General features: G+C 46.7%; 1 protein-coding gene and 2 long non-coding RNA genes across 3 annotated transcripts; 1 reads left to right on the plus strand and 2 right to left on the minus strand.

Moving 5' to 3' along the window:
• Nucleotides 1-13,901: 13,901 nt before the first annotated feature.
• TRIM35 (tripartite motif containing 35) lies at nucleotides 13,902-36,338 on the minus strand. Its single transcript, XM_061425899.1, has 6 exons — nucleotides 31,582-36,338; nucleotides 21,873-21,968; nucleotides 19,556-19,786; nucleotides 19,214-19,236; nucleotides 18,266-18,384; nucleotides 13,902-16,731 (listed from the first exon to the last, which is right to left on the minus strand). The coding sequence occupies exons 1-6, from the start codon at nucleotides 32,014-32,016 to the stop codon at nucleotides 16,154-16,156; spliced, it is 1,482 nt and encodes a 493-aa protein (XP_061281883.1). The 5' UTR covers nucleotides 32,017-36,338; the 3' UTR covers nucleotides 13,902-16,153.
• On the plus strand, nucleotides 21,903-23,359 carry LOC133252904 (uncharacterized). The gene is made up of 2 exons (XR_009738122.1): nucleotides 21,903-21,991; nucleotides 22,982-23,359. It is a non-coding gene; the product is annotated as an uncharacterized LOC133252904 (long non-coding RNA).
• A 7,940-nt stretch (nucleotides 36,339-44,278) lies between the features above and the next one.
• LOC133252908 (uncharacterized) lies at nucleotides 44,279-49,665 on the minus strand. Its single transcript, XR_009738124.1, has 2 exons — nucleotides 48,792-49,665; nucleotides 44,279-48,159 (listed from the first exon to the last, which is right to left on the minus strand). It is a non-coding gene; the product is annotated as an uncharacterized LOC133252908 (long non-coding RNA).
• Nucleotides 49,666-71,788: the final 22,123 nt, after the last annotated feature.

The raw sequence follows: 71,788 nt of genomic DNA on the forward strand, positions 1-71,788 counted from the left end.
GTCTCTTTTGTGACCCCATGGATTGTAGCCCACCAGGCTCCTCTGTCCGTGGGATTCTCCAAGCAAGAATATTGAAAGTGGGTTGCTATTTCCTTCTCCAGGGGATCTTCCTGACCCCTGGTTCAGACTGGCATCTCCTGCATTGGCAGGTGAATTCTTTACCACTGAGCCACCTGGGAAGTCCCCCTGCCATGGGTTACTAGTCATCAATAACGTGAGTGGATGAGTGAGACACACACCAGTTTGGATAGATCTCAAGGGAATGATGCTGAGGAATAGAAGCCAGTCTCAGTCACAAACTGTGATTCCACTTACGGAATATTCTCAAAATGACGAAATGATAGAGATGAAAAACAGACTGGTAGTTGCTGGGGGTTAGGAATGGTGGGAGGAGGTAGCAGGAAGATCTTTATGGGTTGCATAGGTCTAGACCTTGACAGTAGTGAAGTGGTTACACAAATCCGCACAGGTGATAAATCAGCACATGATACTATGTATCAATTTCTTACTCTAATTCTGTCCTATAGTTGGATAAATTGTAACCATGCGGGAAACACTAATGGGTACATGGACCCATGGACTCATCCCCCTGTCCTGTCTTTGCAACTTCCTCTGTATCTATAATTATTCCAAAACTAGACCTTTGTTTTTAAGGCGAGGGAGGGTCAGGGGTTTTCATGGCACCTGAGCATGGTATAACACCTTCTCCCAAGAAACAAAAACCAGGAAAGCAAACATGGATCAGTCTGTCTCCCTTATCTCAATCCCTGTCTCTCTCTTCTCTTTGTAAACCTGCCTCCTTCTCTACCATCTCAGCTGCTCTGTGCCTATGGCTGCCTCACAGCCATGAGGGACCTTATTGCCTTCCGGCTGTGCTAGTATCCTTTGTAATTGGGCTGCACAGAGAAATCCATTAGCTCTCTTTGAGTCAATTCAAAATTTCTAGGAAAATAAAGTCAACTAGAGACTGTCTGGTCCTGGAGTCTTGCCTCATCCTATGGCAGGGGGTCACAATAGCATGGACGTGCCTACCAATGTCAGGACCTTCACCTCTCCCATGGGGGGCCCTGTTCCTAAACAAAGTCCCAGTCTCCAAGTCAGTCCCCAGCTGGTACAACCTATAGAAGAGATGACAACAGCCTGCCATCTCCATTCTATCTGATATAGAATGCAGAGAAATCAAACAATACCCACAAAGCCACCACTTAGAAATGAAGAAGGAGGAACCTCCAAGCAGTAACCCTGTGGCAGTCACTGGATATCTGACAAAGCAAGTGGCCATCGTGTGTTGACTCCAGTAGGAGGAGCTCCTTGGTTCTCCAGTAGAACCATTCCAGATTCTGCCCCAGGGAACATGGCCTTCGTACTGGATCCCGCAGGGCCACCCCTGAAAGGAGATTGAGAAGAACTTGGCTGTGGGGCATGAGACACCTTCTGAATGGAACTGGCCACCTCTGAGCATGGCCTTCCTGAGGGACCAAAAAGCCCTGTGGCATGGATTTGTGTCCTTCCAAAGACCCTGCTCTCCATGCTTGAGGTTTCGTGGCAGTGTAATGCCTGTAAGACCTTAACTGGCAGCCCATTGACTTAAGTTAGAGATTCAACTTGCTGGACACCTTTCTTAGACATCTTGAACAACTAGGCAGCCAGTGGTGGGCCATGCCTGGGGGGACTTCAGTTTCTCAGAAGGCTGTGCCCAGTTCTGTGCTTAATGGGTTTCACCTTTGGGTTCAGAGGGCAATGGAGAGCCTGCTTCACCTCATTACCTGAATAGAGCACCCTGAATCTGTCCAATGGTGGGTTTCACAGGGTATCAGTACCTCTCTCCAGCAAGAGGGCAGAGCAGACACTTGGGAGAAGTGTTAAAGGATCAAGATTCCCCAGATGTCCTCTTTCTAACTGCTACCATCACTGTTTCATAATTGGTTCATCAATTTAGTTTTTTGATGTCTGTTGCCACACAGAGTGTAAGTGCTGCAGTTCAGTAAATTCTATGATGAATTTCAAAAGTGTACTGGAAGTGGTCTCAGCTCCCATACTATATATAGGCAGAAAGGACTTCCAGGAGCAGAGTTGCATAATTGACCTGCTTTCCCCCATCCACTTTAAGCCTCATACAGGTGCATGTCTCCCACACACCATACTGGAGTCCCAAGGGATCACCTGCATACTTCAAGTTGGCCCTGGAGCCTCCTAAAGCTTCAGCCTCAGAAGGAAAATTATCCAAGTCCCCCAAAACCACCGACACTAATCTCCCTGGCTGCTTTAGTCTCTGTTGCACCAACATTCCTCTGAGCATGCTGCAGTCCACGGGGTCACAAAGAGTTGGACATGGCTTAGCAACTGAACAACAACATTCCTCTATATCCCAAGACACCAGAATCCTTATTATTCCCAAGTTCTGAGATGGGCCATTTCTGTGGTTATGTGCAGCTTCATTTCCTGGTACCAGGTTGCATCTTATTTAGAGTCTTTTGGCTGCAAATTAACAGGAAATTACTCCAAATTACCTTAGGCAAAAACAGGAAGTTCATTCAAGTTTACCAGGCTATTACAGAGAAACTAACACAAAAGAACAGCTGGGCTGGAACTAGGAACTAGGAAAGCGACAGAATCTGGGCAGCCAGTGTCTCTCCCCCTCTCCCTCTGTCTCTCAGCCTCTCTCCTTCTTTCTGGATGTTGATGCCCTTCCACCTCTGTCATCATGTAGTCACTCCTGTCCCCATCTACATGGCTATTTCCTTCCATCTCCATGACAGATTCCCTCTGCTTTGTGAGCCCTGGCCATCTCATGTTTCTTGGGATGACAGAGAGACAGACTAGCTGCCTTTCAATCCCCATCTCAAATGTCTAGGGAAAAGAATCCACCTGGCCCAGTTTCACTGAGGTGTGTGTGTCTGAGGTCAAGGATTTGGGCCAGGGGCTGAGTTTCATTCTGTGAATCTGCAGGGAGTAAGGGTTCTGTTTTCAGAGTGAGGCATTGTGGAGAGTGGAGGGGTATCCCATACGGGTACCCCTCCAGGGTTCGTGACTCATAATAAAAGAGCAATATTGTGTTTACTGCAAAAATGTCCTTGAACAATAGCTAACTGCCAGTAGCAAAATGCTTGAATCAGGACAGGTGTAAAAGAGAAATGCTAAGGATGAGAAGAGAATTTGCCTTTCTGCATCATTTGGCCTCTCGCACTAGAGCCAGCTCCATTCCCAGTGCAGAATTCCTGGGGGAAGCAAGGGTAGAATCTCTAGAAAGATTCCTCCTCTGACTGGTATCAGAGCAGGGAGCTAAGAAGGAAGGCTTCAGGGATTTCCCTGGTGGTCCAGCAGCTAAGACTCCAAGCTTCCAATGAAGGTTTTATCCAGCCTGGGTTCTATCCCTGGTCAGGGAATGAGGTCCCACATGCTGCAACAAAGAGCTCACATGCCACAGCTAAAGATCCTGCAACAAAGATCAAAGATCCCATGTGCTCCAACTAAGACCCAGTGCAGTCAAATCAATCAATCAATATTTAAAAAGGATAACTGAAAAGAAGTGATGCTTCAAACACAGGGTGTCAGATGGTTTGGGGCCCGGGAGATAAGGGAACCACCTGCCCCCTCAGTCAAGGTCACAGGTAGCCCAGCTGCCCAGGTCTGCTTACTGCATGTTTCTGCATGTACAATAGAATCAGGAAGCTAGTATTACCTCTGGGGTCATCTTGATATGTTCCCTCCTTGCTCCACTCAGGAGGGTAAGAGAACAGTGGTGTGTGTGCTAATTTGCTTCAGTGGTGACGGACTCTTTGCGACCCTGTGACCCTTTGTCCATGGGATTCTCCAGGCATGAATACTGGAGTGGGTCTTCCCTACCCAGGGATCAAACCCATATCTCTTGCATCTCCTGCATTGGCAGGCAGATTCTTTACCACTACACCACCTGGGAAACCCTTAAGGTACGATAGGGACGGGGAATAGGGTAAGAGCTGAATAGGAAGAAATACACATAGTCCTGCCACAATGACAAAAAGCCCTGGAGACTCTCATTCACCATGTAGTTTAGCATCTGCCTCATTCTGTCCGAAGGCTTCAAACCCATTTTAGATTGATGAACAGGCCAAATTCAAGCAGTCTTGAAGACATATTAGCCCATGAAAAATCTATTTATGTCCCCAAATCCAAGGAAATTAGAAATAGCCATAAGCGGAACGCCAATAGCATTTTCATACTGTAGTAAAATAAATAAGACATCAAAGGAAAATGGCAACAGATAAATTGAAGGAAGGGCACAGCGGGAGGAGGCACAGAGATGTGGAGCTAATTGGAATCCACAGTCAAGAGGTTACACTTCTATGTTTGCCCTCTAGAAAAAATGAATATTGGTTTGCTCCTTAGAAGGAAATGATTCACATTTTTAAATGATTTTATTTTTCGGAAAGAAACTGGCTTTTTCTTATCTGCACAGGTTTCTTCCTTGAACTATCACATGTTACTTCAGTTATATGAAACTCCAGGAAAGACTAGTCTCATCTGAAGGGATAGAAGGCAGACGAGAGGGTATGCGGGGCTGGGTTGGGGTGTGAGGACTCTCTGGGAGAGGGGCCCAGGAGAACTTTGGGTGGTGGAAATCTTCCCTATCGTGACTGTGGTAGTGATTACATGAGTTTAAATGTTTGTCAAAGCGCATCAAATTTAGTACAAGTTTATTTTATTGTTGGTAACTTATATGTCAATAAAATTGATTTTTCAAAAAACCGCTATGGGGTAACAAATACCATATCACTTACATGAGAATCTAAAAAAGTATATACAAATGAATTTATTTACCAAACAGAAACAGACTCACAGATGTAGAAAAGAAACTTATGGTTACCAAGGGGAAACACAGAGGGGAGGGGTAAATTAGGAGCTTGAGATTAACATATACACACTATTATATTTAAAGTAGATAATCAACAAGGATCTATTGTATAGCACAGGGAACTCTACTCAATATTCTATAACGATCTATATGGAAAAAGAATCTGAAAAATTACTGTCTAATTACTGCCCAAGTCATCTCTGGGCATTTATCTCTGCCTGACTCTCAATTCACCATCTGTGACCTTCCTCGGCCAATGGGCATGCTCTCTGTACCTGGGGAGAGGCCTGCTAGTAACAAGCCCAGTGAGAGCTGTCCGTGGGGGAAGGAGGCCTCAGGTCACCGTGAGCATGACATCATCCTGACTGCTGAACCTCTGAGACTCCAGTGATGCCCTCAGTTCCCCCAGCAACTTCATGGGGCAGGTCCTTCAGGGACCCTGAGTAGCTGCAGTTCTCTAAGTAATGAGCACCATAGCTTTGGAAGTCAGGTCATTATTGTCATCCTTTCCTCATAGGGAGAACAATCTCACTGGGCTGGGGACCAGGGGAAAGAGAAAGAGGGGAAACCTGCTCTTGATCATACCTTGACCCTCCTTTACAATCAATCACCAGTGGCTCCACAGAACCTACAGAAAAGAGTCCAAACCTCTCTTTGGGTCCCTGAGTCTTCCATGGAAACCATTCTCCCCTCCTGCCCTCCATTTCTGCCATACACAGACCCAGGCTACATGTGGACCACCTTTCAAGACCCAGGTAGTTGGCCAAAGATGTGCCATGCTGTGCTAAGTTGCTTCAGTCATGTCTGACTCTTTGTGACCCCATGGACTATAGCCAGCCAGACTCTTCTGTCCATGGGATTCTCCAGGCAAGAATACTGGAGTTTGCTGCCATGCCCTCTTCCAGGGGATCTTTCCAACCCAGAGATTGAACCTGCATCTCTTACACCTCCTGCATTAGCAGGCAGGTTCTTACCACTAGTGCCACCTGGTCGACTAATAATTATGTAAGATATTTTTACAGTGTTCAAAGAATTTCTTTCAATAATGACTCTGATTCTTTAAACTTTCCAGAAACATGCTACATAAACTATTTCACGGCACAGAAAAAAAAACAAGAAAGTTGTTCAATTGCACTACGAAAAGAGCTGAATCCTGAAACAAAAGCTTGAGAAACACGGTTTATTACAAGAAAACCATGTACCTATGTACACCCACTAATGTACCTATGAAAAAAACACTCACGAAAATATTGTCAAGTTGAATTAAAGGTCTTGCACATGGGTCAGGAGAAAAAAGCAAACATCCTGATATAAAAATGGGCAAAGAAGACAGAGAACACAAAAAAGAAATATAGGAGGGCACTGAATACATGAAAACATGGTCAATATCACTAGTAATGAAGAAGATTAATTTTGAAAAAGCTTCATGAGCTATCTATCATTTTGACTGGTTTGTTTAGGATGTGAAAAATTGAACACTCTTGTAGATTGTTGGCGACATTTCTGGAGAGCAATCTGGGAACATGCATTTTATTTAATCTTTGACACAGGAATTTCACTCTTAGGAATTTATCTTAAGGAATTAATTGGACAATGTATATCAATGGACATGAATTTGAACAAACTCTGGGAGATAGTGAAGGACAAGGAAGCCAGGTGTGCTGCAGTCCATGGGGTCACAAGGAGTTGAACACGACTTAGCTTCTGAACAATAACAAAATATACAAAGTATATACAGTAGTGTTTGTGACAATATTATTTTCAGTTGTGATCAGGGCACTTTTAAAATAAATTATGATATGCCCATACAATACTTAATGGGACACTTATGGAATGTCCATTTAGTTGAAAAGTTTTGCAGCCATTAAGTACTATTCATTTGAAGATCACTAATTATTCACAGCAAATAAATTTAAAATGCTACAAAAATTATAGTGGGAGTTAATTTCCATAAAAATCCCACACTTCTGAGTTTTAAAATGTAAGAAGAACCTGCATTGAAATGCTTATTATTAGCTCTAGGTGGTGGAATTTAAGTAATTGTTTTCACAATTTTTTCAGTGAATATACATTACTTTTATACCTTAAAAAATGGTATCTATGCTTACATCTACAAAAGGTTTCCCTGGTGGCTCAGACGATAAAGAATCCGCCTGCAGTGCGGGAGACCTGGGTTTGATCCCTGGGTTGGGAAGATCCCGTGGAGAAGGATATGGCAACCCACTCCAGTATTCTCTCCTGGAGAATCCCCATGGACAGGGGAGCCTGGCGGGCTACAGTCCATGGGGTCGCAAAGAGTCGGACACGACTGAGAGACTAAGCACAGCACGTATCTACAAAACCTAGCATCTGCTCTTATTCCGTTTATTTCCAACTCCATCTCCTTACTCTGCTGGCAAAGAGAAACCAGAAAAGATGACGGACACTGCTTTTGTTTGCCTCTATGGCTTAGGAGAAGGCTATGGCACCCGACTCCAGTACTCTTGCCTGGAAAATCCCATGGATGGAGGAGCCCGGTGGGCTGTAGTCCATGGGGTCGCTAAGAGTCGGACACGACTGAGCGACTTCACTTTCACTTTTCACTTTCATGCATTGGAGAAGGAAATGGCAACCCACTCCAGTGTTCTTGCCTGGAGAATCCCAGGGACGGGGAGCCTCGTGGGCTGCCGTCTATGGGGTCGCACAGAGTCAGACATGACTGAAGCGACTTAGCAGCAGCAGCATGGCTTAGGAAGAGTTAATTAATTCGTAATTAATTCCTTTCCCTAGGAGGAAATGCTGACTTCAGATTGGCTGATGGTGACATCATGCCGGGAGCAGGAACCAATAGTAGCATCCCTGCCTATAAAGTGTCCTTAAGACCCGGATGCTTTAAAGAGGCGTCTGGACCAGCTAGTGAACTGACATTTCCACCTGAGACGTGGGCGGCTGAATGCTGTGGACCAGACCTGGGGATCTGGATTCCGCCCCACCTCCTCCCCGCACCCAGGCTGGGCTTAGACATGCGCCAGGCTAGGGTCTCCTCTGAGTCTGCGGTGCTGGCCCTTGTGCGGCAGCTCTTTGAAGGGCTCTGGCTTCCTCCCCCAGCCACTCTATCCAGAGCTTCACCACTTTTTTTCCGGACACCTCTGCTGCTTGCTTTTTCAACAGACGGCTGAAAACAATAGAAGGTTCACAAGTCCACGTGACTGCTTCCGTTTGTCCTCATATTGTCACTCATCCTCTCTGTGGGGACCGAGTTAAGCGTCGGATGAGTCCTGTCCCTCGTCAGTTCAGGCATTGCCCTCCTAGCCTCACAGTTCTGAAAATAAAACCCGGCATCATTTTACAGCCACCTATAACAGGCTCTGCTTTTTATAAAGTTACATTTTTCTGATTTTTAAGGTAATGCTTTCTCTTTTTAGAAAACAGAGGAGGAAAACAAAAGGGTGAACACCATCCAGAGACACCCACGGTTAACAGTATCAGTCACTTTAGAAAGATGATAGATATGCAAATTTGGAATTGCACTTATTATAAATACTTTGTCCTCTCTCCTCTTTGGCTTTTCTCATGTAAGCGTTTCCTCATGTCTTTAAATATTCTCAGTGGTTTTGTTTTGTTTTGTTTTAGTGGCATCACAGTTTTCCAGCAAACAGAATAATTTAACTATACCCCTATTCTTACATATTTAGGTAATTTCCAACTGTTCCCTATTTTAAATGTGTTGAACGAGGGGTCTTTTGTACATGATTTCTGGACCCAATATCATTAGTTTTCTTCCAGATGCAATCTTAGTGATAGGATTATCTTAAAGACTTTTTGCCACAAATATTTTGGTTAAGCTTCCTTTCTACTTACTCCAAATTAAATTTAAATCACTTCAATTTTGAAGCCAAACCTTAGTTATTTTGATTTATGACTGGTCAGTCAACTTGGATTCACTTTACCAAATCTCTTATTAGTTCTGCTTTCAGTTGATTTTCTTGGGTTTACAGGCAAATATTATAGCAGCAAATTTGTAGTGTATATCTAACAACTTAGCTTATATACTTTGATACTTTTATCAGTATGAAATATTCTTTTAAATTCCACTTTGTCCTTTCCACCCCATTAGAGCCCCAAAGCCCATTGGCAGAAACTTTGACACATCTGGTTCACATTGTACAGATAGATAGGGGAGGATAAAGTAGCTTTTGATGTCTCCTGAGTGGACATTTCAAGAAGCAAAGTCTGGGTGGGAGCTAAAACTCAAGATCCTCTGCTTTATAATTTGGGATCATCCCTCCTAATTTCTGCCAACAGACTGGTCACCCATTGCTTCTTGTGGATACTGTACATTTTCATCTTTTCTCTGCTTTCCCTGATATTGGGAGCTGTGCCAGGGGCTGCAGGTAAACTGGAGTCAATGAATTCTTTTTCATCTTCCCTTTACCTGACTTTCTGGGTCTTTTGATGCTGTGGCTTCCTCTGTTCTACCTTTTACATGTTCAATTTGCTTTGGCCATAACACCTTGCCCTGCTTCTGCTTCTCTATTCCCTCATGTCTCTAACCTGGAATCCTCAGCCCACCTCCATCGTGTCAGTGCCCCCAGGACCCTGTCTCTGCTCTTTTTATTCCAGATACTCTCTACACAAGAGCTCAGACTCGAGTAGTCTCAACAAGACAACTCTGCCGACGACTCATATTTCCCATCCTGTTTGAATCCTGGGCTATAGAGCTTCTCTGTAATTCCACATGCTGTTCAAATTCTGGGCTATAGAGCTTCTCTGTAATTCCACCCGATGTCCCCTACACAACACTGAACCTACCTGCTCTCCTATGGTTCACCGCTCAGAGACTGGATCATCACTCAAGCTAGGAAACTGGCAGCCATCAGACTCCTGATTTTCCTCATATAGGACATTCCTCCAGGACCTTTCCTGACCCTCTTACCTCCTCCAGGATATCTAATGCCTATTTCTCCTCTTTATCCCTACTCCTCATCCTTCAGTTCAGGCCTCACAAACAGAACTACCTCCATGATGCCAAATTTGATGTTGGGGACCCCAGAAGATGTTTTTGGATTTGGAGATGTTAACTCCAGGGGACCTGGGATTGAGGTCTGGATCTGCTACCAGTTAGTCACATGAGTACAGACCAGTCTCTTGACCTGGTGAATCTATCTCACAGGGTGGTCAAGGGAGAGTGGGGATTAAAACAAGAGAGCACAATATCATTTTCTGAAAGGACATGGAAAAATATAACTGTGGTTAACACTGGGGTTAAGATAAGGAAACACCACAATGTGAATATACTTAACACTATCAAACTGTACACTTAAAAGTACATAAGATGGTAATTTTTATGTGTATTTTACAATAAAAATTTAAAATAAGATAATGGAGAAGTGGGGGCATGGTGGAATGCTTTATAAATAAACAAGGGAGACTTCATATGCTAAACCTTCTTATTGATGGACCCTTTAGTCAATGGGGCTCCCCTGGTGGCTCATTGGTAAAGAATCTGTCTGCAATGCAGGAGACCTGGGGTTCCATCCCTGGGTAGAGAAGACCCCCTAGAGAGGGAATTGCTGAGATAAAAAGGGAAGCAAAAGGTTATTAACTTTTGTAGAGCTCTCGGTACCTGCCACATCCTGTAGGGGGCGCCTTTCTCAACCACCTCCATGGATCCTCATGCTCCAAGTTGCAGCCTCTCCAAAGGGTGGGGATCTCAGATCTGCGTCCCTGGAGAAGGGCTGAAATGGAGCTTGGCTACCCAGGCCCTCCAACTGTTTCCATGTGCCTCTATGTTCCTCCTGAGCCCACGTTGTTCCTAGACTGTCTCTGAAATACACGATGCAAATCCCAGCTAGCCCAGTATCCATAGAAACCTGAATTTCCCATCCTCAGCCTGTTCCCTAGAGAAAGAAACCCACCCAAGCAACACCCACAAACAGGGACTGATGGCACCCACAGGAGCACTTCCCATGTGCTAGGGAATCAGGCTTTAATAGCCAGTGATCTGTCTTGCTGGGTCCTCCAGGCATGGCTGGGGAAGGAATAGGAGGCATAGAACCTTGTAAGATGCATTTTCTTTTTGAAAATTGAAGGGACCTACTATAGTCCCCACCATGAACGATCAGTCATCTTTTGCCCAATCCAGCAGCTCTGAGGCCACAAAGATCATATTCACAGTGCACTCAAGTCAATATTTGACATTCTTTAATCTTGTACATACAAGCACATGAACCATCTGTGAAACATGACTGTCCAATTTTATTGTGCATAATTGATTACTAATCTTAGGAACAATTTCCCAAGACTTGCTCCTCTCTGGAACAACCTTGCCATCCTTCAAACATGACGACTATTTAGTTTTGTCTCCAGACTCAACACATGAGGAAACAAGGCTCCTGGTACCAAGCCACACTCAGGTTCTTGAATGCTGGTCAGCTGCAGCACCTGGAATCAGCAGCCCCTACGGTGTGCAGGATACCAGCCTTTGCTAGTGACACAAATTGCGAATCAAAGGACATTAGAACTGGAAAAGACCTTGAAAACATCATACACATGTCATTTCCCTGTTTACAGATGAGAAGTTGAATGGCTTTATGTGAAGTACCAGAGTAGCACAGCCAAGCAAAACAGTGAACTCTCAACTGCCAAGTACATGTCAGATCTTGTCCTGGTTTACACTTTTACTCACTTAATCTCATGACCACCTTATGAGGTTGGTTATTATCTCCACTCATCTTAAGATCTCCATTTTTCACATAATGAAACTAAGGCACTGAGAAGTTAGCTAACTCTCCCAAGGTCACACAGTGGCTGAGGCAGACTTTGAACCCAGATCATTCATCCCCCACTAACACACTAGCTATGTAGGTCACTAGATACCTTGTTAAGGACTGAGATTTTAAAAACGTATGTTGAGGTCTCAAGTGTAAGGTTTGTCTTCTATGTCATGAGCAGCTAAATTCCACTTTTTTTTTTCCATTTTAAAACCTTAGGGTGAAATAAATAAGAAGCTGAATGCACCAGTTGAACTGACTATATGAGAACATCCATGACAAACCTCCTCTTAGAGGGGAGGAAATCATGTTAATAACATCCTTTGAGTTGTCTCCTTTTGTTGGGTTGCTTAGAGATACAGACCTAGAGTATCTGCTTTTATTATTTTTGGTTGTGCTGGGTCTTCGCTGCTGCAAGCGCAGGCTACTGTCCAGTTGCGGTGCCCAGGTTTCTCATTGTGGTGGCTTCTCATTACAGAGCACAGGCTCTAGGGGTGTATATTCAGTTCTTGCGGCACACAGGCTGAGCTGCCCCACGGCATGTGGGATCTTCCTGGACCAGGGATTGAACCCATGTCTCCTTGCACTGGCAGGTGGATTCTGTACCCCTGAGCCACCAGGGGAGCCCCCAAAAGTATCTGCTTTTAAATTATAGTGTATTGGGGGAACCAGAATATACTCACAACAGAATACTGCTGTTCATGAAATTCCTCTGGATTTTTTTCATGGTAATATGACTGCCCACAAAGAAAGGGGCTGAGTGTCTGGGCAGAAGTGGGAGAGGCTGTTCTTTTGTACCTTTTGGATTTACAGCCCCATAAGTGGGTGATCTCATCAAACAACATACACAAATTAGAGACAAATTGTGTGTTGCATGTCTATATGTATAAATTCTAGTCTTCTCAGTCATTACAACATAACCATTTTCCCATGTTGTTTTAATAAACATAAGTTTTATGTCTATAACCTTCCAGTCTCAAGAAATTTAAGCATTCCCAATGTAAGTTCATTTCTCAGTTTCCTTTGGGGTTTTTCATTAATATGAATCATAATGTCAGCATTCAAAATCTTCCACTTTCTGAAGAATTAGCCAACATGCATTGAGCCTATAGTATGTTTAGGACATAATACAAAGCATTTGTACCCCAAAAATCCCCTCATTTAATCTCTACAACCTGAGGTAGGTACCCTAAATCCTCATTTAGATGAGGGAGCAGAGGCTCGAAGGCTCAGTAGCTCATAAATCATACAGTTGGGACTTGGGTGTAGGAATCTGGATTTCTGGTTCCAGCTGCTATCTCTTTACCAAAGATGCCTCCAGCTTATAAAATTTCCGGGTACAGCTTACCTGGGCTCCCATGCACACACTCAATCATCACATTATGTGGGTAGGAGGGCTCAAGGGAAGAAGGAATGGGCTCCTGAACTAGGGCTCCTTGTCAATAGAATGGCTACCCATGCTGAGATAGCTGCCCATGCCTGAGCCAAGACCTAGAACAGGCTTAAGGGCAATGTCAAAGGTAAGAGTTCCAGGATACACAAACAACAAAAAGAAAAATAAACCAGACCCCAAAATGAAAACTTCTGTGCTTCAAAGGACACCTTCCAGAAAGTGAAAATACAGAGTGGTAGAAAATGTTTGGCAATCATGTACTGGATGAGGGACTTGTGTCTAGAATGTATGAAGAACTCTCGCAACTAGATAGTAAAAACAATAACAACAAAAAAAGATTTTAAAATGGGCAAAGGATCTGAAGTCAGCTCTCCTAAGAAGGTAAACAAATGGTCAATAAGCACCTGAAAAGAGGCTCCATACCATGAATCATTAGGGAAATCCAAGTCAAAACTACAATGAGATACGACCTCACATGTACTAGGATGCCCAAGTTAAAAGACGGACAGTAACAAGTGTTAACGAGGATATGGACCAACTGGAACCTCCCTACATTATAAGACTATACAAAGTGCGGCCACACTGGAAAATGGCCTGGCAGTCCCTCAAAAGGTTAAACGAGAGTCAAGACATGATCCAGCAAGTCTGCACCTACTTACCTATCCACAAGAACAAAAAACATATGTCCACACAAAATCTTGCACACAAATATTTACAGCAGCATTATTCATAATGGCAAAAAGTGAAAACAATCAAAATGTTTTCACCAACTAAAGAGTTGGTAAGTAAAATACAGTATATATCCATATAATAGGTTATCCAATGATAAAAACAAAAACATTGAATACATGCTACAAGGCGAATGAAACTTTTTGCTTATGAGAACACTGAAAGGAAAATGTCAAAAAAAAAAAAAAAGGTATACTTTGGCTCAAACACTTTATTTTGGTAAAAAGGGGCCTAGGCAATCCACAATATCCTGTAAAAATAAAACAAAGCCCTTCCAACACCTAAGATGGAAAGGAAAAAACATTTTTAAAAGTTTACAACAACTAACAAAATAGTTTCAGGTCAAGATTTATTAGGTAGTGATTTGCATTTAACAGGCCAGATAAATACTTTATGGTACAATGTGCACACTGGACTCAGATGTGTTGGGTCCAAAGTGCCTTGAGCTTTGCTGAATCTGAGCATCTTTAGAGGGGCCATTCAGCTCACATCCACCCCTTTGCCAACATCCTCACCCCTCTCTTGCATCTGGTCCCCTTGACTCAGTGGTATATCCTACCACCTCCCTCCCCTGGCCACCAATGATGTACACATCACACTTATAACCAATTTTTAGTTTTGAATCATCATTTCTGTTTAAAATGTCCATTTCGGTGAACCAGGAGACACAAGCAGGAGAAAGTTTGTGAGTCTTTGGTAAAAACACCTCCATTAAAACACTGCTCCTACAGGGAGACATTCCCTGTCCCAGGACACAAGTGAGGAGGTGACAATTAAAAATCCTCCACAGGCACATGAAGATGAAAAGGTAAGGCAGGAGTCTGGAGGCAAGGCAGAGGGAGAAGAAATCAGGATGAAGATGTAAAAGGCAGCAGAACAAGAATGAGCAGGCTGAGGTCAGCAGAGACCGGAGCCCCGGAGCCCATCCTCATTCCTGATACCAACACCCCCCTCCCTGGACAGAATCGCCTCCCTTCCCTCCTAACACAAAGGGGCCCTCTTCTCCTCCTTCCGTACCTCTGTGAGAGGAACCAGAGAAAGGTCCTCCACACAACTGCAGCGCATCCATCACCTTCCAGATCTACCATCTCATTTGCAGATGAGGAAAGTGAAAATCATGCTATTTAAATTGTGTTTTTTAAAGTGCTCTGGAAACTCTGTTCAAGAGGAAATTGTGCAAGAAGTCTTAATCTATAAGTTAGAGCCGATTGGATGGGCAGCCTTGTCCCCACCCCCACCCTGAAGGGCTCCACCAAGGCCCACAGAGCAGCCTTAAATACCAGTATAAAGTGACAGACAAGCCAGGGCATGGGTCCTGCCCAAAGCCATGGCAATGGTGCTAGAATAACCATATTTTCTTCTTTTCTGAATTCCTGCCACTCTGGCTCCTGGGGCCACTCTGGCTCCTGGAGCCTCCCTGGCCAGCAAGTTCCTGCAGACAGCAAACAACCCCCCTGTGAGTGTGCCTTTTGAATGCAGTCAATCTTTTACATGCAAAACAGTACCCCAACCACCTCCTGTGCCAGGCTCTCACCGGGATCCACTCCAAGCCAATAATCCCCTGTGCTAATCAATCCACAGGCTTCCCAGGTGGCTCAGCGGTAAAGAAGCCGCCTGTCAATGCAGGAGATGAGGGTTCAATCCCTGCATCAGGAAGATTTCATGGAATAGAAAATGGTAACCCACTCCAGGATTCTTGAATGAAAAATTGCACGGACAGAGGAGTCTGGTGGGTACAGCCCATAGAGTCACAAAGAGTAGGACATGACTGAGCATGCACACATGCACAATCAACCCACATCCAGGTTTCAGGACAACTAGGGGCAGCCACTATGCCCCAGAACCTGTGAAAAGTACTCAGACTTGCCGATCATAAACCCACTCACCCGGTACCCTGCCTCCTCTGTTCCTTTCCATGAAAAGCATGCCCCTTGCCTCCTAAGGACTCTGGTGCTTCCCCTGGTGCCCCCCTCCCCACGCCACCCCCACCGCAGCACCCCTTCTCCTAGGAACTGTAGGTAACAAACTCTTTTCAACAGCAATCCCCTCCCATCTGCTGGCCTCACAACACTTGAAAAATGATTTTAAAACAAAAACCTACATTTTTTAAACAGACCCACTCTAGAAACAAACATTATCCCCAGAAATCTTAGAATCTGGATCAGGAAATTCACATCCAGAGGATGCCACAACTTTGGAAAAAGCCTGACCCAGGAGGTGTCTCCTGGCTGACTTTCAAAGTGGGGGAGAAAAGGGACCAAAAAAAAAGGAGGGAAAGGCCCGTGGCCTGGAGCCACAGAAAATGACAGGGTAGGTCAGCGGGAAGATCCTGCTAAGAAGGCAGGCGGTAGAGAGGTACCGAGGCAAGCGTGGCTTTGGGAAGGGACAGGAAGGAAATGGGACCGATTGCTGGACGCAAGCGGAGTCCAGCGGGCCGAAGGGCCCTCAGCTGTCCAGCTCCTCCTTGATGGTGATGCGCAGCGGGCAAATGCGCAGTGGTTCTGGGGACCCGTCACCCCGCGAGCCGCCCAGGTAGAAGTAAGGCCGCACCTCCCCGAAGCGGGCGTGGAAGGTGTACAGGTGGCAGCGGCGCTCAGCGTCATAGAAGGACAGCTCGCCCTCCTCGCACTCCAGCTCCACGCGCAGGCGGCGCGGGATGGCGGGGACCAGGGGCGACGCGGCGGGATCCGAGGTCACGCAGTGGTCGCCGTCCACGCCCTGCGTGCGGCCCACATACCAGAAGCCCGAGCGCGTGTCATGGTAGCAGCTGTGCGCGTGGCCCTCGGTGCCCGCATCCTGTCGCGTCCGCACCACCCCCACGCGCCAGCTGGCCAGTGCCCCCAGGTCCACCTCCCAGGCGTGTGAGCCCTGCGACAGGATGCAGGAGCCCAGCAGGCAGGGCGCCGACGAGAAGCGCTCCGGGTTCTCCACCTGCACCCGGTAGCCGTGGTTGGTGACGCTGGTGAGGTCATCGGACACAGAGAGCCAGCCAGCCGCGGTGTTGGGATCAAGGCTGAAAGGCACTGGGTGCGGAGAGAAGACAGTGGGGAAATCAGACCAGCCTGTGGCCTCGGGTCCCCCTAAACTGACCCAGTGTGTTCCACCTGGCCCAGTGAACAAAGGGGGCTGCCCTGGGCTGGGGGTCGCACTATGGGTTGAAATGTGCCCTGCACAGCCTGGATGGGAGGGGAGTTGGGGGGAGAATGGATACATGTATATGTATGGCTGAGTCCCTTCACTGTTCACCTGAAACTATCACAACATTGTTAATCGGCTACACCCCAATACAAAATAAAGTTCAAAAAACCCCATAAAACGTGCCCTACAAAAACGGTATGTTGAAGTCTTAACCCCAGCACCTCACAAGGTGACCTTATTTGAGAATGAGGTTCTTGCAGATGTTAACAATTTAAGATGAGATCAGATGGGAAGAGAAGGGGCCCTTGAACCAATATAACTGCTGTCCTTATGAAAAAGGAGAAAACCAGTCACCTGAGGGGAAAAGCCCTCTGATGATGGAGGCACAGGTCGCAGTGCTGCAACTGCCTGAGCAGAGCCCACCAGAAAATACCAAAATTTAGGAAGAAGCGAAGAAGGATCCTCCCCTACAGGTTTCAGAGGCCGTGTGGCCCTGCAGACACCTTGGCTTTAAACTTCTAGCCTCTGGAACCATGAGAAGAAAACTCTGTCATTTTAAAGCATCCAGACTTCAGTCTTTTGTGCGGATAGCCACAGGAAGCCAGTGAACCTCACGAGATGCCTGTACCACCTTAGAAAAGCATGTGACATGCCCCTGGTCACTGACATTTCTCCCCATAAAATCACATCTCAGTTTGGGATGCTACTGCAAAAGTATCAGAGATGGGGTGGCTTAAACAACAGGACAATATTTCTCATGGTTCTGCCACTGGAATTCTGAGACCAGGGATCCAGCATGCTTACCTTCTGCTGAGGGCCCTCTTTTTGGTTTACAGATGGCTGCCTTCTTACTGTGTCCTCATAAGGCAGAGGGAGAGAGAGAACAGAATCCAGCTCTCTGGTGTCTCTTCTTAAAAGGGCACTAATCTGATCATCAGAGGGCCCCATCCACATGATCTCCTCTAACTATGATCACCTCCCAAAGGCCCTGCTTTCAAATTCCATCACATGGAGGTTAGGCCTTCAACATACGAATTTGGTCGGGGACACATTCAGTCCGCAGCGACTTGCATGGGCTAGAATCCCCTTGGGAAAGGCAGCCCTAAACTGAGGAGCTCTTCTCTTTCATTATATATACAATATGGTTCTGAAGAGAAAGGGAAGTCAGCTGCTCTTTCCGGAGAGGTGACCAAGTGTCAGGACCCAAAAAAGGAAGGCGCTCTGTCAGGAATGGTTTGAGCAGCAGGACATGGGAGCAGAGCAGGGCACAGGGACCTGCGTGAAAGAGGCTGGAAATGTGACCAGTGCAGGGAGAAGGCGGTCTTACGGGGCGGGAAGCAGGAAAGAGTTCGTTCAGCAGGCCCTCTGCCCAGCATGACGTCCCCCGGCCTCTTACACCTGCCTGGGGCCCCCACTCACCAGATTCAACACACATAACCATCTTCCTCCAGACGCGGTACTTCAGGGAGTCCAGGTACTTGCAGACGTCGATGAGCAGGCCGGGCTGGATGGGCTCCGGCTCCATCGTGCAGAAGAGGCTAGGAAAGGAGAAGTGGGCTTTGCAGGGCAGGGCCAGGGGCAGGCGTTCTGGGCCTAACTGAGTCAGCTGGAAACAGGATCCCTTGCCTCAGGCCTGCATTCCCTGGCTGCCTTATTCAAGACAAACCTACACTGGACTCTGATGGGAGATGAGCCAGGAATCAACTGGGCGGCTCATATCCTTCAGGACTCAGTACTAGAGCCCTTCTTGCCATTGCCAGGATAAATATAAACAGGAGGTTCTCAGACATGGTTTAATTTCATGTGAGCAGAAATGATACATACACATCAGCTCATAGGATGTCTGAGTTGGAAGGCACCTTAGGGGCCCTCTAGTCCCACATTTTGAAAGTGTCAGTGGCCTTTGCTTGAACACCTCCAGTGACAGGGAACTCACTACCACCCAAAGCATTCTCTTCCATCTTTGTACAGCTCTGACTGGGACACAATTATTCCCTATTCATCTCTGTGACCCCAACAACCGTCAACACAAACTAATATGTCCTGAGACTCTCAGAGGGAGGGGGCTGACCAAAGGAGAAGGTTAAATGTTGGGCTGACCGTCAGAGAACTACAAGCCCCATGCAGGATGACAATCTCTCCCCACATAGTAGATGGTCATGCTCCACCCTCAGGAAGACAACACTGCACCAGTGCAAACTGGAAGTCCGTGTCTTGAAAGAGGGCTCTCCACTTGGCTGGTCCCACTGCTGCCTCTGTACTGCACCAGCTGGCCTCACCACCTGCCTGGCCCGGGAGCCACCTGAGGTTGCACCCCTGGTATTTCTGCCTATGCTTCCCCTCCCCCTACCAGACTTGGCAACTTACCGGCGTTTTCGGCTCTTGTGTTTCTGGAAAAAAAAAAAAGATACACAAACAGACACAGAGAAAACATATAAATCTCTGACCTCAAAAGGAGTTATACATCCATGTTCATGGATCAGACATTTAATATTATTAAATTAATAATAACATTAAGGTTAATATTGCTATAATTAAATTATTAATAATATTGTTAAGATGGCAATACCACCTCAAAAATAAATACTTTAAAATAATAAATAAATAAGTATTTTAAAAAACAATATAGCCAGGGCTGCTGATCTCAGGGTCCCCGCTGGCCCCTGAAATCTGGCCCCTGTCACTAGATCTGGACGCTGCACTCCTCACCATGAGAAAGGAAACGTCATCCTCCTTCATCTCCATCTGCAGCCGCTCAATCTCATGGGCCAAAGCCTCCGTGTCCTCCGTCAGCCGCTTCATCTTCTCCTCCGCCAGGTGCTGCTTCTGCCTTGCCTCATTGGCCATGGCATCCAGGATGGCCTGCTCCTCCACGCGCAGGAACTCGCGGAGCTTGTCAAATTCCTGCTGGATCCGTGCTTCCAGCCAGGCTGCCTCCACCTGCAGCACAGGGTGGGGCCGGGTGGGGCAGAGGAGGGGCGGAGCCTCAGCCGTCACCCAGCGGGTGGCCCCCAGATGTTTAGCAAAGGAACTCCATTTTTTAAAAAAAGAAATCACGTGCAGAACCTCCGAAGATAAAATATGGATGCAGCTTTCTTAGCACATATTTGTAAGTTTAAACAAGTCAAACAGCATAGGGACTTCCCTGGTGGTCCAGTGGTTGAGAATCCCCCTTTCAGTGCGTGGGACGTAGATCCCATATGGCTCGGGGCAACTAAGTGGTCCTCCAAAAGGAAAACCCCGGAGCGCGGCCAAAAATTTTTGTAAAAAAGACATGTTTTAAATTAAAAAGTCAAACAGCATAATGAGATTGTTTAGATCAATGAATAAAACAAAATCAGTGCTTATAGAGGACAACTGTAATTCTATAAATTCCTCAATAATATTTTGTACTTGCATAGGTTGTACGATAGTGAGGGAAACTCTGAATCACACAAGTGAACTGTTGCAAATAGCAACGATTTTTAAAAATCACTCGCCTTCCAATACTAGGACTTCAAATTTGATAGATTTGATAGATCCTTAAAAAAATAGTAGAAAGTATTTATTTTAAAACTGAATCAGTAACATGCTAATATGACAAAATGATTCACTGAACAGGAGGAAATGACCAGAAAGGGAGGGAAATGATTTATTGAAAGGGCTTCCCAGATGACACAGTGGTAAAGAATCTGATCCCTAGGTCAGGAATATCCCCTGAAGGAGGAAATGGAACCCTACACCAGTATTCTTGCCTGGAAAATCCCATTGACAGGGGAGCTTGGAGGGCTACAGTCATGGGGTCACAAAGAGTTGGACATGACTGAGCACGCATGCACAATTTATTGAAAAAGGGCAAACTAGGAAAAATATTTCCAACATATATGAGATTGTTATTCTTCATATACAAAGTGCTCTTAAGTCTCTACAAGAAGACAAGACAAACATCCCAAGAAAAAGAATGTGAACATTCACAGGAAAAATACAGATAGCTGTTATTCTTATGAAAGAAGCACACACTTTGTTTGACTTACTTTAATAACCAAAGAAAAGCACAGGAGGAGAGACGGCATTGTTGAAATATCAGGTAAAAAGACTGACAAGGTACAGTGGAAGAGAGTGAAATTTGGGAAGCTTCTTATCACACAGGGGGATAAAAAACAAGAGTGGACAAGAAAAGCCAGCCAGTGCAAAGTCAGCTCCAGCCAGCCTCACACTGGCCATGGAGCCTCTCAATAAAGGAGAAGACACATTTTCACCTCTCATTCACCAGGATGGACTGAATTGAGAGGAAAAGCATTAGTCAAGCCAGTATCCTGGACTCTCCACAACTGACTGACTACATGAGAATTCTACAGCAGCTGGGATGGACAGACAAGGGCTGTCACTTGGACATATGGACACAACCCAGGTATCCCCAATGCATCCCACATCAGGCCAGATGGCACTGGCCAAGCCTGGGGGTAGATGAAGCGGGGGGGCATGGGGGTTGGATGAGGGCCCTTGAGGCCATGGTGAGGAGCTTGAACTAGACAGTTTGAAGCAGAGGAGTGACGCAACCAATCTATTTTATTTACAAGATCAGTCCACTGCAAGGAGTGTGGACTGCATACAAGAGCAAGAGCATGGGGCCCAGGTAGGAGGGCAGGCAGAGGCGATGGGGACCTGGAACAGATGCTGGGAGTGGAGAGGGAACATCAATGGACAGGTGCATTCTGGAGACAGTGGATGTGAGGTGTGAGAATGGGGGTGTTGCTGGTTTGAGCACCCCAGCAGGTGGTGCAGCATGGCACCTGTTATCAGTCTGAGTTCACAGGCACAGGGGGCTGCAGAAGCTGCTTGGTGGTTGCTGGCGTGGCCACGCCCAGGTGTTTAAAGATGCCATGACGTCACAATCAGCATCCAAGGGCAAGGCTGTGCTCGCCAGCAAGGCTGGTGAAGGCTGACCCTGTAGCAGCAGCCATGGCCAGGGCCAGCCCACCCACACCTCTGCCCCACGGTAGTCCAAGTGTGCCCATCTGCACCCTCAGCCCCAGTGCTCACTCACCTGATTGTGCTTGGCGATGGCCTCGTAGGAGCGCTGCATTGCCCAGAAGGCCTTGGCTTTCTCCCGCAGCGCATGCTCCATGTTCCTGCACTTGGCCTGCCAAGAGGGACCAGAAGGAGGTGGGTTAGGGGCAGAGGCCGGGCAGGGACGCAGCATGCCACATCACAGCTGGAGGTGCACTTCACTGTGGGTACCACTCGACCATTATTTACTGAACCCAGTCCAGCCACATGCTGGGGGACACAGTGGGGAAAGCATAGCTCTGACCCTGCACCTGATGGTGTACAACACAAAGGGCCGCTGATACCCTCTAACCCAGCACCTTTGTTTATATCCGAAACAGATAGGAAACAGCTGAGGAGGTAAAGGGACTAGTTTCCATGCTGGTCACAGGACAGAACAGAAGGACATCCTGCTAAGCCTAAAGCTGGTGCAGGCGGAGGAGTGAACCCGAGCTGGGGGGTCAACAATGTGCTCACAGGCCCCCTTCACAACTTCGTGAACTGGACTGGTTTACAGTCATGAAAGAACAGGTCTGATTACGAGGTTAACCCAGTTCTTCCCACAGGACCTTGTCTAAACCATAGTCATCCTGGGTTGGTTCTAGGATCCCCACAGATACTGAAATCCCAGGATGCTCAAGTCCCTTATGTAAAAATGCTTCAGTACTAGTATAAAAGTCTGTGTAAGTAGTTGTAAGTACAATGTAAATGCTATGTAGATAGTTAACAGAGTGGTAAATTTAAGCTGTGTTTTTAGTCCCTAAAGCCTCATCCCCACCTGGGCCTGGTTTAGATGACAAGATTCTGGACTTTGAGCTAACGTCGTAATGGGACAAGATGACTGGGGATCCTAGGAGGGAGTGAGCATGCTCTGCAGGTGGGAGGGACATCAATCACTGAGGCCAGACTGGAGGAAACAGCCTTGGAAATGGCCCTATGGATCCCCACTTCCCAGTACTGCACTTCCGAAAGCCCCTCCCTGAGGGCTGGATCTACAAAAGACATGCTTCTAATCAAGAGAATGTGGCAAAAGTGACAGGAGATGAGCTGAGGTGACAAAAAGCCTACACTGACCCTTTCTCACCCTCTTCTGCTCCCTCACTCTAGATGGAAGTGACCCAACCAACAGAGCAGCCCAGGGGGCTAGGAAGTAAGGGTGTCCGACCAACAGCCCATGAAGACCTGAATCCTGCTGCCAACCACACAAGTGAGCCTGAGCAGGGATCCTGGCCTCCTCGGGCTTTCCGATGAGACTGCAGCCCCGGTTCACACTGCCGCACCATTGAGACCCTGAGGCAGAAACACCCATCCAGTCATGCCAGATTCCTGATCCACAGACACCATGAGATAGTAGACACTTTTGTCTGAGGCCACTATGTTTGGGGGAGTTTGTCACACAGCAGTAAATAACTAGCCCATGTGTCCGACTCCACGGTCTATTCTTTTAACCACACTTCTACAGAAAATAAACAGTGATTTCCTTTACTGCAGGTTTAGTTTTCTTTTCAATTCGTTCTGGTCATCCTTATGTCACAAAGAGTCGGACACGACTGAGCAACTAACACTTTAACTTTTACATATGGAAAGCTACTTAGCAATAAATAAGGAACAAATTACCGATACATATACAGATGCATTTTCTGTGATAATGGTTTCAGTGATAATCACAGAAAATTAGCCAATCTGATTACACAGACCACAGCCTTGTCTAACTCAATGAAACTAAGCCATGCCATGTGGGGCCACCCAAGACGGACGGGTCACGGTGGAGAGGTCTGACAGAATGTGGTCCACTGGAGAATGGAATGGCAAACCACTTCAGTATTCTTGCCTTGAGAACCCCATGAACAGTATGAAAAGGCAAAATGATAGGATACTGAAAGAGGAACTCCCCGGGTCGGTAAGTGCCCAATATGCTACTGGAGATCAATGAAGAAATAACTCCAGAAAGAATGAAGGGATGGAGCCAAAGCAAAAACCATACTCAGTTGTGGATGTGACTGGTGATAGAAGCAAGGTCCAATGCTGTAAAGAGCAATATTGCATAGGAACCTGGAATGTCAGGTCCATGAATTAAGGTAAATTGGAAGTGGTCAAACAGGAGATGGCAAGAGTAAACGTCGACATTCTAGGAATCAGTGAACTAAAATGGACTGGAATGGATGAATTTGACTCAGATGACCATTATATCTACTACTGTGGGCAGGAATCCCTTAGAAGAAACGGAGTAGCCATCATGGTCAACAAAAGAATCCAAAAAGCAGTACTCGGATGCAATCTCAAAAATAACAGAATGATTTCTGTTCGTTTCCAAGGCAAACCATTCCATATCACAGTAATCCAAGCCTATGACCCAACCAGTAACACTGAAGAAGCTGAAGTTGAGTGGTTCTATGAAGACCTACAAGACCTTTTAGAACTAACACCCAAAAAAGATGTCCTTTTCATTATAGGGGACTGGAATGCAAAAGTAGGAAGTCAAGAAACACCTGGAGTAACAGGCAAATTTGACCTTGGAATACGGAATGAAGCAGGGCAAAGGCTAATAGAGTCTTGCCAAGAGAATGCACTGATCATAGCAAACACCCTCTTCCAACACAAGAGAGGACTCTACACATGGACATCACCACATGGTCAACACCGAAATCAGATTTATTATATTCTCTGCAGCCAAAGATGGAGAAGCTCTACACAGTCAGCAAAAACAAGACCGGGAGCTGACTGTGGCTCAGATCATGAACTCCTTATTGCCAAATTCAGACTTAAATTGAAGAAAGTAGGGAAAACCACTAGACCATTCAGGTATGACCTCAATCAAATCCCTTATGATTATACAGTGGAAGTGAGAAATAGATTTAAGGGACTAGATCTGATAGACAGAGTGCCTGATGAACTATGGATGGAGATTCATGACATTGTTCAGGAGACAGAATCAAGACCATCCCCATGGAAAAGAAATGCAAAAAAGCAAAATGGCGGTCTGAGGAGGCCTTACAAATATCTGTGAAAAGAATAGAAGCGAAAAGCAAAGGAGAAAAGGAAAGATATTCCCATTTGAATGCAGAGTTCCAAAGAATAGCAAGCGGAGCTATGAAAGCCTTCCTCAGTAATCAGTGCAAAGAAATAGAGGAAAACAATAGAGTGAGAAAGACTAGAGATCTCTTCAAGAAAATTAGAGATACCAAAGGAACACTTCATGCAAAGATGGGCTTGATAAAGGACAGAAATGGTATGGACCTAATAGAAGCAGAAGATATTAAGAAGAGGTGGCAAGAATACACAGAAGAACTGTACAAAAAAGATCTTCACAACCGAGATAATCATGATGGTATGATCACTTACCTAGAGCCAGACATCCTGGAATGTGAAGTCAAGTGGACCTTAGAAAGCATCACTACGAACAAAGCTAGTGGAGGTGAAGGAATTCCAGTGGAGCTATTTCAAATCCTGAAAGATGATGCTGTGAAAATGCTGCACTCAACATGCCAGCAAATTTAGAAAACTCAGCAGTGGCCACAGGACTGGAAAAAGTCAGTTTTCATTCCAGTCCCAAAGACAGACAATGCCAAAGAATGCTCAAACTACCACACAACTGCACTCATCTCACACGCTAGCAAAGTAATGCTCAAAATTCTCTAAGCCAGGCTTCAACAATACATGAACCATGAACTTCCAGATGTTCAAGCTGGTTTTAGAAAAGGCAGAGGAACCAGAGATCAAATTGCCAACATCCACTGGATCATCAAAAAACCAAGAGAGTTCCAGAAAAATATATATTTCTGCTTTATTGACTATGCCAAAGCCTTTGACTGTGTGGATACAATAAACTGTGGAAAATTCTGAAAGAGATGGGAATACCAGACCACCTGACCTGCCTCTTGAGAAACCTATATGCAGGTCAGGAAGCAACAGTTAGAACTGGACATGGAACAACAGACTAGTTCCAAATAGGAAAAGGAGTACATCAAGGCTGTTTATTGTCACCTTGCTTATTTAACTTATATGCAGAGTACATCACGAGAAACTCTGGGCTGGATGAAGCACAAGCTGGAATCAAGATTGCCGGGAGAAATATCAATAACCTCAGATACGCAGATGACACCACCCTTATGGCAGAAAGTGAAAAGGAACTAAAAAGCCTCTTGATGAAAGTGAAAGTGGAGAGAGAAAAAGTTGGCTTAAAGCTCAACATTCAGAAAACTAAGATCATAGCATCTGGTCCCGTCACGTCATGGGAAATAGATGGGGAAACAGTGGAAACAGTGTCAGACTTTATTTTTGGGGGCTCCCAAATCACTGCAGATGGTAACTGCAGCCATGAGATTAAAAGACGCTTACTCCTTGGAAGGAAAGTTATGACCAACCTAGATAGCATGCTAAAAAGCAGAGACATTACTTTGCCAACAAAGGTCCGTCTAGTCAAGGCTATGGTTTTTCCAATGGTCATGTATGGACGTGAGAGTTGGACTGTGAAGAAAGCTGAGCTCCAAAGAATTGATGCTTTTGAACTGTGGTGTTGGAGAAGACTCTTGAGGACTCCCTTGGACTGCAAGGAGATCCAACCAGTCCATCCTAAAGGAGACCAGTCCTGGGTGTTCATTGGAAGGACTGATGCTGAAGCTGAAACTCCAATACTTTAGCCACCTCATGCGAAGAGTTGACTCATTGGAAAATACCCTGATAATGGGAGGGATTGGGGGCGGGAGGAGAAGGGGACGACAGAGGATGAGATAGCTGGACGGCATCACCGACTCGATGGACATGAGTTTGGGTGAACTCCGGGAGTTGGTGATGGACAGGGAGGCCTGGCGTGCCGCGATTCATGGGGTCGCAAAGAGTCGGACACGACTGAGCAACTGAACTGACTGATACATAGACAAGTCAAAAAGTACATGTATATATTATTTTGCAGGAAAGTACATACAGTTTCATCCCATTTATGTGAAGATCAAGATCACCAACACTAATCCAAGGTGACAAATCAAAATTAGTGCTCCTTGGTTTTAAGAAATGCCTCCCTCCCCTGAGGTCATAAAGATAATCTTCTACAGTATTTAAAGCTTTACAGCATGTCCTTTCGCATAGGCTGCTGCTTCTATATGATCCCCACCTGCTTCAGGCAACTATCCCAACATGGCCTTGAAAACTCGACTTGGGCCCCTACCCCACTTGCTCTAGAACCCTGCTTTGATTTCCCCAGTGTAGTTTAGTTGCCCCTCCATGGACACCTTTACTTCGTACCCAGCATCATTGTCTCACATTCCTGGAAAGGCCGAAGGCTTCCTGGGGGTAGGTCCTCATGCCTGGTCCTCTCACCAAGCACACTGATGCTCCATAAATTGCAGACAATGAAGGCTTGCTCTGCAAAGGCAGAGGCTTTCATCCACTGCTCCCTGGTGGCTCAGGTGGTAAAGAATCTGCTTGCCAATGCAGGAAATGACTCCAGAAGATGCCCTGGAGGAGGAAATGGCAACCCACTCCAGTATTCTTGCCTGGAGAATCCCATGGTCAGAGGAGCCTGGTGGGCTCTAGTCCATGGGGTCGAAAAAGAGTCGGGCATGCCTGAGCGACTGAGGATGTATGCACGTATTCGATTATGCCCACCTGACTCCAAGAAGGCAGGGGATCAGCCTGGCACAGAGCAGGCACTCAGTCCATACCTGTTGGCCCACTGATGGGGGTCCTCATCCACACAAGCCTCGAAGAACCCAAACACAGAGGCAGCTGCCCTCACAGCTCCCAGAAAAGTGGGCTGGTAGGGAAGACCTTAGCCCGACACCAGAGAAGGGTCTATCAATGTCACTCACCGGAGTAAGAGATGAGCAAGGCCCCAGGTGAACTCTACAGTAACTGCTCTGGCTTTGGACAAGTTACTTAACCTCTCTGAGACTCAGTATTACTGTCTGTAAAATGGAGAGAATAGTACCCAGGTGTAGTAAGCTGAATACCAGCGCCTCCAGAGATGTGTGCTCAGTTGCATCCAATTCTTTGCAACCCCATGGACTGTAGCCCACCAGGCTCCTCTTTCCATGGGATTCTCCAGTCAAGAATACTGCAGTGAAACTGGGTTGCTATACCCTCCTCCAAAGATGCCCTCATCCTAATTCTGGGATGTGTTACCTCATGTGGCAAAAGGGATTTTGTAGATGTGATTAACATATGGACTTTAAGACAGGGAGATCATCCTGGATTGTCCACAGGGGCTCCCTGAAATCATGAGGGTCTTTCCAAGAGGGAGTCAGAGAAGACAAGGAGACAACAGAAGCAGAAGCTGGAATGATGTACTTCAGGATGATGGAGGAAAGGGCCTCCAAAAGTTGGACAAGACAATGAAAGAAACCCTATTCTGGCCTCCAAAAGGCATAGAGTCCTGCCAACACCTTGATGTTTGGACTTCTGACCTCCAGGACTGTGGGATAACAAATCTGTGCTGTGTTCAACCACAGTTTGTGGCAATTTATGACAACAGCAACTGGAAACTAATATACAACCTCATAGAGTTTTTGTGAGGATTAAATGTGTTGACAGAAACACTTATGAGTACCTGGTACATAGTAAGTGCTCAAAAAATATAGGCTGCAGACTTCCCTGGTGGCTCAGTGTAAGAATCTCCCTGCCAGTGCAGAGAACACAGGTTCAGTCCCTGGTCTGGGAAGATCCCACACACTGCGGAACAAAGAAGTGTGGGCAACTGAGCTTATGTGCTGCGACTATAGAGTAGCCCCTACTTGCCACAACTAGAGAAAACCTGCATGCAGCAATGAAGACTCACCACAGACAAAAATAAACACATAATTTTTTTTAAAAAGGATGTTGTCTGGTATGATTGCTATTTTTGCTAGAGTTCCTCAAAGTAGTCTCCAACACACAAATCAAATTACCAAACCCCTATGTAAAAGCTTTTTGGGCTCCCCATTGGCCCCTTCTCACCTCTCCTGCCTTCCCATGCTACTCTCCCCACACCTCCACCTACTCCAATCATCCAGAACTACAACTTGACTCTCTGCTGGCTGACTTCCCCCAGCTCCACAGGGCAAGGGCTCTGGTTTACTGACCTCTGCAGCCTCAGCACCCAGGACAGCCCTGGCGCACAACTGCCTAATACAAGTGATGCCAGTTGGCACCAGGCTAAGCACACTCCTCAGATCTTTGGGACTGGACTCCTTGGCCCCTCAGACACTGTCCTGAGTGCCCACTGCTCTGATGGCATCCTTCCTCTGCTTAAAACATTCCCACTACTCCCCAGTCTTTTTTGGGGTTTTTTGAGATTTTTTTGTTTTGATGTGGATCATTTTTAAAGTCTTTACTGAATTTGTTAAAATGTTGCTTCTGCTCTATGTTTTGGGGTTTTTTTTTTTTTGGACTCGAGGCATGTGGGATCTTGTCTCCCCAACCAGAGATCAAACTCGCACCCCCTGCAATGGAAGGTGAAGTCTTAACCATGGGACCACCAGGGAAGTCCTCTCCCTACAGTCTTCAGGATAAAGGACAAGCCTGGGACCTCCTGGCTCCTTCTGCATCTCCATCCTCATTCTTTCTCACCCTGAAATTCTCTAGGTACCTGGAAAATCTGGCCTCCCTCCTCTGGACCCTTACACATGCCACTGCCTGAAATACCTTCCCTGACCCCTTTCACCTGGCTAACACCTTCTTATTCCCTGGGTCTTTGCTTAAAGCTCCTTGAAGGTATGAATTACTGCTCAGCTCCTGTTCTGCAGTATCCCAGGGCCTAGCAGTATAAGACATCTGTTGAATAAACAGTAACAGGTCATTAGACCATATGTACTCCCTGGTACCTGGCTCACTGATCTTGAATCCTGGCTTAGCCCAGACCTGGAGGTTCTGCCTTAGTGTTCTTGGCCTTGACCCCCACCCACCTTCCTGATCTGTATCTGCCAGCCCCACAGTGACTCATCACGACTTGATTCATGGTGTTTCCTTACCTCAACAACAGCCCCCAGGATGCCCAGAATGCCCACACTTAATAATACATTGGCTGTCTCAAATCAGGACATGGCAATTCTGCCAGGTGACATAAGAAAAAGCATCGCTGTGGACCACTGTTCAAACACTCTTCAAATAAGCATGTTGATGACACTCTCCTTCACTTGAACTTTGCCAAAATGTAATGGAACTGTCTACTTTCATTGTGAACTTCCCTGGTGGCTCAGTGGTAAAGAATCTGCCTGTCAATGCAGGAGACGTGGGTTCAATTCTAGGGTCAGGAAGACCCCCTGGAGAAGGAAATGGCAACCCACTCCAGTATTATTGCCTAGAAAATCCCATGGACAGAGGAGTCTGGTAAGGTACAGTTCATCTGGTCATAAAAGAGTCAGACACAGCTTAGTGACTAAACAACAACAAAGGCACTAAAACAGTATCTGAAGAACAGGCATTCTTACAGAATTATTTTCAACTTTTTGAAATATACACTTATTTTCAATACACTCATCTTCAGACTAGCTAACCAGTGTTCTCCAAACTGTGGGTCTGACCTATGTATTAATTGGTATTAATAAGTGATAAAATAATGTCTTACAGCCTGTGAAATTTTTAAAATATAATGACAGAAAATGCCAGACTACAATAGAGATTTTCACAGAATTTTTGTTTCCACTGATACAGAACATGATACATACATGTGGCTTTCTGAGTCACAATGGAAAAACAAATATTTCTCACTGTGGGAAGCCTGGTGTGCTGCAGTCCATGGGGTCACAATCAGAAACGACCGAGCAACTGAACAACAACAATGGGCCAGCAAAGGTCAAAAATTCTGAAAACTCCTGGGCTAGCTAACCCTTATTTCCTGATCATTTTCCTTCCTATGCCAAAAACGTCACGTTAGTTTTCCCTTATAAGTTGCTCCTTTTCTTGTTGTTCAGTCACTCAGTCATGTCTAACTCTTTGGCACCCCATGGACTGCAGCACTCCAGGCTTCCCTGTCCTTCACCATCTCCTGGAGTTTGCTCAAACGTCTGTCCATTGAGTCGATGATGCCATCCAACCATCTAATCCTCTGTCGTCCCCTTCTCCTCCTCTGCTCAATCTTTTCCAGCATCAGGGTCTTTTCCAGTGGGTTGGCTTTCCACATCAGGTGGCCAAAATATTGGAGCTCCTTTATTTATAATAACCAGTGAAACTCCAGGCATGGGAGATGCTGAGAGGGTGATCCAGGATAAACTAGCTGGCCAGGGCCAGAGGCCTCCCCAGAGCTATCCGATAAATGGGGCCCAGGAAGTAGGTGAGGGATGTGGGGGAGACCTAAAAGCTCCATATCCTTGACCAGGACTTTGGGTGCTGCACCTCTGCCCTCTGTGTGCCAAGTTCCAGGGTTGTTGGGCTTACTCAACCTGTGCTTCTAAAATGGGCATGAGCCACATTCGCCTGGTAGAAAGGGTGCAGAGCCTCAGCCCTTCAGAGGTGGGCGGGCGGTCTTAAGAACATCTTGTAACCCCAATTCTCAGACTTCCTGTTGACAGTCTCTCCTCTATCTCAGACCCCCTGGGCGGTACTCGATGTAGGCTCTGTATGTTACCAGGGGAAGATGGGGTCCTGAGAAGGCACCAGCAAGCTGGCAGGGGCAAGAGGGACGGGACTGGGCACACCCAGCCCTGGCAGGCTGGAGTGCAGGAGCAGCGGGGTCAGGATGCTAGGTTCCGGTCCACGTGCGCGCTCGGCCAACTCCCGCCCGCAGCAACTCTTACCCGAAAGTCGTGGGCGGTGTCCTTCACCGGCTGCACGCGGTGTCCCTGGTGCCGGGGGTCGGCCTGGCAAGAGCAGCACAGCAGTTCCTTGTCGTCGAGGCAGAAAAAGTTGAACTGGCCGCGGTGCAGGCGGCAGAGGCGCGGGGAGCGGTGGCCGGTCCAACGCGCGCCCTCGGCCTCCTCGCGCAGCAGCTTCTCCACCAGGTTGTTGAGGGTGTGGTTGGTGCGCAGGTCGGCGGGGGCCGCGCGGTCCTTGCACACCGGGCAGGTGGGCGCCACCTGAACTTCCCAGGAGCGGGTCACGCACCCGCGACAGAAGTTGTGGCCGCAGCGCAGAGTCACGGCATCGCGGAAGGGGTCATAGCAGACGGCGCACAGCAGCTCCTCTTTGAAGGAGCGGGAAGGTCCAGGGGACGCGGCGGGGCCGGGCTCCATAACCTTCCCGGCTCTTGAGCCGGTAACTTTCGCTCCAGTCCCTCCCACCCGCCTGACTGCTCTCCGGACCCTGAGAGAAGGGCCCAGCCTCTTCCGTTCGGAGCACTGAGCGACAGCGGCCCCGGCCAATTGCTCTGGGTGTGCTTAAGCGGCTCCGCCCCAGTTCCGGTCAGCTCGGGAAATCCCGGAAGCGTAGGGCGGAGTCCATCTGCTCTGCGGTCCGCGCGGTTTCTAGGCGTGCCCTACAAGTTTAGCCAAGAAGAAACTACCCATCCGTGCTGTAGGGCTTCCGTAGCATTGAAACCTACTTCCGATTTCAAATGGAAAATGAGCCACTTCCTTGTGATGTAGTCACATGTGTCGTCGTTCAGTCGTGTCCGACTCTTTGTGACCCCCATGGACTGTAGCCTACGAGGGTCTTCCGTCCATGGGATTTTCCAGGCAAGAGTACTGGAGTGGGTTGCCACTACTTCCTTAGTTCCCGGAAATCTCAGGCCCTCGAGGTGGGAGAAGCCAGAGCTCCTTACTTTGTGGTTCCTAGTGGAGTGTGATCTTGCAACGTCGTTAGCGTTTTCACCGCTTGAGTTTGCAGTGCCCCTTTGAAAGATCTATGCCCGCCCTTGAATTAGTTGTTTACTTATTTTGGCCTGTTTAGTTCCTGCCTGCTGGGGTAAGCAAGAAACAAGTGAGAGCAGGGGGCAGGGGGCATTGGAAGACCTCTGAGAAGACCCAATTCTTGTCTTGTTTGGATAGGCGGACAAGTCACAATCTTTAACAAAATCTATTTCCTCCTGAGTGAAACAGAGATCAAAGACGTCTGCAAAGTTAGCTATGGAAACTACAGTCCAGGCTGAATTTTCCTGCCAGGTACAACAGGTCTGAGTCACTCAACTTGCCTCAGAATCATTTTATAGCATTCAGATGTAGGATTCCTTTCATTGATGGTTTCTGCCTGAAGACAGTTCTCCACCCCTATGGTGTTTCTGTATATTATCCAGAGACACTGCCATTTTGAACTGTCGTTTCAAGGATGTTTCTATGATGAAGAGCCTGGGAAGAGACAGACAATGTCTCCCTTCAGGCAGGCAGTCTTTCTGCATTGTAAAAGTTTTGGATTCTCAACCCAAGTGGGCCAAAGAACTAAACAGACATTTCTCCAAAGAAGACATACAGATGGCTAATAAACACATGAAAAGATGTCCAACATCACTCATTTTTAGAGAAATGCAAATCAAAATGATGATACAATGAGGTATCATGTCACACTGGTCAGAATGGCTGCCATCAAAAACTCTACAAACAATAAATGCTGGAGAGGGTGTGAAGAAAAAGGAACCGTCTTACACTGTTGATGAGAATGCAAACTGGTACAGCCACTATGGAGAACGGTGTGGAGATTCCTTTAAAAACTGGAAATAAAACTGCCATACGACACAGCAATCCCACTGCTGGGCATACACACCAAGGAAACCAGAATTGAAAGAGACACATGTACCCCAATGTTCATTTCAGTGCTGTTTACAATAGCTAGGACATGGAAGCAACCGAGGTGTCCATTGGCAGATGAATGGTTAAAAAAGTTGTGGTACATATACACAATGGAATATTACTCAGTTATAAAAAAACATATTTGAGTCAGTTCTAATGAGGTGGATGAAACTGGAGCTTGTTACATAGAGTGAAGTAAGTCAGAAAGAGAAACACCAATACAGTTTATTAACATATATATGGAATTTAGAAAGATAGTAACAACAATCCTATATGTAAGTCAACAAAAGAGACACAGGTGTAAAGAACAGACTTGGACTATGTGGGAGAAGGCAAGGGTGGGATGATATGAAAGAATAGCATTGAAACATGTATATTACCATATGTAAAATAGATGACCAGTGCAAGTTTGATGCATGAAGCAGGGCACTCAAAGCCAGAACTCTGGGAAAACCAGAGGGATGGGGCAGGAAATGAGATGGGAGAGGGGTTCAGGATGGGGGAACACATGTGCAACCCATGGCTGATTCATGTCAATGTATGGCAAAAACCACCACAATATTGTAATTATCCTCCAATTAAAAAAAAAAAAAAAGATTCAGGTTCTCTAAGCTCCATCCTTTGGCCCACTCTACAATGCCTTTTGGGAATTAAGTCAGGAAACTGGCTCAAGTGACTATAATCTGACTACTGAAATTGCTGTTAGTAATAAACTGTCCTTTGTCTCTGAACCAAGAGTCTCATCTACCAGCACTCCTGAAACTTGCATACTAAAGTGTCAACTGAAAAAAAAAAACCTTAGAAGTTGAGGATCATGTTTTATTTGGTGAACAAAACTGAGGACTTCAGCCAGGGACACAGCATCTCAGACAGCTCTGAGAAACTGCTCCAAAGAGGTAAGGGAGGAGCCATATATAGTTTTTGCAACAAAGACCAAGTAGTCAAAACTTCAAAAGATTGCTGTTAAGGAAAGGTAGATATCTCAAGGAATTTAGCACTTTTTCTGTGTACGGGAAAATACAACAGTCTGGACTCACTGAAATCATTCCTTTGGTATGCACCTCAGCTGTCTGAGGCCAGTGCCCTGTGCTTTCTCCTGCTGAGTTTCTTCAGGGCATATCATTGATGGGTGGCCGCAGTAGTTGACCACTAGGTTGGGGCAGCATTACTATGATGGCTTGATGGCTGCAGCATCTTTTGTTGACTGATAAGGCAGGAACCATTTTTTTTTCATTGATAATTTGTTAGCTTGCAAGCAGGTTAAATTTCAGACCTTTATAGTGCTAGACAATTTCCTTCCAAACTTGTACTCAGAATAGACCTGTAGCCACAATGCCTAGGGGATGGATGCCACTAATTCCTATTGCCATCTGCAGTATGCTGACAAAAAAATACACAATGTGAGAGTTGTGAGTTAAATTTCATTGGGGGCAAAATGAAGACTATATTCTGAGTTTAAAAAAAAAAAAAAAGAGGACTATAGCTGGGGAGTTAGCATTTTAGATAGTGCTGAGAAGTTGCTCCGAAGAGGTAGGGAAGAAGGACAGTATATATGTGATTTTGGTGAGGGGGAAGTACATGAAATCAAGCACATACATTTTGCCAAAGGGGTCTGCTAGTCATGAGGAGCAGTTGTCACCGTGAAGAATGTTAATGCTTTTCTAAATATGAGGAGATACAAGAATTGGGCTCATAAAATCAGCTCCTGAAAATACCTAACTATTTGAAGATCTACCCTGCTAGTTTTCCCCAGAGTACAGAGTCTCATTTCTGCTCTCTACCCTGTACTCCTTTCAGAGGTGTTGAAAGTCAGCATCTGCAGCAGCACATGATTTAATCCTTGTAGAGGGAGATGGCAAGTGTCAGTTTGTTGTTGACAAGTGTTTCTTGCTCAATGCCAGTTTGTTTCCCCTATAATCACCTGGGGAGCTTTCTAGGAGCACAGATTCTTGAGCCCAGACTCTTTGATCTATTTGCCTCTTTGGAGGAAAAGGCCTAGGAATCTGCATTTTCATACCCAGGTGATTTTTTTCCGGTACTCCAGTTGAGTTTGAAAGTATAAAGAGTTAGTTGCTCAGTTGTGTCCAAGTCTTTGTGAACTAATGGCTTCTCTGGCCATGGAATTCTCCAGGCAAAAACACTGGAGTGGGTAGCCAGTCCCTTTCCAGAGGTTCTTCCCAACCCAGGCATTGAACCCAGGCCTCCTCCATGTTGCAGGCGGATTCTTTACCATCTGAGCCACCAGGGAAGCCGAGGAATGCTGCTCCAGTTATGTTGACTGGTTTAAAAATGAACTTTAAGCAATATCCAAAAGGGCCACAAGATGGGGCTCATAACCCCACATGATAGGATGTTGTTTAGTTGCTAAGTCATGTCAGACTCTTTGCAACCCCATGTACTGTAGCCCAGTGGGCTCCTCTGTCCATAGGAACTCCCAGGCAAGAATACTGGAGGAGGTTGCCATTTTCTCCTCCAGGGGATCTTACCCACCCAGGATCAAACCCATGTCTCCTGCTTGGCAGGTGGATTCTTTACCACTGAGCCACTGGGGAAATCACATGCCAGGCACCTTGCTGGAAAGTCTTATCCTCTAGTCTTGTTTCCTTTCACTATTTTATTTTTGTGTCCCAGTTGCTCTTTGAATCTGTTTTGCTATATATTTGTTTCCTTCTGTTCTTATGATGCTCCTTGTTTGTTTTGTTGTTGGTTTTTTCTCAACTCTCTAGGTAGAGCCACAAATCAAACAAGGGTAAAGACTATATATTAACAAATGGATTTTTATTTTTCCTTTAAGTAGAATACAAAGGTTAACATTAAACCAGTAAGGTCCTCCTGTCTTTCTGGAAATCTGGAAAGGATTTGGTCCTATTCCAAGCTCCACCATTAGCCAGGACCATGACATGGGGAATAATGTTTCACTTTTCTTACTTTCTTTTCCTCAACTGTTAAGGAAAGATTTGACTAATTGCTGCAAATTCTTACTAGCTCCAACATTCTGAACTTTTTTTAATTCTTTGCATAATTTCAGGAAAGAGGGTGACTAAGACATAGAAACCAGGAAAGAGAAGTCTTGGTGATCATAATTCATGTGTCAGCAGCTCCTGTTTCTTCTTCCAGTAGAAAGGACCTTCCTTAGAGGCCCTGAAGTTCAGATCCTCTGTATACCAGTTAAACTATTGCAAAACTTGACTGGCAGTTCTCACTGCTATAACTTGCCCCATTCCATTCCATCCCCAGGCATTTTTGCCAGGCAATGCCACATTTCCAACCCCCTGCTATCATCATATACATTTTTCTATTTATTTTAATTTTATTTTTAACTGGAGGATAGTTACTTTACAATATTGTGATGGTTTCTGCCATACTTCAACAGGAATCAGACATAGGTAAACATATGTCCTCTCCCTCTTAAACCTCTCTCCCACCTCCTTCCTCTAGGTTGTCACAGAACACTGGGTTAGGGTTCCCTGTGTCACACAACAAATTCCCACCAGCTATCTATTTTATATACGGCAATATCACACAAATGTATGTCGGGAATGACTTCTCTTTCTTAAATGTTGTGTTAGGAGAAAAAAATATATATTCCTAGGTGCAGAAAGAAGAGTGGCTTTTTCTCTCCCTTTTTAAAAGCAGTTGATTAGAAAGTGACTACTGCAAATAAAAAGCAGAGATTATTAGGTTAGATAAAAAGGCAAGACTCAACTATATAAGAAAACCACTTTACATGTAAACCTACAAATAAGCTAAAAGTAAAAGAATAAGAAAAGTTATACCACACAAACATGAATCAAAGAAAGCTGGAGTGGCCCTATATTTTTAAGATTTTTTTTTTTTTTTTGGAATGTGGACCATTTTTAAAGTTTTTATCGAATTTGTAACAATATTGCTTCTGTTTTGTGTTTTGGTTTTGGTTTTGGTTTTTTGGCCAAGAGGCATGTGGGATGTTAGCTCCTCAACCAGGGATTGAACCCGTACCCCCTGCACTGGAAGGCGAAGTCTTAACCACCGGACTGCCAGGGAGTCCTAGGAGTGGCCCTATTAATACCAGACAAAGCAGATTTACTATTGGAGAATATTATAGGGATAAGGAAGATGACTTCTATATTTGACAATTACAGAGCTGGAAGTAGCATGAACCATTTTTAGAAACAAGCAACCAGAGATGCCGACATACTTGAACTTGTTCAGCAACATTACCAAGGACATCTTTGAGGAAATCACTGTAGTCTCACACCTGATAGTGGACACACTGGTGGCTTGGGCCTTCTCTCAGGCCTACACCATGAAGAAAAGGAGCTGGGGGTGGGGGCGGTGGGGCTCTGAGTTTGCTTGACTAATGCAGGGAGAACTGTCCTAAGAAAACAGTCCTTAATGCAAGTGACTAGGGAAACATGCGGAGAAGGCAATGGCACCCCACTCCAGTACTCTTGCCTGGAGAATCCCAGGGACAGAGGAGCCTGTTGGGCTGTCGTCTGCGGGGTCGCACAGAGTTGGACACGACTGACGCGACTTAGCAGCAGCAGCAGCAGGGGAACATGGAAGAAGGCAATGGCACCCCACTCCAGTACTCTTGCCTGTAAAACCCCATGGATGGAGGAGCCTGGAAGGCTGCAGTCCATCGGGTCGCTGAGGGTTGGACACAACTAAGCGACTTCACTTTCACTTTTCACTTTGATGCATTGAAGAAGGAAATGGCACCCCACTCCAGTGTTCTTGCCTGGAGAATCCCAGGGACGGGGGAACCTGGTGGGCTGCCATCTATGGGGTCACACAGAGTCGGACACGACTGAAGTGACTTAGCAGCAGTAGCAGGGAAACATGAAATGGCAACCCACTCCAGTATTCTTGCCTGGAAAATCCCATCAACAGAGGAGCCTGGAGGGCTACAGGCCATGGGGTGGCAAAATGTCAGACATGGCTTAATGACAAAACAACAAAAACAAAAGAGAAACACCTAAGGTAGTAAATCACTGCCCTCTGGATCAGATTCAGTTGCAGACTTCTTTTATTGGATCCATATTCCCCCTCTGTTTCACTTACGATCTTCTAAGCTGCCACTTGTAAATTGCAACCCAACAGTAAGAGCATTTATGATCTCACGTAACAGAAAGTCTAGAGGCAAGAAGGCTACGTCCAACCCAGTCACACTGAGACCCCCAGATTCTTTCCATTTTTCTGGTCTGCCCATGGCTGCCTTTGGGTTGGAAAATTACTGCACTGCCCCAGGCATCTTATCCTGATATAAACCAATGTCCAGTAATGGAAAGGACCATTTCTCCTTAGTATGTCTCCTTTTCAGAGCCAAGAAACCTTTCCTACAAACCTCCAGAAGACCTTCCCTCACACCTTATGGGTCAGAACTGGGTCACATGCCCACCTCTAAATCCATCACCAGCCAGGGAGATGAGCCTACTATGACTGGCCTGAATCAATTAGGTTTTACCTGCATCAAGTGCTGCAGAGATCATCACTGAGATACATCTGGGGCTTGGCTATTTATTACCAAAGAGGGGGAAATCACCACGAAATAGGCAACTAGAGGCTCAAAACAGTTGCCATCATATGCAAATTGGGAGATTTTCCATTAAAAATTTTTTAAACTTTGCTTTCCCATTGTTTAAAAAAAATTAATTGTGCTAAAATAAGCATAAAATTGGCCATCCCAGGGACGGGGGAGCCTGGTGGGCTGCCGTCTCTGGGATCGCACAGAGTCGGACACGACTGAAGCGACTTAGCAGCAGCAGCGGGCATTTTTAAGTACAGTTCAGCAGTATGAAGTATATTCCCATTATTGTGCAACACAATGCCCAGAACTTCTCATCTTGTAAAACTGAAACTCTGAACCCTTTAAACAAATAGTCTCTTCCTCCTTTCCCCTCCCCCTGGCACCGCCAGTCTACTTTAGGTCTCTAACAATTTGACTAGGCTAGGTACCGCAGATATGGGGAATCAAATAATAGTTGTCTTTTTGTGACTGGCTTATCTCACTAAGCATAATGTTCTCAAAGTTCATTCATCTGGTAGCATATCTTAAAGTTTCCCTCCTTTTTTTAAGCTGAATAATATTCCACTGTATATATGTACCACATTTTTGCTAACCCATTCATCTATTGATGGGCATTTGGGTTGCTCCCACCTTATGGCTATTGTGAATGATGCTGCTGTGAACATGAGTGTACAAATATCTCTTTGGGACCCTGTCTTCAATTCTTTAGAGTATATGCCCAGAAGTGGAATCCCTGGATTGATTTTTACTTTTTTAAGGAACTGACATACTGTTGTCTACAACAGATTCACCATCTTAACATTCCCAACAACAGTGCCCAAGGATTCCAAATTTCTCTACCTCCTGGCCAACATTTATTATTTTCTTTCTTTCTTTCTTTCTTTTTTAGTGGTAGGCATCCTAATGGATGTGAGGTAATATCTGCCTGTGTTTTTGATCTGCATTTCCCTATTGATTAGTGATGTTGAACATCTTTTCCCATGTTTGTTGGCCACCTGGATATCATCTTTAGGGAAATGTCTATTAAGTCTTTTGCCCCTTTTAAAATCAGGTTATTCGATGTTTTGTTGTTGAGTTGTATGAGTTTTTTATATATTCTGAGTATTATCCCCTTACTAGATCACTTGAAAAATATCTTCTCCCATTATATCATTTTGTTACCATCCATTTTCATTTTGCTTCACAGAATTTTTTTTAGTCTGATGCAGTCAAATTTATCTCTTTTTATTTTTGTTGCCTGTGCTTTTGATGTCATATCCAAGAAATCATTCCCAATGTCATGAAAGTTTTCCCCTATGTTTTCTTCTAATAACTTTATAGTTTTAGATCTTATATGTAAGTCTTCATTGTATTTTGAATTAATTTTTTGTACATGAAGTAAAGGAAGGGTCCAACTTCATTCTTTTGTATGTGGATATCCATTTTTCACGCCACCACTTGTTGACGAGACTGTCCTTTCCCCATTGAATGGTCTTGGCACCCTTGTTGAAGACCATTTGACCGTATATGCAAGGGTTCATTTCTTAACTCTCAATAGCACCCCACTCCAGTACTCCTGCCTGGAGAATCCTGTGGATGGAGGAGCCTGGAAGACTGCAGTCCATGGGATCGCTGAGGGTCGGACACGACTGAGCAACTTTACTTTGACTTTTCACTTTCATGCACTGGAGAAGGAAATGGCAACCCACTCCAGTGTTCTTGCCTGGAGAATCCCAGGGACGGGGAGCCTGGTGGGCTGCCGTCTATGGGATCACACAGAGCCGGACATGACTGAAGTGACTTAGCAGTAGCAGTAGCATATGCCTGTCTTTATGCTGGTACCATACTGTTTTGATTACTGCAGCTTTGTAACGAGTTTATAAATCTGGAAGTATGAGACCTCCAACTCTGTTTTGGTTTTTAAAGATTATTTTGAGTGTTGGGGTCTGTTCAGATTCCATATTAATTTTAGGATGGTTTTTTTTTAATCTCTTTCTGTATTAAATGGTGTTCAGATTTTCATAGGGATTACATTAAATCTGTAGATAGCTTGGGAGTAGTATTGCCATCTTAACAATATTGTCTTCCAATCTATGAATGCAGGATATCTTTCCATTTCCTTGTGTACTATGATTACTTCCAAATTGGGAAAGGAGTACGTCAAAGCTGTATATTGTCACCCTGTTTATTTAACTTATATGCAGAATACATCATGCAAAATGCTGGGCTGGATGAAGCACAAGCTGGAATCAAGATTGCCAGGAGAAATATCAATAACCTCAGATATGCAGATGACACCACCCTTATGGTAGAAAGCAAAGAGGAACTAAAGAGCCTCTTGATGAAAGTGAAAGAGGAGAGTGAAAAAGCTGGCCTAAAACTCAACATTCAAAAATGAAGATCATGGCACCTGGTCCCATCACTTAATGGCAAACAGATGGGGAAACAATGGAAACAGTGACAGACAGATGGTGACTGTAGCCATGAAATTAAAAGACACTTTCTCCTTGGAAGAAAAGCTATGACTGACCTAGACAGCATATTAAAAAGCAGAGACATTACTTTGCCAACAAAGGTCCATCTAATCAAAGCTATGGTTTTTCTAGTAGTCATGTATGGGTGTGAGAGTTGGACCATAAAGAAAGCTGAGTGTCAAAGAATTGATGCTTTTGAACTGTGGTGTTGGAGAAGACTCTTGGGAGTCCCTTGGACTGCAAGGAGATCCAACCAGTCCATCCTAAAGGATATCAGTCCTGAATATTCATTGGAAGGACTGACGTTGAAGCTGAAACTCCAATACTTTGGCCACCTGATGAGAAGAGCAGACTCATTGGAAAAGACCGTGAAGCTGGGAAAGATCGAAGGCAGGAGAAGGGGATGACAGAGGATGAAATGGTTAGATGGCATCACTGACTCTATGGACATGAGTTTGAGGAATCTCCAGGAGTTGGTGATGGACAGGGAAGCCTGGCATGCTGCAGTCCATGGGGTCACAAAGAGTCAGACACGACTGAGAGACTGAACTGAACTGAACTGATGATTTCTTACAGCAGTGTTTTACAATTCTCAGTGTACAAGTCTTTCGCCTTCATTTTATCCTTTTTGATACTATTGTAAATGAAAATATTTTCTTAATTTCCTTTTCGAATAACCAGTCTGCCTTTGCTCTTAAAGAAGGAAAGATCTGTCTACAATTGCCACATTAAGCTCCCTCTTCTACATGGCAGGAGACTTGAGCTGAATAGCAGCTGCTCCCTGTAGGAGGAACATTTGTTCCTGTTTGCCAGATTCCCCATCTAGCCAGCTTCCCTCTCACTCCCTGCCTCCATCAGCATTTGGGGTTTTGACCCATTGTTTGGAGGTCCCCCTGGTGGCTCAGGCAGTAAAGAATCTGCCCCCAGTGCAGGAGACCTGGGTTTGATCCCTGGGTCTGGAAGATCCCCTGGAGAAGAGAATGGATATTCATTCCAGTATTCTTGCCTGGAGAATCCCATGGACAGAGGAGCCTGGCAGGCCATAGTCCATGGGGTCTCAAGGAGTCAGACGCAACTGAGCAACTAACAATAACACTTGGAGGTCCCCAGTGAAGGCTACACATTACTGCTACTCCTTGTGAAGGAGCGAGGTTGGTAAAAATACTCTGGTACAGACTGCAACTTGACAACTTGACAAAATGAAATCTAAACCAATGTTCCATGTTCCTAAAATTTATCTTTAAGCGCTCAATTATTTTATGGCAAACATTTTCAACAGAAATTTTTTTAAATTACATCATGTGCTTTTCTCTCTCTAAAATAGAGGATGCAGAATATCATTTAAACTTTTCTTCATGACTTACCAAAATAGACAATAATCACTGGGCTAGGCTGGGTAATAATGGGGTGCCCTCAGAAGTTAATGAAGTGTGCAGGATTCTTTTTCTCTGCCCCTTCAGTGGCCACAGATCCCTGTGATTTGCAGGTTCTTGCATCGGCTGGGCTTTCTTTCTTTGTTTATTAGAGCCTGCCTATAGCAACCTGCACTTCTTCCTAGTTGATGCTTCTAGCATAGTGTGGGCTGGGAGCTGATAGCCATGTGTGTTAGAATCTCTGGCATCAGCAATGGCAAAACAAGATTCACACAGTCATTTGTTACTTCAGAGCTTTTCCATAGGCTGGAGGTGGGGGGACCTGGTGAGTTCAGTCACAGGTAGGGCTAAGGATTGAAAACCAAAGTCAAAGTCACAGGACACAGAGCTGACCCCGAGTGGGCAAGGTGGGCTCCCCTTCCATGCAGGCACCCTCCAGGAGCATCCCAGAGCCCACTGACCTGCCTCCACCTTGAGGGGCTATAGAAGGGCTGGCAGCAGTGCCCCAGGCTGTGGAAACTGCTGAAAACAAAAACACTCTTCTGCCTTATCCATCTGCCCTTCCACTTGGGTACCCAAATTAATTTCTCAGTTCATTTAATATCACTTTATTTTTCCAAAGGAGATACTTTGGATTATGTCCCAGAATTCTTTTTTCCCCCGCTCTGTGGAAAGATTTTATTTATTTTAACTTTTTTACTATGAATATTTTCAAACACAGTGTTAGAGAGAATAGTATAATTAACCCCCACATACCCATCATTCATCTTATGTCAGTTCTAAATTTTGCTGTTTTTGTTTCTCTTTTCCTTACACTTTTGGAAGCAGGATATGGAATATTTCAAAGTAACCATCATTTTTATTTCAGGAACACATTTTTTAAACTTACAACAGGTTATAATACCTCCCATTATTGTCCACTATGAACCATAGCACTAGCAAGAAAACTTCCATGTATTATTTCTAGTCTTCTCACAACTCTGTCAATTATTTCCATTTTATATATGGGGATGTTGAGGTTCTGCCTTAATTTGTATACTTAAAAAATGAACTAAATGATGGTATATTCAAATGGGCTAAAAGATGCAGTTTTGGCTTTGGTTTTCAACAGAAAAGCCTCAAGGCAGTAGTAACCTGAACAACTGAAGTGTTTCTTTCTCTCTCATGTAAAAAGTTTACCCAGGTCCAGGCCAAGTCTGGGGCCAGCACGCTGGCTTGATGGCATTCAGCAGGGACCCAGGCTTCGTCTCTCATGTTGCTTAGCTATTCTCAAACACACAGGCCAAGAAGACTGCTTCAGGGTCCATCATCAGGTGGAAGTGGAAAACGGACTAGTGGAGGGCATACCCATTGAAGGAAGGACTTGGTCCTGATGCTGCACACGTATGTCTACTCACCAGCCATCACCCAGAACATAATCACCCAGTCACACTTGCAAGGCAGACTGGGAAAGGCAGTCTTTATTTTGGGCAGCCTCTGGCCAACTAAAAATCAGGGATACTACTATAAGTGAAGAGAGGAGGACAAGCAGGAGTGCTTTTGTGGATGGAATAAAGGGTTCTTTAGAAGTCAAGGGTATGGTTTTGAGTCCTTCATTTTGGCTTCAACCATGGCCCATTTAGTACACTTAGTGGTACCTGGTTAAATTAGAGGCAGATGGCTTTGGGTCATGAACAACTTAATTGTTTAGTGCATGTGCCCATGAGTTTTTTCTTTGTTTTTTTGTTCAGGACACTTATGACCATGCTGTCCTTTTAAAATGAAATGAATTGTAATAGTAAATTTATATTATGCGATTTAACTCCATTGTCCATAATGGAGAGACTCCAATCACTACCATCATGGCCCAGCAAATGGCTTCAGCTTCTCTCTTTACCACCTGGGTGGTGGACAAATTTTTTATTTACCTTCTCCAAGCCTCCTTTACCTTTCTGCAAAATAGGAGTATTATAATCAATCTGAACTGTTGTGAAGATTACTTAGATGATGGGTAAAAGTGCTCGTCATAGTGAACACTCAATAAACTGTATACATATAACAGATACATATGTAAATCTCCCCACTAATCCCATCCTATTTAATTCCTATCACTCTAAAAATAATAATTACAGTATTTTATAGCATTTTTGTAGTTGTTAACTTAAGCATCACAGAACCTTGTGAAATAGGCAGTGAAGGTAGTCCTTAATCTTCTACATTAGGAGATATGAGCTCAGAGAGAAGGATCCCACCTGCTCAAGTTCACGTCTTCCTTCTCGACTGGATCCTTCCATGTGCATTTAAACCTGCATCTTAAGCAAATGATTACATAGCCATGTTTCAACCCACAAGTGCCTCAGCACCCCATCTCTTCAATTTTCCTTTCAGCCAACATGCTGCCTCTATGTTCACACTTGTATTTCATTCATTAACTCCCTCCCCGACCCAACTGTTGCCTCTTCACTAAGTTTGCTCCTGGCAAGAGCCAGACCTTAAGATCTCTGCTCCCTCTCACTGCTGTCCCAGACCATCGCACCTATTCCTGTGGTTTCAGATGCCAACTGGAAGCTCATCACCTGATCAGACCACTTTACTGAAGTCCAGATAGCAGTGTGGGAAGATCAAAAGAATCCTTTTCTAAAGTCTAGGCATAAAACAAACAGACCGTGACCCATGGTAGGGGCAATAGGACTAGAATGAAAATGACAAGTAGGAAAGATGCTTAGAAGGATTCCAAGAACGTAGGGACTGAATGACTATGGGGCAATAAAGGAGAGTCAAAGGTGAATCCACCTGCCAATGCAGGAGCGCAACGGACACGGGTACTATCCCTAGGTCTAGAAGATCCCCTGGAGGAGGAAATGGCAACCCATTCCAGTATTCTTGCCTGGGAAATTCCATGATCAGAGGAGCCTGGTGGGCTTCAGTCCATGGGGTTGCGAAGAGTCAGACACGATTGAGCACACACACATTGGACAGAGTATAAGAAGACCTGAAGATGGAGTTATACATTGCAGGGAATTCCTCAAGGCCTATTTCACAAATAAAACCTGTGATGCTACAATTCCAGGAGCTAGATTTTGGAGCTTCAAAAAAATTTGCTAAAGACTTAAACAATCTAAATATCTGAAAACTTCTTCCTCTGAATTATAAGTCAATGAAGATGTAGTTCATGGATTTGGCCACACAGAGGCAGCATACACAAATTCAGCTTTTATTAAACCAGTCTGGAGTAGCTTTGCTCTTGAGTACCCACTGTCAAGACCTGGCACCAAACTCTCCACAGTTCGCACAGGTTCCCTTGCCTTCACACCACTGGACCTTCATCACCTCATTCCCATGCCAGGAAGACAATCAGGTCACCCGCTTTCTGATGCCCTCTGACAAGTTCCTCATAGAGTGGTCAGTTAGTGCCTCATCGTCCCCCATAAGTCCCCTACTAACTCCAGTTTACCCTATCTGACTCACTTTGTCGCCCAAGCCCTAGCCAAGGTATCCCTGGATACCTACTTGTGTGTCTTCTCACTGCTTTGTGGACCCCGGCAATACTTGGTGCTGAGAACACAGCTGATCAGTGTATGCGATTAACAAGGCTGTGAGTTCCAACAGATGGGTTGTAAGTTACCCTGCATGAGTGGGTGGGTCCCAGGCTCAGAGATTCTGATTTTCAGTAGCCCCAGAGTCACATCCAGGTATCTGCATTTTAAGAGCTACAGACAGTCCACTGATCATACTTACAGGAAACTTTGACTTTCTGATTTTGCAGCCTTGGACGTTTTAATCTAAATCTGTTTTCTTTTCAGAAAATGGGAAGAATGAAAGGAAATGTTAACATAGATAAAATGTAAACTGAGTGTTCCTTGGCACAGTGATTGGCATTTAGACATACTAACCAAATGCTGGCTTTTCTCCTGGGGTGGCTTGTTCTGTGAATTTGGAAGTGCTTGGGGGGAGGAAGACTGGGGCTGGTTGTAGTGTACACTGGGCTGTCATAGGCAGCTGCACAACACCAGGGGGCGCCATGCTCAGAGACGCCTTTGTGAAGAGCATCCTTTAACAGTGTGGGAGATTCCAGTTCTCAGGATACAGAATGAAGAAGTTTGGGGTGGGGCTCTGGAGAGGAACTTCGAGAAGGTGAGGAATGCTGAGTGACACACCAGCTTTTTGACTTTATGCTAAGTCCTGTTCACCTGCTCCTACTCAAGAAAAAATCTAGAATCTTTCTAGTGACAGAGAAAGGGGTTACTAAGTGTCCTTGAGTCACTGCCTCGACTCTTGCTGCCCTCCTGGCCTAAGTGAAGAGGCAAACCAGACTCTTGGTCAACAAACCAAGTGGACTGATGTGGAGAGGGGACGAGGAAAGGCTGCCCAGCATCTATTATTGTGCTTCTGGTCCTGGCTGTTGCAGTGCAGGAACCTGGTCCATGGCATTAAGACGCCTGGACCAGTTCTGCCAAAGCCCCTGGTGATAGTCACCTGATCTCTGGTGCCCCCACTCCACCCTCCCAAAGCAGCACTTTAGGACTTGAAGAGACCCGGAGGGACACCGATGCTGGGAGTGGCAGGCTGCTAACAGTCTCTAGCTCTGCAACAGACCTGGGAGCTAAGAGGAAAGCTTCCCAGTGGAGAGGAAGGGAGAGCGAGGAGGGGTGGAATTGGGGGTGCTCAACTGCTCACGAGGTGGAAGCGGTGGTGACAAAGACTATCAGGAGACCCCACGTGGGGTTGGGGGTGGCAGAGACGGCCCCTTCCCAGGTGGGCACGTGCAGCTCCGGGAATTGGCAGCGGCGTCTATTTCAGAGTTTATGGTAAGAGGCTGGAGCCACACACGCTCCACACCGCAGACAACACACCCCACCCTTTAAGGAAGTGGGGAGGAGAGCGGCAGGGGTGTGGTTAAGCCGGAGGAGGAGAAGGGGAAAACACAAACCTGTCAGCGCTCTTACTCAGCGGAGGCCTCCCGAGCCGCCGCGAGCCCCTTCGGAAGCGCCCCTTACCTGCCTAGCCCCCGCCGCACCTGGCCGAGCAGAGGAGAAGCCGCAGCCGCCGCCACTGGAGCCGGCGCTTCGCCCCGAGTGAGTCCCCTCCCGCGATCGATCGGCGCCGAGCGCCCGGCCAGAAGTTGGAGGCTGGACGAAGGAGGGGTGGGGGGCGACTCCCGGACCGCGGACCCAGATATGGGAGCCTCTGGGCCGGCTAGCCCTCGGCCAGAGGGAGAAGGAGTCTATTTGGGGAGTTAATTTGAAACTCAAGGGTGTTTTCTTTCCCCTCTTAGTTCTCTTATCGGGTTCAGACAGGGAAGGCCGGGGTTATGATGAGAGGACTCAGAAGGGCCGCCTGCCTGCAAAGGTCAGATCAGAGAGCTTTCAGAATCCACCTTCCACTCCTGCCTTAGAGCCTTTGCCTGCGCCCCGCGCTGCACCCCCACCCCCCGCCCCTGCCCCTGAAGACAGCGCGCCCACCCCGGTCACGGGCCCATGAACACCCCGCGGCTCCCCGCATTGGATTCTTGTTCCCCCACCTGACCACCCCACGAGGCATCTTCTGTATGCTGCACCCCCGACTGGAAGCGAGCAGGGCTCTGCAAGGGCGTAGAGGCAGGACTCGTGTGTGTGTGTGTGTGTGTGTGTGTATGTGAGAGAGAGAGAGAGAGAGAGAGAGAGAGAGTACCTGTGTGCCCTGGGGGACTAAAGTTAACACCCGCTGCCGCCCTGGGTCTCTGTGAAACTACTTGGGAATACCTCTAAAGAGTTAAGCTCCCTGCCGCCTTCTCCTCCTGGCAGGCGGTGCGTGGGCAAACAGGCAGCATATGGGTGCTGTTCTGAGCCCAGCAAGAACCCCACCAACTGCCCTAACCCTCAGCCATCTGACACTCTCTACTCCCTGCACCCCAAACTTGGTGCTCAATCCAGTTAGACTCCTCCAAGGGTCAGGAGAGGAAGGAACTGAATTTGGGACGCAGGGGACACTCACCAGGGGCACTCAGAAGCCAGAGCAGAGAAGAGCTTCCCCCGACCTGTAGCTGGACATGAGCCCTCAGGGGCAGTTGGTGCCAAAGATGAGGGAAGGGGCAGGAGGAGGCCCCTCCCTCGAGGGCAAGGAATGCAGTTGTGGACCTAACCCCAGATTTCACAACTCCTCTGGGGGCGGGTGAGAGGAGGCAGAGATGAAAAAGTGAGTGAAGATGGACGGAGGGAGGGAAGTAGACACACCAAGAGACAAGCTCTGGCAGGACACTGGGCTCTCATTCCTTCATTCTGTACACACTGGCTGACTTCCTACCCCAGGCCAGGTGTTAGCACTGGGCGTCGGGGACCACGGTGTGCACCATCCGCACCCCCCCAACGCCCCCACCCACCAGCAGTGCTGTGGGGAGGAAAGCAGCAGGTGCTGACCGCCCAGTTCTGGGGACTGTGGGAGGAACTAACTGGTCAGGGTATCCAGGAAGGCTTCCTGGTGAAAGTGGCTCTAAGCGGAGACCTGAAGGATCAGTAGAATTAGTCCGGGAGGGAAAGAGGGGGATAAACAGCACAGGGCACAGCAAGTGCTGAGACTGGAGGCCAGAAACAGCATGACGCACCCAGAAAACTGAAAGGAGCTCGGGGTGTTCAGTGCGTGGAGAGTGCAGGGGCGAAGTGACGCTGCAGAGGTGGGGAGAGAAGCTCCAGGAGGGTCTGCTCGGGCTGCCATGGCAACTCCTGTCACTCAGGCCCTAGAGCCAGCAGCCTCTGACTTGACTCAAGGGCGGGGCTTCCAGATTTAGCAAATGAAAATACGGAACACTTGGATTTGAATCTCAGATAAGCAACGGTGTATTTGTCAAGTTCGAGTATGTCCCATGCACTCTTTGGGACATACTTGTACTAAAACATTATTCACTGTTGATCTGAAATTCAGGTGTAACAGGACGTCTGGTATTTTATCTGGCACCTGTCTTCCAGTACAGTGGTCCCCAATCTTTTGCGTACCAGGTAATCATTTCATGGAAGACAATCTTTCCACAGACTGGGAAGGGGGGAGGTATGGTTTCAGGATGATTCAAGCGCATTTGTTGTGCATTTTATTTCTATGACTTTTACATCAGTCCCACCTTGGATCCCCAGGCATTAGATCCCGGAGGCTAGGGACCACTGGTCTGAGAGAAAGCCGAGGATGCTATTGTGCTTGGAAGTGAGGGGTGGGTAGTGTACAGGCACCAAGGGAACAGTCTCAGGACATATCATCTTGTAGCCAGTCCTCCTAGATTCCACTTTGGGGCTTGTCCACTAATTGACCATGTTGTCTCTTAAAAATAAAACCAAACAAAAACAATTCCTTAGTCTTTGGAGCTGAGTGGACCTGGTCAAATGCCAGCTTGGCCACCTGCCTGCTGTGAGACCCCCATAAACCACTTAGCTCCTCACAGCCCCAGAACCTCTTCTCAGAAATGAGGATGAGAGTACCTGTTTGTCCAGGTTATAGGCTGAATCCCTGGTATGTATGTGAATTACCCAGGGAATGCTGAAGAAAAAGTGGTAGATATTAATCTTTGTAACACTTTTCCGGGGGTGACCAAAGTAGCATCCTCAAAGGACTTGGGGCTCATTTAATTTCTGTTTTTATTTATTGAGTGCTCAGAGGTAGCATGGAGAAGGCAATGGCAACCCACTCCAGTACTCTTGCCTGGAGAATCCCAGGGACGGGGGAGCCTGGTGGGCTGCCGTCTATGGGGTTGCACAGGGTCGGACACGACTAAAGTGACTTAGCAGCAGCAGCAGCAGCAGCAGAGGTACCAAAGTCTTCCCAGGTGGCACAGTGGTAAAGAATCTGTCTGCCAATTCAGGAGATGTGGGTTCGATCCCTGGATCAGGAAGTTGCCCTGGAATAGGAAATGGCAACCCACTCCAGTATTCTTGCCTGGGAAATCCCACGGACAGAGCCTAGTGAGCAACAGTCCATGGGGTCATGTGGAGCCAAACACTACTGAGTGATTGAGCACACAGAGGTCCCAGGGGAAATATGTGGTGGGGATTTCGCTCCGAGGGAGAGAGTGGGTTAGCTTCTGAGAGGGAGAGCCTGGCTCATTTTTCAACTTTGTCTTTGACCTGCTGCCTAGATGCCCTGCTTCAGGGGAAGAGATAACCAGCTCTTCTATTGGAGGACACCGGTGGTGGGGTGAGGTGGGTGAGGGGAGGGGAATGATTCAAAGAATCAACTAAAAGGAAATGTGAGTGAAGTAACAGGGAGCATCCAGGTAAACAGCTAGCACAGTGGCTGACAAAGACAAATGTGCCATAAAATTTGGCTGTCAATATTCCCATTTTTATATTTTTAAAGATTTATTTATTTGACTGTACTGGGTCTACATTGCTGTGCCTGGACTTTCTCTACCTGCCTCCAGCTGGGGTTACTCTTTGTTGCTGTGTTCGGGCTTAGACTCTAGGCGCGTTGGCTTCAGTAGTTGTGGTGAACGGGCTTAGTTGCTCTGCTGCCTGTGGGATCTTCCCAGACTGGGGATTGAACCTGTGTCCCCTGCATTGGCAGTCAACCACTAGACCACCAGGGAAGCCCAACGTACCCATTTTTATACTGAGTAACTTAGGAAAATAGAGCTCAGGGGTAGAAGTAAGGATGCCTTGTTTTGAATTTTATGGGGGTGTTTGTAAGGGCAAATTTACTGGCATTCTGAAAGGGAACCTGGAAGGAGCTAAGAATCTGTTAAGAGAAAGAGGAAATGGAAAGTGTGTTTCCCTATGAGAACCGCTGGGTTAAAAATGGCCTCTCTTTCCAGTGGCTGAATCTCCCCATCCTCCTGCCCAGTGATAAGCATTTTGTCCCCAGCTCTTAGAGCAACATTTGCCAAACAGTATTTAGAGGAACTCTGTGCCGTGAGATGGTTACAGGTGTTCCACTGGTGACACGTTCCAAGGAGCCCACTCTCAGATAAATATACATTTGTCCCGCATGTCTGCATGATCTAGACCATGGTCAATTCCACAGAAGAGTCATCTGTATCACTGAACTTACTTGGTGATGGTGGTTTAGTTGTTAAGTCATGTCTGACTCTTTCGACCCCATGGACTGCAGCCTGCCAGGCTCCTCTGTCCATAGGATTCTCCAGGCAGAGAATAGAGTGGGTTACCATTTCCTTCTCCAGGGGATCTTCCTGACCCAGGAATCGAACCCAGGTCTCCTGCATTGCAGACAGATTCTTTACCAACTGAGCTATGAGGGAAGCCCCAGAAATCCCTAAATTTGCTATAGACCCCTTGTAGCGGGCTGTTGTTGTTCAGTAGCTAAGTCGTGTCCAACTCTTTGCAACCCCATGGACTGCAGCATGGCACTCTTCCCTGTCCTTCACCATCTCCCCGAGCTTGCTCACACTCATGTTCACTGAGTCGATGATGCCATCCAGTCATCTCATCCTCTGTCGCCCCCTTCTTCTCCTGCCCTCAATCTTTCCCACCATCAGGATCTTTACCAGTGAGTCAGCTCTTCGCATCAGGTGGCCCAAGTATTGGAGCTTCAGCTTCAGCATCACTGCTTCTTATGAATATTCAGGGTTGATTTCCTTTAGGACTGACTGGTTTGATCTCCTTCCAGTCCAAGGGAACTCTCAAGAGTCTTCTCCAGCACCACAGTTCAAAAGCATCAATTCTTCGGCACTCAGCCTTCTTTATGGTCCAACCCTCATATCCGTGTGCGTAGTGGGTTGAGGAGGCCACTATTACCTTCTCAAGGGAAACAGCCAATCCACACCTAGTGACTGTTGATGTGAGTGCGGTTCTTGGACCAAGCAGATCTTTCCGTGGACATCATTCATCCCATACTTCTAGCCTGGACTCAGCAGTGTCCAGCTTATGGAAGATCTTCGGGTACTGGGCACCATGTGGCCTGTCCTAGCGTCACTCGTGCCTCACGGACACAAACCCCGACATGTGTCAGCCTACAGCCTGCTATGACAGTTCCCACCCATTTTCCCTGGTTCAGAGGACCCTGGAAAAGTGTGTCTCTCAGCCCATAAGCCCCCTGGGATGATGGAGGAGTTCCGTGTGTTCACATACTATTAAGTACAATTGAGGTAGGGGAGGGGAAGGAGTGTATCTTGGGCGAACCCTGCATGGTAGGTCTCCCGATCCCTAATTTTCTCCCTGCCCAGGAGTCCTAGGTTCGGGGACCATGTGGTCCCAGCCTCCCAGGTAAATGGAATAGATATGGATAATCCGAGGTGGCTGGAGTAGAGATCGGCAATTGCCAAGGTGTGCGGGCAGAAGGGGTGGTAATTAACACAAGTTCTTGCTGGCTCCTGATCGAGAGTTTCTCTTAGACTCTGGGCCAGTTCTAGAGTAAAAGGGGAGGAGCAGGGAGATGGGTAATGGTCTCCGAAACACTAATATGGTTGGTGGTTCTGTGGGCCAGAGCCTGGACTTGGTCAGCCAGCCCAGGTTCCAGCTTCAGCTCTGGGACTCGTGGTATGACATTGGCTTGGCTAAGCCCTGTCACCCTCTCTTCCTCATCTCTGAGATGGAGACGATGACAGGGCTTTCTGTGAGGGGATACCAGAAGTAATAGTCAAAATGTTAACAGCTACTAAGGCCTGGGCAGGAATCTAACAGAACCCAGCCCGTTGTGTCAGTGTTCATGGGTAACCTGAGGGATGGACCAGGCAGGCAGTCAGGGCGCTGGGGGAGTGGACGTTTACTAATTTGGATGGACTGCTGTGCTGTGCTAAGTCACTTCAGTGGTGTCTGACTCTTTGTGACCCCATGGACTGTAGCCTGCCAGGCTCCTCTGTCCAAGGGATTTCCCAGGCAAGAATACTGGAGTGGGTTGCTATGCCCTCCTCCAGGGGATCTTCCCGACCCAGGGATCAAACTCATGTCTCTTATGTCTCCTACATTGGCAGGCAGGTTCTTTACCACTAGCGCCACTTGGGAGGCCCTCCAACTTGGATGGACTAGTCCAGTGTTTTCATCTCCCAGATGGACTTATGCACCAGCTTCATCGCCTTGACCGTACATAAGACATTCAGTCCTTTATCAGGCACATGGTAGGCATCCCATAAGTGTCAGCTCTCCTTATCATTCTGCATTTACATTTAGAGTTAATCTGAGCTGATGGGGAAGGAGCTTTTTTTTTTTTTTTTTTCCTGGTGATAAAGTCCTTCTTCTGAGGGGCTGAAATCAGCTTCTCACATGGACTGTCTCACCAACACGCAATCACATATGAGAAAGAATTTGCGTCTTGCCCCCAACCTGTACCCCTTACTCCTGCCCCCAGTTCACTCTTTTAGCAGCCTGGCAGGATCAGCTCTTTAGCCAACTGAGAGCCTTTCTACTCCCACGCATCAGACACTAGAGCCTGTACGGTCACTGAAGGTGTACAGAGGGCCGACAGGAGAAAATGGTGGCTTCAGCTTCCGGGGTGCTAGGCACCCAGCACAAAGCTCTGAGCCGTGTGAGGGGGTGGTGTTGGGGGAGGGGTGCAGCTTTTTTAGTCACTCTTCTGTTTCCCAGGGTATAATTATTACTCATGATGATGGTTTGATTAAGAGAGCAGGCTGGAGACTGTGTGCTCCGATGTACTTTTTACCTAGACCCGAGGAGTGGGTTGATAGCGGTGCAAGATTTTGTCTCCAAGTGACCCTCTGGGTGGGCTGTGGGTAGGCTGCAGACCCCAGCTAGCTCTGACCTTATCCAGCACTAAAGGCAGCCAGTCAGTGTGATTAGAACCGAGATCAGCCACCTCCAGTGCCTTGGAATGGAACCTTCCCCTTTTCTATCCTGGTGACCTCCACTAACATTTTCCTCCTCTTCTGTGTTCTTCCCTTTTGTGTCCTGAAATTCTCCCTCACAGGACCTGGCACTATCACTGCCTAGACAAGAGTTCAAGGAATCCACTGGCCTGGTGTTGAGAGCTTGCTCCTGGGTTTAGTTCTTGTCTCGTAGACTATCTCCCTTTCAATAGACCAATTCTCCCAACAACTTTGAGGGCACCCTGTTTCATGCCCCTTTTTTCTCTGACAGTCTTCCAGCTGGCTCGCTGACTCCCCGGCTGTTGCAATCCCCCTGGGACACATGCAGGGTGACCCGTGCAGGGCCCGAGAGTGGGCTCTTGTCTGACACTTGGAAATGAATTGTCTGAGGAGACACACATGCTGACAAAGCAAGAGACTTAATTGGGAAGGGGTGCCTGGGCAGACAGCATTAGGGTACAAGGACCCAGGAGAACTGCTCTGCCACGTGACTCACAGTCTCAGGTTTTATGGTGATGGGATTTGTTTCTAGGTTGTCTTTGGCCAATCGTTCTGGCTCAGGGTCCTTCCTGGTGGCTCACACGTTGCTCAGCCAAGATGGACGTCAGCGAAAAGGATTCTGGGAGGTAGTTGGACACGTGGCATCTCCTTTTGACTTTTCCCCAACTCTTCTGGTTGGGGGTGGCCTATTAGTTTAAGACAAGATCTCCTGCTGTAAAATAACACACACAAATGGCTACTATGGTGCCTGGTCAGGGTGGGTGGTTTCAGTCAGTGTGCTTCCCCTAACAGGCCCATTGGGGAATTTTACTCCGAGTTCAGGTTTTGCTCTTCTGAGGGCATGGGTACCACTTCCCACCAGTGAGAGAATGGTCCCTCCTCTGGTCCGTGCCATTTGGAGCATCATGTGTTTTCCGGGTTTCTAAATTAATGTCAATTGTCCCTCCTCAACAACCCCCCCCCCAACTTCCTCTCTAGCCTTAAGTAGTCTCTTTGTTCTTCAGGAGCTTTGAGGGTGAGAACCCAGCTCCTCTCTCTTTGGCTCAGGTGTATGCTCTTCCCACCCTTAGCTCCTGCTCCGGCAGGTAACCAGAGATCTGATACTCCAGCACCTTCGAAGATGCTCTTACCAGCATCGGCTTACCTGTGTTTGCTATGACATAGACACCAGGCGCTGAAACACGGCCGTGCCTGTTGAGCCAGTTGTGAGTGGCTGTCCCCAGCTGAACTTCTCAAGTCCCCAGCTCAGCACTGGCAGATTGTCAGCCTGGGTGAGTGGGAAAACGGTCAGGGGTCAGGAGACCCGGCTCTGGTTTAGATTCTTCCAGTCACTGGCTGTGTGACTTCAGGCAAAGTAACTTCGCTTTTCTCATTCAAAATGAAGAAATAGTACTGCAAGTTTGACAGGGTTGTTGAGCCAAACACCTGACTTGTATGAAGTTGCCCCATAAGACACCCCAGGCATGATTCCTGGAAAAATGAAGAGTTTGGGTCAGAAAGACATGGGTTGAGTCTTTTTTTTCTTATTATTTATTTATTTTTTGGCTATGCTGGGTCTTCGTTGCTGTGTGGGTTTTTACCTCGTTGAGGTTCACAGGCTTCTAACTGCAGTGGCTTCTCTTGTTGCAGAGCACAGGCTCTCAGGTGCCCTGGCTTCAGTGGCTGTGACTCCCAGGCTCTAGAACGTAGGCTCAGTAGTTGTGGAGCATGGGCTTAGCTTCCCCATGGCATGTGGAAACTTCCCAGACCAGGGTTCAAACCCATCCATATCTCCTGCATTGACAGGCAGATTCCGATCCACTGGACCATGAGGGAATCCCCGTGGGTTGAGTCTTGATCTGTCACTTTTTCCCCTAGATGACATCGCCAGTTATGTAACCTCTCAAAGCCTGAGTTTTCGCACTTGTGACTCATTCTTGGCGTTTGTTCAACATTTCTCCCCTCCTTCAGCCCCCTTGTCACTCACAGAGTATATTATTTCCCCGAGTTTGAAGGATTGTATCTTTCCTCAAAGAGTTTACAGTCTTCTTAGGGACATAATGAAAGTGAAAGTGTTAGTCTCTCAGTTGTGTCTGACTCTTTGCGACCCTATGGACTGTAGGCTCCTCTGTCGATGGGATTCTCCAGGCAAGGATACTGGAGTGGGCAAGCCATTCCCTTCTCTGAAAGATATTCCTGACCATAATACATAAAGATAAATAACTGTGAGACCAGATAGGGACTTTTGGTTCCATAAAGGAGGCACCAATAAAGTACAATGAGGTCAGAAAACAGAGAGAATTCTTCTGTCTTGGGAGTCTGGGAATGCTTCCTGGATGAGGTGGCATTTGAAAAAGCTCTCAAGAGATGTCCAGAGTATAACCCTGGAAACATGGGATGGTGGTTGTGGTCAAAGAGCATGAATAAGAGGGAGGCTGGAAGGCATGATTTGAATGACTCATTTTGGCTGGAGCCAAGAGTATCAAAGGGCAATTAAGATAAGGGTGGAGAATAAGATAAGGTTGGAACATGGTGGCTGAGGGATTGGACATAATTCCGCAGGCCATTGGGAGCCACTGGACTTTGTTCTGAACATGAGTAAAGGGTTAATAATCAGGTTTATGCAGCAGTGTATAAAGTAGATCAGAAAGAAGAGAGCTTGACCTGGAAAGAGGGGCATGAAGGAGTCTATTATTACAGCTCCTGCCTCAAGAGTCCGAATAAATTCTGTGATCTGGGATGATTTGCAGGTCCTGGAGAGTGTCTGCTGGTTAGTCGGAGGCTTCTGTGTTCTCTGAATTGAAATTGGTCCTGACGTGGATTTAAAAGATGTAGCATTTATGGGAGCATCAAACTGTTTAGGTTATATAAATAATTCATCATTCCCCTTAGTCTTCTCCTTCCTCCACGTTCTTGGTTCACATGTAAGCCATTTCCCGTGGACCTCATCTTTGGTGGAGATGCACTGTCATCCTGTCTCGAGATCCTATGGCAAGCTCTGTAATGGCAGCCTTCTGGAGAGGCATGCAGCTCTATCTACCGCCTCCAATCCACCCTCATCACTTCAGACGACTCCTGGTTCCCTCCTCCTGCCTGATCCTTCTCCCTTGCTTCAGCTCTCCACTTCTAAGAAACTGTAAGAGATGTCCACTTGAGTAACTCATCCTCAATGCTGCAGGTTGAAAAACAAAACTTGCTGTTTTCTTACCCCAAAGCCTTGCCTTCTGGCTCGCCTCCTCTGCACAAAGTTGCAGTTCTCCTGGGCACGCAGTTGTAGTTCTCCTAGTCAGAAACTTTGGGTTATCTCCCCTTTCTCCTCTGCTCACATCTTACCCATCACTAATCCTGCAAATTCTTTCTTCGTGCCTCTCATTCCTTCCTCCCACTTCCCATGCCCCTACTCTAGTCTGAGCCATGTTACCTGATATCACCGGATGTTACCTCACTTCCTCTCCTTGCTTCTAGATTCCTCAGAAGGTTCTGTGCCTCTAGGCAGATCTGCATCCCTTACATCTACTGTTTAATGCCCTCTGTAATCTCACCTCCGTTTACCTTCTCTCCTAACTTCCCCATACTTTCCAAACTAAGCCCTTCACCCCAAGTAGCCTGGTCTGCTTCCCCATCAAACCTCTGCCCAAATCAAACCTCTGCCCAAATCCTCTTGGACGACCTGCCAGGACTGCCAGCCCCTTCACCCTTCTTCAATCAGACTCCTCCCCAGGGCTCAAGCCAAGCCCCACCCACTCATCTGTCCTTCCAAACTCCCTTAAATTCCAAGGGTTGGAGATTCCATCTTCCTCCTTTACACACTCATCTGGCTTGGCTCCCTGGGGCCAGATGCAATCTTTGTCCTCTTCTGTGCTGGGCTTCACAACAGCCGGTTGCAACAGAGAGAGGACTGCATTCTCCATGTCCACCCACCATCCCCTACCCCCTCCCAACCCCCTAAGGTCAGGATGCTATCCTGGCCTCTCAGGGAATGTGCAGGTTTTCCAGAGCCCAGAGAGAGGGAATGGGTGATTTAGAGCTTGATAATCCCTTTGTTGAGCTGCTCCTGTCTCTAATCCATTGGATCCTTGATTTCTTTTCCCTCTCATCTTCCTGCTTATTTGAAATCATTCTAGCCAGGCTGAGTGACAGTAGAAAGTCAGGGAGTAGGAAAAAAGACCAGAAGCTTTGGTCAAGGGCGAAGTCACTTTGGGGATACAGGAGAGATTTGCAAGGCACAGGTTGGCAAAGTGATTGCTTCAGGAGTATGTACATGGTGATAATGAGAATCTCACTTAAGATTCGAGCTTTGGTTGCTGGAAAAAGAGTCTCTCCTCCACTGAGAGCCTGAGTGATAAGGAGATCCTGAGTGATGAGAGCCACAGTTTTTAGCCACTTGGACTTCCACCCACTTGTGCACAGGCCTGGGGCTTGTCGTGGTGGCTGCAACAGAGCTGTCCAGAGGGTGGCTCTCCATGGTCCCCAGAGTGGCCTCTGGACCTCCTCCCTCTTTCTCTACCTGACTCCCTGTCTAGAAAAACTTCCTGTACCTGTTTGCTAAACGCTTAGCAGCCAGCCTGAGTTCACTCCTGGGGAGAGGCGTGGGGACGGAGAGAGCGCTGCCTGGGAAGCAGACCCAGGAAGTGGCTGCTCAGTCACCTCCATGTCACTTGACCTTGGGTGAGTCACTTGGGTGGGCCACTTCAAGCCTCAGGATTTTTATTTGTACTTAGAATAAGGGGGCTTGGGAGTTGTTAACCAGAGGATATCTTCTTCAACATGGATCTTAGGGGAAAGCCCAGTGTGTAAACCAGGTCACATTTATAATATAATTCATATATTATAAAATTGTTGCTGCTGCTGCTAAGTCACGTCAGTCGTGTCCGACTCTGTGCGACCCCATAGACGGCAGCCTACCAGGGTCCGCCGTCCCTGGGATTCTCCAGGCAAGAACACTGGAGTGGGTTGCCATTTCCTTCTCCAATGCATGAAAGTGAAAAGTGAAAGTGAAGTCACTCAGTCATGTCCGACTCAGCGACCCCATGGACTGTAGCCTACCAGGCTCCTCCATCCATGGGATTTTCCAGGCAATAGTACTGGAGTGGGTTGCCATTGCCTTCTCCGAAACCAGGTCACAGTAGATCTTCCCAAAGTTCAGGCAGGGAGGGCAGGTCCCTCCATGCATCTCGAGGGGCCCACATCATCTGGGATCCTCTCCAGGCCTCCAGTTCCTGAAGTCCTCATTGTTTATGTGTCCAAACACACAGACAGTGGACAGCAGGTCTAGATTCGGGTGCATTCAATGAAGAATGAGCTCACAGTAAGGAATGCAATCTGGGGCATGGTGTGCGTACTGCAGGAGCTGAGGGGGGATTGCACACGTGAACACCCTTGGGGAAGATGCATAATTTCCACCTCTGAGGAAATGCACATGTTTATGAGAATAAAGTCCAAAGCTTTCATCTAAGCTCCAGGGAACCTATGGCACCCCTCCACCAAATATTAAAAACGACCCACAGGGTTTTGTAATCAATTTTATCAATTTTTAAAGGAATGATCTCCAACTTAAGCTCTGTTTTAATTCAGGTGAACTAGGCTGTAAGCTCTGTGGAGGTCAGAACACAGGTCTCAGCGTTTATACTGAGAGTGAAATGGACAGATGGTGTTTGATACACAGTTGACATTTAATACATACATGTTTCATGCCTGGGCACATGTGTCTCCTGATAAGGAGGGTTGTGTACAGCACAGCTAATGTAAATATGTAGACATTTCAAAATGGACTTCCCAAGTGTCTCAATGGTAAAGAATCTGACTGCCAATGCAGGAGATGTGGGTTTGATCCCTGGGTCAGAAAGATCCCCTGGAGGAAGAAATGGCAGCACAATCCAATATTCTTATCTAGAGAATCCCATGGACAGAGGAGCCACACAAACGTTTCAAAATATTTAATGTATAATTTTAGAGGCACACATTTTAAAGCACTTGCTATTTATATAAAATAATATATTACATTTAAAGTATGGCTTTTCCCCAACTCTCCCTGTTTACAAAACAGTCAACATTTCACTCTCATCTTGACACCAGTGTCCTCTTCACTTTTTGAATTGACTGTGTTGTGGCCTATATCACCGTCCCAACAGTCTAAAGAGAGTTGGCTATTTCTTATAAACACAGAAGATGTTTGTATGTTTTTTAGGAACAGCCTTTTGGAGATAGAATTCATATATTATAAAATTCATTCTTTTAAAATGTACAGTCTGGTGAATTTTGGATCTACAGAGTTGAGTAACCATCATGGCTGTCTAATTGCATGACATTTGTATCACTCTCTAAGAAACCTCATCCTGTTAGTGGTCACTCGTCATTCTCCCCTCCTCCCAGTCCCTGGCAACCACTAATCTGCTTTCTGTTTTTGTAGATTTGTTTATCCTGGACATTTCATATAAATCGTAGGTCTTTTGGTGACTGGCTTCTTTCACTTACGGTAATGTTTTTAAAGTTTATCCATGCTGTAGGGTGTATTGGTTCTTCATTCCTTTATATTTCCAGTTACTAGTCCCTATTTGTATATTCCACACTTTAGTTACCCGTTCATCAGCTGATGCACATTTGAGCTGTTTCTTTTTTCTTTCTTTTCTCTTTTTGAGTTGTTTCTACTTTTTGAGCATTATGAGTAATGTTGCCGGGAACATTCATGTACAAGTTTTTGCATAGACTTATATTTTCATTTCTCTTAGTTATAAACCCAGAAGTAGAATTGCTGGGCCATGTGATAACTACGTTTACCATTTTGAGTAATGACCAAACTGCTTTCAACAGCCGCTGCACCATTTTATACTCCCATCAGCAATGTGTGATGGTTTCCATTCTTGGAACTCTTGTTATTGTCCGTAATTTTGATTCCCTGGTGGTTCAGATGGTAAAGTGTCTGCCTGAGATGCGGGAGACCCGGGTTCAATCCCTGGGTCAGGAAGATCCCCTGGAGAAGGAAATGGCAACCCACTCCAGTATGCTTGCCTAGAAAATTCCACGGATGGAGGAGCCTGGTGGGCTACCATCCATGGGGTCACAAAGAGTCGGACACAACTGAGTGACTTCACTCAGTAGCCATGGCGGTACCCTGTCATGGTTTTCATTTGCATTTCCCTAATGATTGAGGATGTTGAGCATCTTTTCATGTATTTATTGACCATTCATACAGCACTTTGGAAAAATGTTTAATCAAACCCTATAGAAGATATTTCTTTTAGATGTCTAGAGCATAACTACTTAGTGCATTGCTTTTTGAAAAAATGGTCTTTAACAAAATTCAGCACTTGTAATTATGAGGCTATATCCTCAAACAAAGTTTCTGAATCTATATTATAGTACTGTAATATGGAGATAAACTTTAAAAACATTACTGTAAGTGAAATCTACATTATAGTCCTGCACTTCTTCTCTAAAACAGTTCTATCGGGTAACCTTGGTAAACAGCCCAAACTAACATTTATTGTAGTGGCGTCAAACTAATATATTTTCCCAGCTTGTTCAAAATAGGCTGATTGTGAAGGCAGCCCATAAAATGAAAGATTATATAAGGACTAGAATACAAACTTCCTGTTTTCTGACAGATAATCTGGGAAGAGAAAGAGCACACATATTTAAAAACAGATGATGACCGAATGGATGGATGGATGGATAAATAACTTTAGGAATGAATGAATGAACAAAGGAAGGAATGCAAGCTGATGAGAGAGTCAATCAAGCAGCCACACCAATCTGGCCCTTTTTACTTCTTTATTCTCATGGAGAAAACCAGCACTGGTCTTTCATCTCTACTCTATAGAATCATATATAAATTATTAATTTTTTTTGAAAACTTGCAGTTCCAAGTTGGAAATAAGACACTAGATTTTCTGTTGTCTGACAGTCTCTCTCACCTTCTTTAAAATGGGAGAAGCACAGTCTGCCTGGTTTCTGAAAGTGGTTGAGAAACCAAAGGCCACGTAACAGGACTGCATGGTTGAGGGCTACGCTTCGGGGGAGCAGGGCCTTTAGGGATGTGACGTGGTACAAGGGTTTTCTTGGGTTTGCCCTGATCAGGCTCCAAGTCCACCGCTGCTCTTCCCACTAGCGTGAGGACTTGGGGTGTCTAGCCCTGGAGGCTTCTCTCCCTCGCTTCTCAGGGGTGGGATGGCCTGACCACCTCACAAACCACATTCCCTGGTGATTCACCAGCAGACTCCTCAGAGAGAGACTGGCCCTTCCATACTTCCCTTCCCGTCTTCCCTTAGGACACATGTGAGCTGGAGCGTATAGCCCTCCTGGGTTTGGAGAATTGCTGCTGCTGCTCAGTTGTGTCTGACTCTTTTGACTTCGGGGGCTGTAGCCCACCAGGCTCCTCTGTCCATGGGGTTCTCCAGGCAAGAATACTGGTGTAGGTTGCCATTTCCTTATCCAGGTGGTCTTCCTGACCCAGGGATTGAACCCACATCTCCTGCATTGAAGGCAGATTCTTTGCTACTGTGCCACCTGGGACAGTGAGGAAGGGAAAGAGGAAGATTGACGGGTAGGAAGACCAGAGTGGAAGTTGTGGCCAGACGTGTGAAGAAGTGACAGACAGGGATGGAAGCTTGAGGGGTGGCTTTTAGAGGCCCAGACCCCAGAGGGGAAATCAGTGATGGATGAGACTGCTCTTTAGAAAGACCTTCACAGCAGCCACAGAGGGACAGCCACAGTATGGGCAGTTTGGGAGGCTGTGAACAGCTCAGGGATCCTGGACCCAGCAGGACTGCAGTTCTACTGGAGTGTGTGTGGCTGGAGTTGGGATCAGAGAGCAAGAGGTAATGAAGGGAAGTGTTGATGGGCCTGGTCCCCCCTTCCTTTACAGATGGTGGTCCTAAGGGAAATGGGGGGCACATCTGGTAAGTCAGGCAAAGCCTGGGTCCCTTCCCACCACTTTATTTTCTTTTAAAGGTATATTTTTTTTATTTTTAAAGTCCTTATTGAATGTGTTACAATATTGCCTCTGGTTTATGTTTTTTTTTTTTGTCGTTGTTGTTTTTGCCACGTGGGATCTTAGTTCCCTAACCAGGGATCGAACCTTCAACCCCTGCATTGGAAGGTGAAGTCTTAACCACTGAACTTCCAGGGAAGTCCCTCCACCACTTAGTCCATTCCTAGGCAGGGTCCCAGCATCCTCCAGTGACAGCTAGTCCTTACTTCTTTGCCAAGGCGGGACTGAGTCTAAGCTCTCTTCCCCTCTCCTACCCGCCATGTGATTGTTTATCTTGATGTTAAACTTCTTCAAGGAAGGACAGTCTGTATTCTTCCTCCTTGAAGTGCTGTTTCCTTCTTTAAGAATGTGGGATCAGTGGGAGTGTTACATGGTGAATCTGAAGCCCAGCTCCTCATTACTTAGTACCAGCCTTGGGCCAAGTGATAAGCAAGGTGCCGGGGTTACAAGGGTGCACAAGAGAGCATCCTCAAGATGAAAGAACCATGCAAGAGCTGCAGTAAAACCAGATGGGCTGCAAGATGATGGCCAAACGCTGTAGATACACAAGGCCAAGGCCACCCATGTTATCGGGGGAGGCTAACAATGCTATACTGTTGAGGTGATGCTGGGAAGGGTTTTAAAGAATGGATAGGAGTGTACCAGGCAGAGAAAGGGCAGGGAGGTGCCCCACCAGGCAGAGAGCACAGCAAATTTAAAGACAAGGCATCAAAGAGTGTGGATGATCTGGGAAGCTGAGAACAGCTCAGGGAGGCTGGAGCTGGCCGGACAGCAGTGGGAATAAAGCTGGAGGGATGCAGAGAGGCACTTTACTATGGTCACTTGGCACTGGACTTTGTTCTCTAGCAACAAGAAGCAACAAGACAGATAAGAGAGTGTGTCTATAGGATGTGTAGCCGTAGGAGTTTTCGAGCAGGAAAGCGAGTCAGATTTTTGTTTTGGGAAAGAGGACTCTGGCCCCAGACCAGAGTGGCTCTTGCACCAAGTGCAGACAAGGATTGGCTCAGAGACGTGTAGACAGGCATTTCTGGGGCATGGCTATGGTCGGCAGTGGTGCCGTGCCAATGGCCCAGAGTTCCCGTCGTCAGCTTGGGTGTCACAGCTCCCCACACCGCTGGCTGGCCAGAGACGGTGGTGACGAGGGCTGGCCCACAGGGCTGGCTCTGAGAAACAGCCTACTTCTCGTTTCCTTCCCCTGGACATCCATCCTCATGCAGTGAGGAGGGGTCTGAGTGGACAGAGAGGGGCTTGGCCAGGGGAAGAGGAACTGGCTTGCCTTCAGTGGGCAGGTGCAGTGGGTGAGACTCAAGCTGCAGGAATAGGGAATCTAGGAGAGGATGCCTGCTGCAAAGCAAGGGGGATGCCCATCACCCTTGCTGGCCCCTCCAGTTGGAATAGGGTGTCCCACAGGTATTATGGGATGTATAGGATATTCAGGGCTTCCCGGGTGGCGCTAGTGGCAAAAAGCCTGCCTGCCAATGCAAGAGACGTAAAAGACACAGGTTTGATCCCTGGGTCGGGAAGGTCCCCTGGAGGAGGAAATGGCAAGCCCATTCTAGTATTCTTGCCTGGAGACTGAATTCTATGGATAGAGGAGCCTGGTGAGCTAACATCAATAGGGTCGCAAAGAGTAAAACACGACTTGAAGAGACTGAGCATGCTTGCACACGTAGGCTATTCAGGACCGGAAGACTCTGGGTGGGGTGTGGTGGGCAGAGGGATTTGTCACAGGATGGAAGCTCACATTCCACCTCCCCCGAGCCCCCCTCCTCCCAGAGTTCTTGGCTGTACCCTCCACTTATGCCAGGCACATGTTATCTTGAGATAAAATTATTTTTTCACACGTACACGCCTTGTTCAATGGAATGGGGGAAGGCGGGGACCTCGCCTCCTGCCCCTGTGTCTCCCGACACTGTTTCAGCAAATGTCAGGCTACAAACTCGTGCTCAGTAAACACTTGTACAGACAGAGGAGATTTTAGGGAAAAGAGCAGAGGAAAAAGTGCTTTATTTAGAGATGGTTTCCAACACTGGTGAAAATGAGGGACATCAGAGGAGTTCAGATAAAGCAGGATGTGAAAAATCTCATCAGCTGCTGAAAGAGGCAGGTGGGCAGAGGACTTCCTGACCCCAGGCCACGTGTACCTCGGAGAACTTTCAGGGCGGAAGCAACCTAGGTCCTCCAGCGGAGTAGACAGTGGTACTGATCAACCGTCAGTGCCACCTCAGAATCAGCTGGAGAGCTTTCAAAAGCACAGGCAACTGGGCTCCAACTCCCTCTGCGTTTCTGACAGGTTTAGAAGTGATGGTGATGCTGCTAGCCTGGGGACCACTCTGTGTGTTGTGACCACTCTGTTACTTGGGGTGTGTCTTAGAGCTCCCCTGGAACCCCTGTGTCTGTCTGCAGTCAGACCCACACAGACATCTGTTCCCTCTTTTAGTTTTGCTCTGTTTTGTCCTTAACGCTCCCCAAATGGTTCTGATGCCCACCAAGGTTGAAATACCTACCGCATCTCCACAGACTTTGACATGACGCCTTTCCTGCCCACAGCCTCAGGCTGGCTTCAGCTCACCATCCTCTCTATCCCCAGCACTCTGTTCCTGACTCTGCTAGCACATTCTTCCTGCCTTGTTTTGTCATTCACTACGTGTGTGCCCTCTGTCCGAGTCAGTGCGGTGGCCATAACAAACTCAGCTGAGTGGTTTAAACAGCAGTCCTTTATTTTCTCAGGTCTAGAGGCTGGGAGGCTGAGGTCAGGCTGTCCGCACGGTTGGTTTCTGGTGAGGACTCTCTTCCTGCCTTGGAGATGGCCACCTTCTTGTGTGTCCTTTCTTGATTTATCTTTGGTGGATGTGTGTGTATAAGAAAGAGGGAGGGAGAGGAAGAGGGAGAAAGAGAGAAGGAGGGAGGAGAGCATACTCTGGTCTCTCTTGCTCTTCTTATATAGACATTAATTCCATCCAATCAGGGCCCACCCTTAAAACCTCCTGTGTGTGTGCTAGTTTGCTTCAGTCACATCCCACTCTTTGCAACCCTATGGACTGTAGCCCACCAGGCTCCTCTGTCCATGGGATTCTCTAGGCAAGAATACTGGAGTGCGTTGCCATGCCCTTATTCAAGAGATCTTCCTGACCCAGGGATTGACTTCATGTCTCTTACATCTCCTGCATTAGCAGGCAGGTTCTTTACCACTAGCGCCACCTGGAAAGCCTCTTAAGATCTTATTTATCCTTAATTACTTCTGTAAAAGCCTTATCTCTAAATACAGTTGCATGAGCCATTAGGGCTTTCACATATGGATGGGGTGGGGTGGAGGGGGTGGGGCGCAGTGGGAAGGCCTCTCTGTCCATAACAGGAAACACTCTGTCCATAACACTGTCTTTCCCAATTAGACTGGAAACCTGGGAGATCACAGGCATGGTGCCCACGTGCCCCTCAATGGGTCTGTAGAGGACTAATTCAATCTGTGTTTGCTGAATCACACTGAGCGTCTGAAAGAAACCAAAACAAACTGAGACCTGTTTACTTCGGCCTTCCCTGGGTCCCCGTTCTTGAAAGACTGAGGTGATGGACAAGAGAAGGCATTTGCTGAACTCCATCCATGAGCTGATATGGCCAGCATTGTGGATGGGCTCATCAGCCTTGAAACTAATTTGATTACTAATCTGTATCACTCAGGGAACTACCACCTCCAGAGCTGTATTAAGAATGTTTTTCTCAGGCCAAAAAAAAAATGTGCTGTCTTTGGCATTCAAGGCAGCCTCAGGAATTTCTTTTTATGATTGATTCTTCTCTCTGTTTTGTTTTGTTTTGTTTTTTGCTCCTTCCTGTGCTCCTTCCAGATCTCTCAGTTGACATATAACCAACCCCCATGCTGCCCTCTCAACACTCAAAAAACTTTCCAACATAGTTGCCTTCCCCCAACACTGTCTTGAAGTTCTTGCTAAGAGAACTCACTCCTTTCCAGTGGGGCTGCTGAGGTTCGCCGGGAGTTTGGTCTCCCTGCCCTGAGGACCCCTTGTGAAACACAGAAGCCCTGCGTGACCTGCATACATCTCTGGGACCACTGCCCTTTGCTGTTTATTTACGACTGTCTAATGACATGTGAATGTTGAGCTTTAAGCCAACTTTTTCACTCTCCTCTTTCACTTTCATCAAGAGGCTTTTTAGTTCCTCTTCACATTCTCTTCTCATCCTCTTCACATGATACCACCATAAGGGTGGTGTCATCTGCATATCTGAGGTTATTGATTTTCATCACTTCATGGGAAATAGATGGGGAAACAGTGGAAATAGTGTCAGACTTTATTTTTCTAGGCTCCAAAATCACTGCAGATGGTGACTGCAGCCATGAAATTAAAAGACTCTTACTCTGTGGAAGAAAAGTTATGACCAACCTAGATAGCATATTGAAAAGCAGAGACATTACTTTGCCAACAAAGGTCTGTCTAGTCAAGGCTATGGTTTTTCCAATGGTCATGTATGGATGTGAGAGTTGGACTGTGAAGAAAGCTGAGCGCCGAAGAATTGATGCTTTTGAACTGTGGTGTTGGAGAAGACTCTTAGTCCCCTGGACTGCAAGGAGATCCAACCAGTCCATTCTAAAGGAGATCAGCCCTGGGTGTTCTTTGGAAGGAATGATGCTAAAGCTGAAACTCCAGTACTTTGGTCACCTCATGTGAAGAGTTGACTCATTGGAAAAGACCCTGATTCTGGGAGGGATTGGGGGCAGGAGGAGAAGGGGACGACAGAGGATGAGATGGCTGGATGGCATCACCGACTTGATGGATGTGAGTCTGAGTGAACTCTGGGAGTTGGTGATGGACAGGGAGGCCTGGTGTGCTGCGACTCATGGGGTTGCAAAGAGTCGGACACAACTGAGCGACTGAACTGAACTGAACTGAATGACATGTGACTCAATGGTAAAGAACCCTGCCAAAGCAGGAGACTCAGGTTGGATCTCTAGGTCGGAAAGATCCTCTGGAGAGAAGGAAATGCAACCCACTCCAGTATTCTTGCCTGGAGAATCCCATGGACAGTTCTCCCTGGAGAATCTTATAGCCTGGCTGGCTATAGTTCATGCAACTGCAATAGTCAGACACAACTGAGCGACTAAACAACAAATACAAAGTCATCCAGGAGGAGACCACAGTTTGCAGGGGGTGCCCTTGGTAATCCTTCTACAAGCTGTACATTATTCATTAACCTTGTCCCCTGCTTTCTGGCCTTTCCTCTCTGTTTTGTTCCTCTGAGAGCTGTGACTAAGTTAAAAATGGCCTCAGGTTGGAGAATGGGCTCCTGGACTCTGTTCTTGACCCCATCTTTCACTTCTCCGGAAAATGGCAAGCATATCAGCTGCCTTATTTGTGTGCCACCACCTCCCCCCACCCCCATCACTCCAAATCCTCCCCTCCCCAGCCCCTACCCACTCCCCAGCACAAGCTTGGGTCTGACATTATTGCTCCCTTAAACATGGGGCAGTTGAGTTTCCCAAGGAGGCAGAGGTTCACCCAGCTTGCACACAAACAGTGACAGTCCATCAGCAAGCAGCATTGGTAACAGGAAGGAGCAGTGGTCTTCATCCTGTGCCCAAGGTGTGGCTCCTTACTCCCCAGCCATGTGGTCGCTAATCCTCAACTTTCCTCCCAGCCAAACAGTCATCAAGCTAGTGCTTTCCTTAAAGGGATACTGCAGAGATTAAAGAGACATAATATGTTTATGTATGTAAAGCACTCAGCCTGGGTGCAGGGCATGTAACAAGTTTCATGGAGCAGTTGCTCTTATTAATGGCACCTACGATTGGGAGACAGAAGTAGGTGCAACTGAAGTGACTCTGGGGGCCCTTGCTCCTCACCTGTCTGGTCACTGCTGAGAGAAACCCCAGTTCCACAGCCCATGCCTGCCCATGACCTCTGCCCGTTTTAGATTCACCTCCTTGTGCCTCTGGTCACCTCTGTGCCATCAGGTCTTGTTCTGTCAGTCACCCCAAGGCCCAGAGATCAGCCCCCTTCCCCAGTTCCCTACACACAGATCCTACAACGTTCCATTCATTCTCTGGTCTCCCCGCACCCTACCCCTTCCATTCATTGTCTCCATTCTTTCCCAACACAGTGAGCAAAGCACACCTGCCAGGATTCCCTGAGCTTCACCTTCTAACTCCAGTGATGCAGTAGAGTATTACCTTAGTCCGCTTGACAACTAAAACAAGATACCATAGACTGAGTGGCTTATCAGTAGAAGAAATGTATTTCTCAGTTCTGTTGCCTGGAAATCCAAGATTAAGGCACCAGCAGATTCTGTGTCTCATGGGCACCTGCTTTCTGGTTAGACAGAAGTCTTCTCACTGTGTCCTCACATGGTGGAAGGGGCAAGAGATCTCTCTGGGGTCTCTTGTCATGAAGGCCCCACCTTCGTGAACTCATCATCTCCCACCTCCTAGTACATCACCTTATGAGTTAGGATTTCAACATATGGATTTGGAAGGAACACAAATATTCAGACCATAGCAGACATATTTCTAAGTAACTACAGCTTTATTCCTGGAGGAATTCTGTCACTGTCTCCTAAGGGAGTAGAGATCTCATTATTCTTTTTATTGATTGATTGATTGCTTTAGCAGCATCGGGTCTTAGTACAGCCAACAGGATCTTTGTTGCATCATGCAGGATCTTTCCTTGCAGCACACAGACTCTCTAGTTGTGGCCTATGGGCTCAGTAGTTGTGGCACATGAACTTCGTTCCTCCACGGCATGTGGAATCTTAGTTCCCAGACCAGGAATCAAACCCTCATCCACGGCATTGCTAGGCTGATTCTTAACCACTGGACCACCAGGGAAGTCCCTTTTTATTCTCTACATGTGTTAAAGCAAACACAAGATGCTGCCATATCCTGCCAACAGGACCCCAAAGTTGATGTCTGGGGAGTCGAAATGGTGAACAAGGCCACGTGGGACAGCTACCCATGGCTGGGGACAGAGCAGTTGGAGAACAGAGATTATGAAATAGGTGCCCACTCCTTGTGAAGATAAACTGAGCCTAGTTGGAGTGTTTACTGCTTGTGAAGGGTGGCAGACTGCAGACTGGACATTCTGGCGATGAGACTTATTAACCCCCACATGTACTTCCTGATCAAACAAGTCAACAAGAGAGAGAGAGGTTCTGTTAGATATGGATGAGTCAGCCTTGGAAAATCGAACCAAACCTAAGACAGGGTTGATGCATCCCAGGGCAGGTGGGTCATATGAAAATGTAGAAACAGCTGCCAGGAGCTCATGACCCTGGAGGTCTCAGAGAGGACTCCAGGCTGTGGTATGGAATTTTGAGAAGCAGGAGAGGCTCAGGGAGGGACTAAGCCTATCCCACTTACTGCATCACAGGGATCCAAACTCCTAGTCCCCCAAAGTGCTATTTGCTCTCACACGTTTTCCCAGAAGGGAATTCTCTGATAGCTCAGTTGGTAAAGAATCCACCTGCAATGAAGGAGACCCTGGTTCAATTCTTAGATTGGGAAGATCCGCTGGAGAAGGGATAGGCTACCCACTCGAGTATTCAGTTGCAAAGAGTCAGACACAATTGAGCGACTTTCACATCACTTCACTTTTTTTTGCCAGAAGCGCTGTTTCATCTACCCAAATGCTCCTCAACCCCGCGTCTCACTCTTTTTATTCACCCCTTAAAATTCTTCTCATCTTTCCCCCACACCATTCCTGAGGGGGCCTTCCTGAGTTCCTCTTGCCCATCATCAGAGTGAACTGCCCTGTTCTCACTGGTCTCCTAGCTCACAGCCTTGGGTGACAGTGGGCATTCCCCTCCTTCCGACTTCCAGCGAACTCTGTAAAACAATCTAACCTGTTTTCCAATCCACTCTCAGCCCTATCTAGTGGCTTCAAGTGTCTGGAATTCAGTAAAATCTCCACAAATCTTTTAGAAATCCATTCAATGAAATTCTGAAATTTCAGTTTCGACTGAAAGTCTGGTCACTCAAGACCACGTTTGGTGTCATGGGCAGTTGGCCCTCGTGGAGTTTCCACTTCCCACTTGCAGATGGGGAAGAAAGAGCTCAATAAGGATGTTCTGTGGATCCTTATTTCTACTCTATTCTTGTAGAACTGCTTGCCCATGCTGCTGTGAGTAATGAGAAAAGTGATGGAGAATTTCTTCTGAGCACAAAAGAGCAGAGCATCCCTAAGGACCAGAGATTACCTTGCTGATGAGAGCATTATTTGGGGGAAGGAGCAGGTGGCCTGCTGAAGTTATCTAATCTAAACT

The sequence above is a fragment of the Bos javanicus genome, chromosome 8, assembly GCF_032452875.1.
Source record: "Bos javanicus breed banteng chromosome 8, ARS-OSU_banteng_1.0, whole genome shotgun sequence".
NCBI lineage: Eukaryota > Metazoa > Chordata > Mammalia > Artiodactyla > Bovidae > Bos > Bos javanicus.

Excerpts from the sequence above, each read along its gene's own strand:
- TRIM35 (XM_061425899.1), bottom strand. The coding sequence starts at position 32,016 with ATGGAGCCCGGCCCCGCCGCGTCCCCTGGACCTTCCCGCTCCTTCAAA. Across the intron at positions 18,385-19,213 it reads CACAAGAGCCGAAAACGCCG|CCTCTTCTGCACGATGGAGC; the intron begins GTAAGTTGCCAA and ends CTCCTTTCCTAG. Across the intron at positions 16,732-18,265 it reads GGTTATGTGTGTTGAATCTG|TGCCTTTCAGCCTTGATCCC; the intron begins GTGAGTGGGGGC and ends CTCCGCACCCAG.